The sequence below is a fragment of the Aegilops tauschii genome, chromosome 2 (assembly GCF_002575655.3).
Source record: "Aegilops tauschii subsp. strangulata cultivar AL8/78 chromosome 2, Aet v6.0, whole genome shotgun sequence".
Classification (NCBI taxonomy): Eukaryota; Viridiplantae; Streptophyta; class Magnoliopsida; order Poales; family Poaceae; genus Aegilops; species Aegilops tauschii.
The window spans coordinates 512,071,574-512,143,662 of NC_053036.3; positions in this window are offsets into that span (position 1 = coordinate 512,071,574).

A 72,089-nucleotide genomic window follows, 5' to 3' on the forward strand; every position below is an offset into this window, starting at 1 on the left:
AACAAAGTGTGCAAGCTCCAGCGATCCATTTATGGACTGGTGCAAGCCTCTCGGAGTTGGAATAAACGCTTTGATAGTGTGATCAAAGCATTTGGTTTTATACAGACTTTTGGAGAAGCCTGTATTTACAAGAAAGTGAGTGGGAGCCCAGTAGCATTTCTGATATTATATGTGGATGACATATTGCTGATTGGAAATGATATAGAATTTCTGGATAGCATAAAGGGATACTTGAATAAGAGTTTTTCAATGAAAGACCTCGGTGAAGCTGCATATATATTAGGCACTAAGATCTATAGAGATAGATCAAGACGCTTAATTGGACTTTCACAAAGCACATACCTTGACAAAGTTTTGAAGAAGTTCAAAATGGATCAAGCAAAGAAAGGGTTCTTGCCTGTACTACAAGGTGTGAGATTGAGTAAGACTCAATGCCCGACCACTTCAAAAGATAGAGAGAGGATGAAAGATGTTCCCTATGCTTCAGCCATAGGCTCTATCATGTATGCAATGCTGTGTACTAGACCTGATGTGTGCCTTGCTATAAGTTTAGCAGGGAGGTACCAAAGTAATCCAGGAGTGGATCACTGGACAGCGGTCAAGAACATCCTGAAATACCTGAAAAGGACTAAGGATATGTTTCTCGTTTATGGAGGTGACAAAGAGCTCATCGTAAATGGTTACGTTGATTCAAGCTTTGACACTGATCCGGACGATTCTAAATCGCAAACCGGATACATATTTACATTGAACGGTGGAGCTGTCAGTTGGTGCAGTTCTAAGCAAAGTGTCGTGGCGGGATCTACGTGTGAAGCGGAGTACATAGCTGCTTCGGAAGCAGCAAATGAAGGAGTCTGGATGAAGGAGTTCATATCCGATCTAGGTGTCATACCTAGTGCATCGAGACCAATGAAAATCTTTTGTGACAATACTGGTGCATTTGCCTTAGCAAAGGAATCCAAATTTCACAAGAGAACCAAGCACATCAAAAGACGCTTCAATTCCATCCGGGATTTAGTCCAGGTGGGAGACATAGAAATTTGCAAGATACATACGGATCTGAATGTTGCAGACCCGTTGACTAAGCCTCTTCCACGAGCAAAACATGATCAGCACCAAGACTCCATGGGTGTAAGAATCATTACTGTGTAATCTAGATTATTGACTCTAGTGCAAGTGGGAGACTGAAGGAAATATGCCCTAGAGGCAATAATAAAGTATTATTTATTTCCTTATATCATGATAAATGTTTATTATTCATGCTAGAATTGTATTAACCGGAAACATAATACATGTGTGAATACATAGACAAACAGTGTGTCACTAGTATGCCTCTACTTGACTAGCTCGTTAATCAAAGATGGTTATGTTTCCTAGCCATAGACATGAGTTGTCATTTGATTAACGGGATCACCTCATTAGGAGAATGACGTGATTGACTTGACCCATTCCGTTAGCTTAGCACTCGATCGTTTAGTATGTTGCTATTGCTTTCTTCATGACTTATATATGTTCCTATTGAAGGAAATATGCCCTAGAGGCAATAATAAAGTTATTATTTATTTCCTTATATCATGATAAATGTTTATTATTCATGCTAGAATTGTATTAACCGGAAACATAATACATGTGTGAATTCATAGACAAACAGAGTGTCACTAGTATGCCTCTACTTGACTAGCTCGTTAATCAAAGATGGTTATGTTTCCTAACCATAGACATGAGTTGTCATTTGATTAACGGGATCACCTCATTAGGAGAATGACGTGATTGACTTGACCCATTCCGTTAGCTTAGCACTCGATCGTTTAGTATGTTGCTATTGCTTTCTTCATGACTTATACATGTTCCTATGACTATGAGATTATGCAACTCCCGTTTACCGGAGGAACACTTTGTGTGCTACCAAACATCACAACGTAACTGGGTGATTATAAGGTGCTCTACAGGTGTGTCCAAAGGTACTTGTTGGGTTGGCGTATTTCGAGATTAGGATTTGTCACTCCGATTGTCGGAGAGGTATCTCTGGGCCCACTCAGTAATACATATCACATATAAGCCTTGCAAGCATTGTGACTAATGAGTTAGTTGCGGGATGATGTATTACGGAACGAGTAAAGAGACTTGCCGGTAACGAGATTGAACTAGGTATTGAGATACCGACGATCGAATCTCGGGCAAGTAACATACCGATGACAAAGGGAACAACGTATGTTGTTATGCGGTTTGACCGATAAAGATCTGCGTAGAATATGTGGGAGCCAATATGAGCATCCAGGTTCCGCTATTGGTTATTGACCGGAGAGGTGTCTCGGTCATGTCTACATAGTTCTCGAACCCATAGGGTCCGCACGCTTAACGTTACGATGACAGTTATATTATGAGTTTATATGTTTTGATGTACCGAAGGAGTTCGGAGTCCCGGATGAGATCAGGGACATGACGAGGAGTCTCAAAATGGTCGAGACGTAAAGATCAATATATTGGACGACTATATTCGGACATCGGAAAGGTTCCGAGTGATTCAGGTATTTTTCGGAGTACCAGAGAGTTACGGGAATTCGTATTGGGCCTTAATGGGCCATACGAGAAAGGAGAGAAAGGAAAGGGTGGCCACACCCCTCCCCATGGACTAGTCCGAATTGGACTAGGGAGGGGGGCACCCCCTTCCTTCTTTCTCCTTCTCCCTTCCCTTTTCCTACTCCAACAAGGAAAGGAGGAGTCCTACTCCCGGTGGGAGTAGGACTCCCCCTCCTGGCGCGCCTCTCCTCCTTGGCCGGCGGCCTCCCCCTTGCTCCTTTATATACGGGGGCAGGGGGGCACCCCATGGACACACAATTAATATACGATATTTTAGCCGTGTGCGGTGCCCCCCTCCACCATATTACACCTCGATAATATCGTAGCGGAGCTTAGGTGAAGCCCTGCGTCGGTAGAACATCATCATCGTCACCACGCCGTCGTGCTGACGAAACTCTCCCTCAACACTCGGCTGGATCGGAGTTCGAGGGACGTCATCGAGCTGAACGTGTGCTGAATTCGGAGGTGCCGTGCGTTCGGTACTTGATCGGTCGAATCGTGAAGACGTACGACTACATCAACCGCATTGTGATAACGCTTCCGCTGTCGGTCTACGAGGGTACGTGGACAACACTCTCCCCTCTCGTTGCTATGCATCACCATGATCTTGCGTGTGCGTAGGAATTTTTTTGAAATTACTACGTTCCCCAACAGTGGCATCCGAGCCTGGTTTTATGCGTTGATGCTATGCACGAGTAGAACACAAGTGAGTTGTGGGCGATATAAGTCATACTGCTTACCAGCATGTCATACTTTGGTTCAGCGGTATTGTGAGATGAAGCGGCCCGGACCGACATTACGCGTACGCTTACACGAGACTGGTTTCACCGTTGCGAGCACTCGTTGCTTAAAGGTGACTGGTGGGTGTCTGTCTCTCTCACTTTAGTTGAACCGAGTGTGGCTACGCCCGGTCCTTGCGAAGGTTAAAACAGCACCAGCTTGACAAACTATCGTTGGGGTTTTGATGCGTAGGTATGAACGGTTCTTGCTAAGCCCGTAGCAGCCACGTAAAAACTTGCAACAACAAAGTAGAGGACGTCTAACTTGTTTTTGCAGGGAATGTTGTGATGTGATATGGTCAAGACATGATCCTATATTTTATTGTATGAGATGATCATGTTTTGTAACCGAGTTATCGGCAACTGGCAGGAGCCATATGGTTGTCGCTTTATTGTATGCAATGCAATCGCCATGTAATTGTTTTACTTTATCACTAAGTGGTAGCGATAGTCGTAAAAGCAACAAGTTGGCGAGACGACAACGATACTACGATGGAGATCAAGGTGTCGCGCCGGTGACGATGGTGATCATGACGGTGCTTCGGAGATGGAGATCACGAGCACGGTGCTTCGGAGATGGAGATCACAAGCACAAGATGATGATGGCCATATCATATCACTTATATTGATTGCATGTGATGTTAATCTTTTAGGCATGTTATCTTGCTTTGATTGACGGTAGCATTATAAGATGATCTCTCACTAAAATTTCAAGATAAAAGTGTTCTCCCTGAGTATGCACCGTTGCGAAAGTTCTTCGTGCTGAGACACCACGTGATGATCGGGTGTGATAGGCTCTACGTTCAAATACAACGGGTGCAAAACAGTTGTACACGCGGAATACTCAGGTTAAACTTGACGAGCCTAGCATATGCAGATATGGCCTCGGAACACGGAGACCGAAAGGTCGAGCGTGAATCATATAGTAGATATGATCAACATAGTGATGTTCACCGTTGAAACTACTCCATCTCACGTGATGATCGGACATGGTTTAGTTGATATGGATCACGTGATCACTTAGAGGATTAGAGGGATGTCTATCTAAGTGGGAGTTCTTAAGTAATATGATTAATTGAACTTAAATTTATCATGAACTTAGTCCTGATAGTATTTTTGCAAATTATGTTGTAGATCGATAGCTCGCGTTGTTGCTTCCCTGTGTTTATTTTTGATATGTTCCTAGAGAAAATTATGTTGAAAGATGTTAGTAGCAAAGATGCGGATTGGATCCGTGATCTGAGGATTATCCTCATTGCTGCACAGAAGAATTATGTCCTTGATGCACCGCTAGGTGACAGACCTATTGCAGGAGCAGATGCAGACGTTATGAACGTTTGGCTAGCTCAATATGATGACTACTCGATAGTTTAGTGCACCATGCTTAACGGCTTAGAATCGGGACTTCAAAGACGTTTTGAACGTCATGGACCATATGAGATGTTCCAGGAGTTGAAGTTAATATTTCAAGCAAATACCCGAGTTGAGAGATATGAAGTCTCCAACAAGTTCTATAGCTAAAAGATGGAGGAGAATAGCTCAAGCAGTGAGCATGTGCTCAGATTGTCTGGGTACTACAATCGCATGAATCAAGTGGGAGTTAATCTTCCAGATAATATAGTGATTGACAGAATTCTCTAGTCACCATCACCAAGTTAGTAGAACTTCGTGATGAACTATAGTATGCAAGGGATGACGAAAGTAATTCCCGAGCTCTTCGTGATGCTGAAATCAACGAAGGTAGAAATCAAGAAAAACATCAAGTGTTGATGGTTGACGAGACCACTAGTTTTAAGAAAATGGCAAAGGGAAGAAGGGGAACTTCAAGAAGAACGGCAAGCAAGTTGTTGCTCAAGTGAAGAAGCCTAAGTCTGGTCCTAAGCCTGAGACTAAGTGCTTCTACTGCAAAGGGACTGGTCACTGGAAGCGGAACTACCCCAACTATTTGGTGGATAAGAAGGATGGCAAAGTGAACAAAGGTATATTGGATATACATGTTATTGATGTGTACTTCACTAGTGTTTATAGCAACCCCTTGGTATTTGATACTGGTTCAGTTGCTAAGAGTAGTAACTCGAAACGGGAGTTGCAGAATAAACAGAGACTAGTAAAAGGCGAGGTGATGATGTGTGTTGGAAGTAGTTCCAAGATTGATATGGTCATCATCACACACTCCCTATACTTTCGGGATTAGTGTTGAAACTAAATAAGTGTTATTTGGTGTTTGCGTTGAGCATGAATATGATTTGATCATGTTTGTTGCAATACGGTTATTCATTTAAATTAGAGAATAATTGTTGTTCTGTTTACATGAATAAAACCTTCTATGGTCATACACCCAATAAAATGGTTTGTTCGATCTCGATCGTAGTGATACACATATTCATAATAATGAAGCCAAAAGATGCAAAGTTAATAATGATAGTGCAACTTATTTGTGGCACTGCCGTTTAGGTCATATTGGTGTAAAGCGCATGAAGAAACTCCATACTGATGGGATTTTGGAATCACTTGATTATGAATCACTTGATGCTTGCGAACCGTGCCTCATGGGCAAGATGACTAAAACGCCGTTCTCCGGAACTATGGAGAGAGCAACAGATTTGTTGGAAATCATACATACAGATGTATGTGGTCCGATGAATATTGAGGCTCATAGCAGGTATCATTATTTTCTGACCTTCACAGATGATTTGAGCAGATATGGGTATATCTACTTAATGAAACAGAAGTCTGAAACATTTGAAAAGTTCATATAATTTCAGAGTGAAGCGGAAAATCATCGTAACAAGAAAATGAAGTTTCTACGATCTGATCGTGGAGAAGAGTATTTGAGTTACGAGTTTGGCCTTTTGTTAAAACAATGTGAAATAGTTTCACTACTCACGCCACCAGGAACACCACAGTGTAATGGTGTGTCCGAACATCGTAACCGTACTTTATTAGATATGGTGCGATATATGATGTCTCTTACCGATCTACCACTATCGTTTTTGGGGTTATGCATTAGAGACAGCTGCATTCACGTTAAATAGGGTACCATCTAAATCCGTTGAGACGACATCTTATGAACTGTGGTTTGGCAAGAAACCAAAGTTGTCGTTTCTTAAAGTTTGGGGTTGCGAAGCTTATGTGAAAAGGTTTCATCCTGATAAGCTCAAACCCAAATCAGAGAAATGTGTCTTCATAGGATACCCAAAGGAGACAGTTGGGTACACCTTCTATCACAGATCCGAAGGCAAGACATTCGTTGCTAAGAATGGATCCTTTCTAGAGAAGGAGTTTCTCTCAAAAGAAGTGAGTGGGAGGAAAGTAGAACTTGATGAGGTAACTGTACCTGCTCCCTTATTGGAAAGTAGTTCATCACAGAAATCTGTTCCTGTGACTCCTACACCAATTAGTGAGAAAGTTAATGATGATGATCATATAACTTCAGATCAAGTTACTACAAAACCTCGTAGGTAAACCAGAGTGAGATCCACACCAGAGTGGTACAGTAATCCTGTTCTGGAGGTCATGTTATTTGACCATGACGAACCTATGAACTATGAGGAAGCGATGATGAGCCCAGATTCCGCGAAATGGCTTGAGGCCATGAAATCTGAGATGAGATCCATATATGAGAACAAAGAATGGACTTTGATTGACTTGCCCAATGATCGGCGAGCCATTGAGATTAAATGGATCTTCAAGAGGAAGACAGACAGTGATAGTAGTGTTACTTTCTACAAAGCTAGAATTGTCGCAAAAAGGTTTTCGACAAGTTCAAGGTGTTGACTACGATGAGAGTTTCTCACTCGTATCTATGCTTAAATCCGTCTGAATCATGTTAGCAATTGCCGCATTTTATGAAATATGGCAAATGGATAAACAAAACTGCATTCCTTAATGGATTTATTAAAGAAGAGTTGTATATGATGCAACCAGAAAGTTTTGTCAATCCTAAAGGTGCTAACAAAATATGCAAGCTCCAGCGATCCATCTATGGACTGGTGCAAGCATCTCGGAGTTGGAATATACGCTTTGAGAAGTTGATCAAAGGATATAGTTTTATACAGACTTGCGGTGAAGCCTGTATTTACAAGAAAGTGAGTGGGAGCACTACAGCATTTCTGATAAGTATATGTGAATGACATATTGTTGATCGGAAATAATGTAGAATTATTCTGCAAAGCATAAAGGAGTGTTTGAAAGGAGTTTTTCAAAGAAAGACCTCGGTGAAGGTGCTTACATATTGAGCATCAAGATCTATAGAGATAGATCAAGACGCTTGATAAGTTTTTTCAATGAGTACATACCTTAACAAGATTTTGAAGTAGTTCAAAATAGAACAGTCAAAGAAAGAGTTCTTGCCTGTGTTACAAGGTGTGAAATTGAGTAAGACTCAAAGCCCGACCACGGCAGAAGATAGAAAGAGAATGAAAGTCATTCCCTATGCCTTGGCCATAGGTTCTATAAAGTATGCCATGCTGTGTACCAGATCTATTGTGTACCCTACACTGATCTTGGCAAGGGAGTACAATAGTGATCTAGGAGTAGATCACTGGACAGCGGTCAAAATTATCCTTAGTGGAATAAAGGATATGTTTCTCGATTATGGAAGCGACAAAAGGTTCGTCGTAAAGGGTTACATCGATGCAAGTTTTGACACTAATCTAGATGACTCTAAGTCTCGGTCTAGATACATATTGAAAGTGGGAGCAATTAGCTAGAGTAGCTCCGTGCAGAGCATTGTAGACATAGAAATTTGCAAAATACTTACTGATCTGAATGTGACAGACCCGTTGACTAAAATTATCTCACAATCAAAACATGATCACACCTTAGTACTCTTTGGGTGTTAATCACATAGCGATGTGAACTAGATTATTGACTCTAGTAAACCTTTTGGGTGTTGGTCACATGACAATGTGAACTATGGGTGTTAATCACATGGTGATGTGAATTATTGATGTTAAATCACATGGCGATGTGAACTAGATTATTGACTCTAGTGCAAGTGGGAGACTGAAGGAAATATGCCCTAGAGGCAATAATAAAGTTATTATTTATTTCCTTATATCATGATAAATGTTTATTATTCATGCTAGAATTGTATTAACCGGAAACATAATACATGTGTGAATTCATAGACAAACAGAGTGTCACTAGTATGCCTCTACTTGACTAGCTCGTTAATCAAAGATGGTTATGTTTCCTAACCATAGACATGAGTTGTCATTTGATTAACGGGATCACCTCATTAGGAGAATGACGTGATTGACTTGACCCATTCCGTTAGCTTAGCACTCGATCATTTAGTATGTTGCTATTGCTTTCTTCATGACTTATACATGTTCCTATGACTATGAGATTATGCAACTCCCGTTTATCGGAGGAACACTTTGTGTGCTACCAAACGTCACAACGTAACTGGGTGATTATAAAGGTGCTCTACAGGTGTCTCCAAAGGTACTTGTTGGGTTGGCGTATTTTGAGATTAGGATTTGTCACTCCGATTGTCGGAGAGGTATCTCTGGGCCCACTCGGTAATGCACATCACTATAAGCCTTGCAAGCATTGTGACTAATGAGTTAGTTGCGGGATGATGTATTACGGAACGAGTAAAGAGACTTGCCGGTAACGAGATTGAACTAGGTATCGAGATACCGACGATCGAATCTCGGGCAAGTATCATACCGATGACAAAGGGAACAACGTATGTTGTTATGCGGTCTGACCGATAAAGATCTTCGTAGAATATGTAGGAACCAATATGAGCATCCAGGTTCCGCTATTGGTTATTGACCGGAGAGGTGTCTCGGTCATGTCTACATAGTTCTCGAACCCGTAGGGTCCGCACGCTTAACGTTACGATGACAGTTATATTATGTGTTTATATGTTTTTATGTACCGAAGGTTGTTCGGAGTCCCGGATGTGATCACGGACATGACGAGGAGTCTCGAAATGGTCGAGACATAAAGATTGATATATTGGACGACTATATTCGGACACCGGAAGTGTTCCGGAGAAGTTTCGGATAAAACCGGAGTGCCGGAGGGGTTACCGGAACCCCCCGGGGAAGTATTGGGCCTTAGTGGTCCTGAGGGGAGAGAGAGGGCAGCATCCCAGAAGGTGGCGCGCCCCCTCCCATGAGGAGTCCGAATTGGACTAGGGGAGGGGGGCGCAGCCCCTCTTTCCCTCTCCCTCTCCCTCTCTTTCCTTCCCCCTTCTCTCTTCCTAGTTGGACTAGGAAAGGGGAGTCCTACTCCTACTAGGAGGAGGACTCCCCCCTCTTTGGCGCGCCCCAAGGGCCAGCCGGCCTTCCCCCTTGCTCCTTTATATACGGGGGCAGGGGGGCACCTCTGGACACACAATTGATCTACGATCTTTTAGCCGTGTGTGGTCCCCCTCCACCATATTACACCTCGATAATATCGTTGCGGAGCTTAGGCGAAGCCCTGCGTCGGTAGAACATCATCATCGTCACCACGCCGTCGTGCTGACGAAACTCTCCTTCAACACTCGGCTAGATCGGAGTTCGAGGGACGTCATCGAGCTGAACGTGTGCTGAACTCGGAGGTGCTGTGCGTTCGGTACTTGATCGGTCGGATCGTGAAGACGTACGACTACATCAACCGCGTTGTGATAACGCTTCCGCTTTTGGTCTACGAGGGTACGTGGACAACACTCTCCCCTCTCGTTGCTATGCATCACCATGATCTTGCGTGTGCGTAGGAATTTTTTTGAAATTACTACGTTCCCCAACAAGATATGCCCTTCGTTTCTCTTTCCCGTGACTAATATTTTAGGAGAATATATAAACATTCACAATGCAGAACAAATATTTTTGGATGCACCATGCAATTAACTTTCATGTATAACATTGTACTATTGTATATGCTTATTTTCTTAGTGGCCAATTGCGTGTGTGGTGTGGTGGGCACATCATTTCTAGCAGTGGTGGGTCAACATGAGGACTCATGGGTCGGTTCCATCCTGCGCCACATAGGTTGGACCGAGACGCGTTATACGAAGACCCATTGGAGGACTCGGCATACAACACGAAGCTAGCTACCAGAGTCGCGGAGGACTCTATCCCCACTGGTGATAAGCCGACTATATATGATTTGTAACCCTAGGCCCCCAGTATGTTATAGAAGCTTGGGGGCTAGTTCGTCGATAGTATACATGTGGCACCCCGGCTCAGAGCAACCGGTTTACCCTGCATTGCCAGCCCAGAGATTGAGTCTTCTGGCAATACACAACAACATGGTACAGAAATAATCGCTTTATTGATACTAGCGGGATACATAGGTCTGATATTACATCGAGATGCGAGGCCAAGCGGCACACAAGGTGAAGCTGGACAGTATGTACATTATTTAATGAACATGGCTGGGGCCTCGATCACACGAAACTACGCGGCAGCGGAAGAACAACGTAGCGGAACTCCATAGCACAGGGACACCGACGTGGACACGGCCTAGACACGAGATGCGCTCCGATGCGAATCGACTTGCCTGAAAGCTGGCATAACACGCCAGGTCAGTACATTGAATGTACTTGCAAGCTCACAACAAACATAAGCACGATGACAGACAATATCATGATAATTAATCAAGTTAAATCAATGCAAGAAATACTACAGATGCAATGCAGCCAAACAGTGCACCGAGTCACGCGGACTCGCTTACCAGACGGTTACCTCGTAACCAAACGGTGACCACACCGGGGTCACACCTGAAACCAAAAATCCATGAACACCTCGAGTGTTCAAGGTTCACCACGAAACAACGCATCACAACAATCGCTTAGTTTGCAATATTAATTATAAAAGTTGATCCATGGTGTGACTTACTCCCGAGTCTTGCCCATAACCGAGGGTGCGGCTATCGATAGATTAAATACACTCTGCAGAGGTAGCGCACTTTACCCACACTACGGAGTACCTGGCCTCGCTTTCCCATTCGGGTGGACCAAAATATTCCGACGAAACCATCCCTTTGTCATGCACTCTCCCCGGCCACTCCGACCATCTCCCTCTCAGGGCTAGGTCTTGGGTGGCCCCGTGTCTACCAAAGACACCAACGGCCACCGTCGTGGCAAAAAGGTCCCAAACAAGGATAAGGTACCATAAAAACAAAAACGAGCACACAAGGTTATGTCTGCCTACCGGGCCAGGGTATGCATGCCCATAACCTTCCCTCGCGGGAGGCATCGGTGAGAGCCACAACAAAGGACCGAATCAAGACCTTCCCATTAGGTAAATGTGGTCGCACTGAATTAAAAACCCGATTTGGTGGCACCATGATGTGATCAACATCATATTCAAGTTGAACTTAATCAGGTTTAACTTTGATAAAAACTATTTATCAAAAACATGATATGAAAAATAATTTTCATGCAACTACTCGTCATGCAAAGCAAACAACTCATGTTCATGGATCAAACTTAACCACATAATTACCTTGCAACACTAAAGATCAAAACTCTCTGGTTATAACTCATTTTTATGAGCAAGAAACATTTTTATTAGTTCTTAATTTAAATGAAAATATCACTTAGTAAAATTACTACCATCAATATCCATAACAATATGCATAGTGCAAAATCTTACTCTACTTAACCAAACAAGTTTATTGCATGCAACCAGTAACTAAAACAAGCATTTCTACAGAATAAAGTAACTAATAATTTACCAAAATTATTTCCCAAATATTAAATGCAAATAAGAACTCATATTCAAGTAGAAAATCATAGATATTGAAATAACACCATCCAAATGCTGGTGTGGCTTGCCTTAGTGTAGAGGAGGGTCACACCCCTCTTGGTTTGCTTCAAGACAAGCTTCTCCTTCTGAAAAATAATTTAAAACCACAAAAATAAATGTCAAAACACATTCTGAAAATCACCAGAAATTCTAGACAGCAAGGAAAAATCCACCTTTTGGTGTCCTGCTAGAGCTTTCTGTAACAAAGATAATGCAAAAAGAATCAACTCATTTGGACTTATGGTTTAGAAATGGTGGCTGGTCAAAGTTTAGTCAAATTTCTGAATTAAATTTGAATAAACAGAAAATCCTGGGGGGTGACGTTGAAGACTTAAAACGGGAGTGCGCCTCCACTCGTACCGCTTCGGGCGCGAGTGGTGAGGATGACACTGGGCCCCACCAGTCAGAAGAGAGAGAGGGGGATCGAGATTAGAGGGGAGGTGGCGCTTCACCGGAGCTCACACCGGCGACGAGAGGGTTTGGGGCTAGGCTAGAGGGATAGATTGGAAGCGGGGCTCGCGGCGCACCTGCCCGTACACGTGGCTTGGCGAGAGGTGGACGGAGCAGCTTGGGGTTGAGCTCGCAAGCTTCGGTGGCGGACGGCATTCGCCGGAGAGGTTGAAGACGGCGGCTAGAGGCAGCTCCGAGGGCTTGGCGGCCTCCAAGTAGCACCAACAGACCACCAAGGCCCTGCCCAAGCAGTTGACTGAGCTCGAGAGGCCCTGGAGAGCGGCATCTGGCCTACGGGAATCGCCGGAGTCCTTGGGTTGGGGCGACGGCCAGAGGCCTGCCCGAATGAACTGCGTTCGTTCTACGTGATCGTGGTGGTTGCGTGGAGTGGTGCGTGGCCAGGATTCAAGTCGGGGTGGCTTTATATAGCCGGAGCAAGAGGGGGGGACGTGTTGCCGCCGGAGTGTTCTGGACACGCGGCGAACATCGACGAGAAGCTCCAATGCGAGGGGCAAAGTGCTGCGTCGACTCAGGGGCTTGCCCACGCTTGCGGACGCGCACAGGAGGCAGTTGGGGAAGCAGACAAGCACACGCGCCACTGTGGCGTTTTGGCCACGACGTGCCCGTGCTTGCTGCGGCGGCTCCGGCGTCGGCGAGCGCTAGGGAGGGGTCAAGCTTGATGAGTCGAGGGTTGTGGCGCGGTGCGGCAATCGAAGGCGAGCGTTGGAACGAGCACGCGCGAAACAGAGAGCAAGGCGCCAGCTAGAGCGCGTTGAGACGCTGCCAGGTGTTGTGTCCTCACGCGGTTACCAAGCTGGCATGGTCAAAACAACGGCGTGGAGTGGCCAAACCTTGTCTACGCGCTCGACCGTGCAGTGTTACGTCTAGGAGGAGTGATGGATCATACCCAGGCTGACCAGACGTGACTCTACCAAGTTGGCAAGTTTCTCGTCAGAAACTTGGTCGCCAAGTTTGGCCACCTTCTAGAAGGCCATTAGGGCTAATCTCATGGGGTTTAGGGTTTCCTATGAAGGTGTTTAATCTCAAGAAACTCAAGGCCAAAAGCTAAAGGAAAAATGCACTTGCTGTACAAAGTGCATTTCTGGTCCAGAAGTGAAAAGATTTTCTACAGCAAAAATATTACAAAAAGTGATGTAATATTTTTGTATGGGAAGGTGTGCCAGGGTCCTAAGAATATTCATGAATTATCTCAGATTTTTCTGAACAAGAAAAATTGAGGTTGCTTTGGAGCACAAGTTCTGAAGTGAGTTTCAGCGAGGGAAATGAATATTTTTCGGAAAAATATTCATTTGATTATTTTGGGAATTTGTTGGAAGAATAATGTAGATAGGACACTTGGGTAAAAGCCAAGGATATGCCCAAGTGACAAGTCCATATGAAGTGATTCAAAAACCAAATCAAATCAGGGCAAAAACCACGGTGAAAACCAAGTCCGGAAAAAAAAAGAGAAGGCAAGTCCGGAAAAAGAGAGCAGGCAAAATCCAGGCTATCACAAACCTCCCCCACTTAGGATGAATCTCGTCCTCGAGATTCAGTTGCTTGGGAAAACCATTCTGGGTATGCAGTCCTTAAAAATTCCTCTCTTTCCCAGGTTGCTTCTTCTTCGCTGTGATGCTCCCACTGAACCTTGTAAAACCTTATCTCTTTGCTGCGAGTGACCCTTTCTGTCTGATCCAATATTCTGATTGGCTTTTCCCCATAAGTCAAATCCTTAGCCAATTCTATTTCTGCCATATCAGTCCTTTTCTCCGGAGGCGAGATACATTTCCTTGGATGTGAGATGTGAAACACGTTGTGTACTTCTGATAATTCTGGTGGCAATTCCAACTGGTAGGCAGCTGTTCCGACTCTGGCCATGACGGGGAATGGACGGATATATCTGGGTGACAATTTTCCTCGGGTCTGAAACCTCTTGACTCCTTTCATAGGGGCGACTCGGAGATATACGTGTTCTCCGGGATCGAAGCTGATCTGACGATGTTTCGCATCATAGTAGCTCTTCTGTCGGGATTTGGCCAGTTGCAGTCGGTCCCGGATTTCCTTCACTTGCTTCTCTGCTTCAAGCATTAAATCAGTCCCAAAAATACGGATGTCTCAGGTTTGAGACCAATTCAATGGGGTGCGGCATTTCCGGCCATACAGGGCTTCATAGGGTGACATCTTCAAGCTGGCCTGGAAACTGTTGTTGTAGGAAAACTCAGCGTAAGGTAGGCAGTCTTCCCACTTGGTTCCTTGGGCCAATGTACATGCCCGGAGCATATCTTTGAGTATTTGATTTACTCACTCAGTCTGTCCATCTGTCTGAGGATGATAAGCCATGCTGTACTTCAGAGCGGTCCCCAAGGCTTGATGTAGTCGGGACCAAAATGCGGATGTGAAGAGGTGATAGTCTTGGGTACTCCATGCAGACTGACGATTCTTGATACATACAGTTGTGCAAGTTGATTTGCACGGTATGTGGTCCGGATGGGCAGGAAGTGTGCCACCTTAGTTAGGGTGTCCACTATGACCCATATCGCGCCGTTTCCTTGATGAGACCTTGGTAATCCGGTGATGAAATCCATGCAAATGTCGTCCCATTTCCATTGGGATACCGGCAGAGGCTGGAGGAGTCCGACGGGTTTTTGATGTTCCGCCTTCACCTTATTGCATATGTCGCAACAGGCCACAAAGTATGCGATATCTTTCTTCATTCCATCCCACCAAAATATCTGGCGAAGGTCCTCATACATTTTGGTACCACGGGGTGAATTGAGTATGGTGCTTCATGTGCTTCCGCCAATATTTTCTTCTTCAGACTTTCTTGGTTGGGTACGCAAAGTCTTCCTCGGAACCTTAGCGAACCTTGCTGATCCATAGAGAAATCCAGTCCACGCCCTTGGTGCACCTTCTGAACATATATTTGTAACACCTTATCCTCTGCCTGAGCACTGCGGATTTCTTCTTCGAGAGTAGGGGTAACTTCCAATATATTGGTAAGACAGGCGTCGGTGATCACCAACTTTAGCTGCATGATTTCTTCATAACACTCTGGAGGTAAGGAATCCATTAGAGCATTAAGGTTGGCTGGTTTGCGGCTGAGGGCGTCAGCCACCACATTAGCTTTGCCCGGGTGATAATTTATTCCGAGGTCGTAGTCCTTAACCAACTCGAGCCATCTTCGTTGTCGAAGGTTCAAGTCGGGCTGAGTGAATATATACTTGAGACTTTTATGGTCGGTGAGTATCTGGCACTTCTTTCCAATCAGATAATGTCTCCAGATTTTCAAAGCGTGCACCACTGCGGCCAATTCCAAATCATGAGTAGGATAGTTTCCTTCATGTTTCCGCAGTTGGCGAGATGCATAGGCCACCACTTTGCCATCTTGCATGAGTACACACCCCAGTCGTTTTCTGGAGGCGTCGCAGTAAACATCAAAACTGCGGTAGATGTCTGGAAGAGTTAATATAGGTGCCAATGTCAGCCTGGTTTTTAACTCATTGAAGCTCCGTTCGCAGTCCTCAGTCGATACGAACTTCTTGTCCTTCTTGAGGAGCTCAGTCATTGGCACGGCGATCTTGGAAAATCCTTCGATAAAACGGCGATAATATCCGGCCAGTCCAATGGAACTCTGGATTTCTGAGACGGTGGTGGGTGCGGACCAATCAAGTACAGCTTTTACCTTCTTGGGTCCACCGAGATTCCTTTTGCCGAGAGGATATGTCCGAGGTATCCCACTTGCTGGAGCCAAAACTCACATTTGTTGAACTTGGCATAAATTTGATGATCGCGAAGCCTTTGCGGAACTGCTCGAAGATGCTCCTTATGCTCGTCCTTGCTCTTGGAGTAAATGAGGATGTCGTCAATGAACACCACCACGAATTTGTCCAAGAAGTCCATAAACACCTTGTTCATCATATGCATAAAGAATGTAGGAGCGTTGGTGAGGCCGAAGGACATAATGGTGTATTCGTAAAGACCGTACCGAGTGGTGAACGCGGTCTTAGGAATATCTTCCTTCTTTATCTTGAGTTGATGATATCCCGTCCTCAAATCAATCTTTGAGAATACTTTGGCCCCACTGAGTTGATCAAATAGATCATCAATCCTCGGCAGTGGATACTTGATTTTAATGGTGACGTCATTCAGCTATTGGTAGTCTACGCACATTTGTAGACTGCCATCCTTTTTGTCCACGAAGATTGCTGGTGATCCCCATGGTGAAGAGCTTGGACGAATGTATCCTTTTTGCAGGATCTCATCCAGTTGTTTCTTCAATTCCACCAATTCTAAGGAGGGCATCCGATAATATTTCTTATGTATCGGGGTGGTTCCAAGCACTAGGTCAATGGCAAACTCCAATTCTTGGTCTGGTGGCATGCTGGGCAATTCTTCAGGAAATACATCTGGATACTCGCTAACCACTGGGATTAATTCCACCTCTTCTGCCACGGCTGTGAACACCATATCTTTCGTGGGGATGCGCTTGCGGGCATAAAAACTAGTAGTGCGACCTTCCATATTTTTTAGGGTAACTTCTCTGGTCGCACGGCTGATGCAGACTTGGTATTGAGTTAACCAATTCATGCCCAGAATGACATCCAATTTGTTGGAATCGATGATTATCAACGATGTTGGAAACTTGACACCCTTGATGTCAATCTCCAAATTTCGGCAGACGAGATTGCTTCGGAGTAGGGATCCCGGGGATTGTACCAGCATGTGTTTTCCCAAAATCGAGCAAGGAAAATTGTTTTGGGAAGCAAAACTCCGCGAAATGAAAGAGTGGGAAGCCCCAGAGTCAAATAAAATTACGGCGGGTATGTCGTTAACAAGAAACATACCAATGACGACTTCCGGGTCCTCTATGGCTTCGTCTGCGGAGATGTGATGAACTTGCCCTTGGATTATATCGGGGGCGGAATACTGCTCCATGTAGTTGACTTGCGACGGAAATGGAGCGACGTGCTTGGTGTTCTTGGGACACTGTCGGGCGTAGTGTCCGGTTTGACCACCGCTGAAACACGAATTGTTTCGCTGACAATCGTCGCACACCGGGCTGGTCACGACATTCTTGACTTGTGTAGCAGTCTTGTTGACATTCTGCTGCCAATTGGGTTTGTACTCCACCTGAGTCTGTTGCCAAGTACGAGCCTTTTGCACTGGTTGCATATCCTTCTTGGGCTCGAATTTGCACTTGTGGTCATTAGCAGCTGGCTTGTTGTCATGCAAGAGCTTGTGTTCCCTCTCGGCGATGAGGGCCTTGTTCTCCGGGAAGTCAAACATACTAAGAGTGCATCTGAGATGCTGATTTAGGCCTCCCAGGAACTGGTCGATCTTCCGCTCTTCTGTGGCCACATCGTGGAGAGAATAGCGGGCCAGATGGTTTAATTTATTTAGGTACTCGGCGACGGTCATGATGCCTTGAGTGAGAGCGAGAAATTCGCGTTGCTTGATCTTCATGACTCCGGTGGGAATATGATATTTGCGGAAATGATCCTTGAATTTTGTCCAAGTAATTTCCTTGTCTGCAGGCCATATTACTTTGGCATTACCCCACCATATAGCGGCAGCTTCTTTGAGATAATGCGTGGCGAAGGGAACCTTGTCTCCTTTGTCTGTGCGAGCAATTTCCAGTTTTCTCTCAATAGTCCTTAGCCAGTCGTCGGCGTCCAAAGGATCAGTACCATGACTGAAACTAGGAGGCTTGGTTCACTGAAAATCTGACAGCTTGGAATGATGGCCATTCTGGTTTCCATTCTGCCCAACCATAACTTGTACACTTTTCAGTATTTCCAGCAGATCGTTGCTCCTTCTTTCTTCAAACATTCGTAGGATTTGCTCGGTGGAAGGCGGTTGTGGCGGTGGAGGCGGAGGCGGCTGGTATGGCTCAGGGGAATGGCCTGCCTGTCTTGCGGAACGACGGACAGGGACATCCTCACCAGCTTGACTGCTGCTGCCTCCACGCGGCATCCTATTTTTCGTTTTCCCAATACATAGCAACCATGATGAGAAAATTCCAAAATGGGGGAAAACCAATGACAAATCCCGGAAGAAAACAGCGAATGAAAACCAAGTCGAATAAAAGAGTCCAACATAATTATACATAGTCCCAACATGAAAGTAAACATCACAATGGGTCTACTACCCTCGTACATGAAACTACGCATCATGACAAGTGCGATTACAGCCATACATCATGCTCATGACTACCACGATACTCTAAAGGTCTACTGCTCGGCTGGTGTTGTTGCAGGCTTGTCTCCTGAGCCGGACCCAGATCCTGAACTGATAGTCGAGACCTCCGGGGGAAAAGAGGTACGCTGGCTGCCTTGAGGGCTCTCCCTCAGGGGCAGGTGGGGGATGGGATCTAAGCATAGGAGCGGCAGGAGTAGCGACAAGAGAAGACCATGCAGCAGGAGCGCTGTGAGGGTTCACCATCAGAGGGTTAACGGTACCCTGCGAGGTCATTGGAGGAATGGAGGTGGGAGGAGCAGAAGTGTAGATGACAGCTGGAAGAGGGTTCCTTATACGAGCAGCAGCGAGAGCGGCGCGAGCGCGTGAGAGCTCCCGAGCTAACTTGTAGTTAAGGAGATACCTAGCGGTCATGTAGCGTGCAAGGTGGCTAGTGGGACGATCGCACGCCGGATTAATCAAAGGAAAGCGGATACGCCCATTCTCGTGCAGAGATGGGTAGTAGAAAAGACCAGGATGGGTGTGCATGCGAACCTCATTGTAGCGCAAGTCTACAAGAGCCTCGATAGCAGCAAACTGAACCGCCTGAGATGGCGTAGAAGCAAGACCACCCTTAGACGAACGAGTGTAAGCGCCAGATGGGGAACTGTGGTGTAGAGTGACCTCAACATAATACTCATACAATGCACCGGCCAGATGCTCGCGATACACCCGATACTCTGGATCAGCACCCTCTGGATAGAGTCGTCGCCACATGTTCTGAAGCAAGTGCGGCGATGTGCATGGAGCTGGCTCAGGATGGTACAAGATCGGTACTAGTGCCATCTACACTCACAAACCATACGGTTAGTAATAACAACAATTAAACATGCAGGCAATGCAACAACCAATTTCTATGACTACCGGCACTCAAACGAAGATATCTACCGTTTTACTAACGCACTACCGGTCTAGCGTGTCCTACAATCAGCGCGGCTCTGATACCAAGTGTTGTGGCACCCCGGCTCAGAGCAACCGGTGACCCTGCATTGCCAACCCAGAGATCGAGTCTTCTGGCAATACACAACAACATGGTACAGAAATAACCGCTTTATTGATACTAGCGGGATACATAGGTCTGATATTACATTGAGATGCGAGGCCAAGCGGCACACACGGTGCAGCTGGACAGTATGTACATTATTTAATGAACATGGCTGGGGCCTCGATCACACGAAACTACGCGGCAGCGGAAGAACGACGTAGCAGAACTCCATAGCACAGGGACACCGACATGGGCACGGCCTAGACACGAGATGAGCTCCGATGCGAATCGACTTGCCTGAAAGCTGGCATAACACGCCAGGTCAGTACATTGAATGTACTTGCAAGCTCACAACAAATATAAGCACGATGACAGACAATATCATGATAATTAATCAAGTAAAATGAATGCAAGAAATACTACAGATGCAATGCAGCTAAACAGTGCATCGAGTCACGCGGACTCGCTTACCAGACAGTTACCTCGTAACCAAAAGGTGATCACACCGGGGTCACACCTGAAACCAAAAATCCATGAACACCTCGAGTGTTCAAGGTTCACCATGAAACAATGCATTACAACAATCGCTTAGTTTGCAAGATTAATTATAAAAGTTGATCTATGGTGTGACTTACTCCCGAGTCTTGCCCGTAACCGAGGGCACGGCTATCGATAGATTAAATACACTCTGCAGAGGTAGCGCACTTTACCCACACTACGGAGTACCTGGCCTCGGTTTCCCATTCGGGTGGACCAAAATATTCTGACGAAACCCTCCCTTTGTCATGCACTCTCCCCGGCCACTCCGACCATCTCCCTCTCAGGGCTAGGTCTTGGGTGGCCCCGTGTCTACCAAAGACACCAACGGCCAACGTCGTGGAAAAACGGTCCCAAACGGGGACAAGGTACCATAAAAACAAAAACGAGCACACAAGGTTATGTCTGCCTACCAGGCCAGGGTATGCATGCCCATAACCTTCCCTCGTGGGAGGCACCGGTGACAGCCACTACAAAGGACCGAATCAAGACCTTCCCATTAGGTAAATGTGGTCGCACTGAATTAAAAACCCGATTCAGTGGCACCATGATGTGATCAACATCATATTCAAGTTGAACTTAATCAGGTTTAACTTTGATAAATTTTTTTATCAAAAACATGATATGAAAAATAATTTTCATGCAACTACTCGTCATGCAAAGCAAACAACTCATGTTCATGGATCAAACTTAACCACATAATTACCTTGCAACACTAAAGATCAAAACATTTTTATTAGTTCTTTATTTAAATGAAAATATCACTTAGTAAAATTACTACCATTAATTTCCATAGCAATATGCATAGTGCAAAATCTTAGTCTACTTAACCAAACAAGTTTATTGCATGCAATCAGTAACTAAAACAAGCATTTCTACAGAATAAAGTAACTAATAATTTACCAAAATTATTTCCCAAATTTTAAATGCAAATAAGAACTCATATTCAAGTAGAAAATCATAGATATTGAAATAACACCATCGAAATGTTGGTGTGGCTTGCCTTAGTGTAGAGGAGGATCACACCCCTCTTGGTTTGCTTCAAGACAAGCTTCTCCTTCTGAAAAATAATTTAAAACCACAAAAATAAATGTCAAAACACATTCTGAAAATCACCAGAAATTCTAGACAGCAAGGAAAAATCCACCTTTTGGTGTGCTGCTAGAGCCTTCTATAACAAAGATAATGCAAAAAGAATCAACTCATTTGGACTTATGGTTTAGAAATGGTGGCTGGTCAAAGTTTAGTCAGATTTCTGAACTAAATTTGAATAAACAGAAAATCCTGGGGGGTGACGTCGAAGACGTAAAACGGGAGTGCGCCTCCACTCGTACCGCTTCGGGCGTGAGGGGTGAGGCTGACACTGGGCCCCACCAGTCAGGAGAGAGAGAGGGGGATCGAGATCAGAGGGGAGGCGGCGCTTCACCGGAGCTCACGCCGGCGACGAGAGGGTTTGGGTCTAGGCTAGAGGGATAGATTGGAAGCGGGGCTCGCGGCGCACCTGCCCGTACCCGTGGCTTGGCGAGAGGTGGATGGGGCAGCTCGGGGTTGAGCTCGCAAGCTTCGGTGGCAGACGGGGTTCGCCGGAGAGGTTGAAGACGGCGGCTAGAGGCAGCTCCGAGGGCTTGGCGGCCTCCAAGTAGCATCAACAGACCACCAAGGCCCTGCCCAAGCAGTTGCCTGAGCTCGAGAGGCCCTGGAGAGCGGCAGTTGGCCTACGGGGATCGCCGGAGTCCTCGGGTCGGGGCAACGGCCAGAAGCCTGCCCGACCGAACTGCGGTCGTTCTACGTGTTCGTGGTGGTTGTGTGGAGTGGTGTGTGGCCAGGATTCGAGTCGGGGTGGCTTTATATAACCGGAGCAAGAGGGGGGACGTGTCGCCACTGGAGCGTTCTGGACACACGGTGAATGTCGACGAGAAGCTCCAACGCGAGGGGGCAAAGTGCTGTGTTGACTCAGGGGCTTGCCCACGCTTGCAGACGCGCACAGGAGGCGGTTGGGGAAGCAGACAAGCACACGCGCGCACTGTAGCGTTTTGGCCGCGACGCGCCCGTGCTTGCTGCGGCGGCTCCGGCGTCGGCGAGCGCCAGGGATGGGTCAAGCTTGATGAGTCGAGGGTTGTGGCGCGGTGTGGCAGTCGGAGTTAAGCGCTGGAACAAGCACGCGCGAAACAGAGAGCAAGGCGCCAGCCAGAGCGCGTCGAGACGCTGCCAGGTGATGTGTCCTCGCACGGTCACCAAGCTGGCATGGTCAAAACGACGGCCAGGAGCGGCCAAACCTTGTCTACACGCTCGACCGTGCAGTGTTACGTCTAGGAGGGGTGATGGATCATACCGAGGCCGACCAGACGTGACTCTACCAAGCTGGCAAGTTTCTGGTCAGAAACTTGGTCGCCAAGTTTGGCCACCTTCTAGAAGGTCATTTGGGCTAATCTCCTGGGATTTAGGGTTTCTTTGGAAGGTGTTTAAGCTCAAGAAAACTCAAGGCCAAAAGCTAAAGGAAAAATGCACTTGTTGTACAAAGTGCATTTATGGTCCAGAAGTGAAAAGATTTTCTACAGCAAAAATATTACGAAAAGTGATGCAATATTTTTGCATGGGAAGGTGTGCCAGGGTCCTAAGAATATTCATGAATTATCTCAGATTTTTTTGAGCAAGAAAAATTGAGGTTGCTTTGGAGCACAAGTTCTGAAGTGAGTTTCAGAGGGAAATGAATATTTTTCTTTTAGGAAAAATATTCATTTGATTATTTTGGGAATTTGTTGGAAGAATAATGTAGATAGGTCACTTGGGTGAAAGCCAAGGATATGCCCAAGTGACAAGTCCGTATGAAGTGATCAAAAACCAAATCAAATCAGGGCAAAAACCACGGTGAAAACCAAGTCCGGAAAAAGAGAGAAGGCAAGTCCGGAAAAAGAGAGAAGGCAAAATCCAGGCTGTCACAATACACACAAGCACAATGCCTGGTATTCACGTGTACTTTGTACACACCCCTATCACTAATATACAGTACCAGGTGTAGGCTTTTTCCTCAACTGCAAGGGTCCGAACTAGGGTAAAACTTTGCCTCGTATTGCCATCCAGCCTAACAGTCAGGGATATCCTACCGAATGATATGATGGAATCATATCTACCAACTACTAAGAGAGAGGTGTGTCTGCGGGGGCAATGTGTGCGAGAGAGGCCTAAAGATAATGTGCGTGTGGGAGACACGTAGGCACATATATGTGCGTATAGAGGGCTAGTAGAGACCGTGCGTGTGTGTATATATGCATGTGAGAGAAATAGTGTTTTCCAACTGAGATTAGTGAAAAGAGTGGTACATAGTAGTCAGAAAGAGAGAGATATATACGGAGAGAGCATGTGCGTGAGACACCCTGACACCCCGAGAGAGATTGTGAGCATGTGTGAAAGAGAAACGCCGACGCATATAAAGTGTGTGCACTTATGCGTTAGATAGAGAGATATATAGCGCGTTTGTGAGAACGGGCCGAGGCATAGTGCATCTACGTGTAAAAGGTGTTTCTATGGATTAAATTAAAATATAAATGGCAAATTGCGTATGGACGAAAATCGGTCTATCAGACACCCATACTCTATTGAATTCTAGCATGTGCATGTGTTTATTTCATATTATCGATCCATAGAGTGAGAGCGGTTTGAAATACGGGCAATGGATGCTTTTGCAATTCATATATAAACATTAATTAGTGCACTACATGTTGTTAGTGTGAAGCACTTTATACATTTTTCACTTGCATGGATACATTCCAAATTGCTAGCTACGAAATAGAATACATGTCGAATTCAACATAAAGGGGGTTTCGAAGATTCGAATTCATAGGAAGTGCATTCATCTATTTGAACCCGAGATAATGGCATTTGTAAATCTGATGTAAAAGGGGGCATCAATCTTTGTTGTGCGTTTGAACATGCTATATAAATTCATACGCATGTCTAATTATTATTTTTCAACCAAGGAGATTATATCTGGAACCATGCATGAACTGAGGTAAGTTGCATATTTTTTAATATATACTCATGTACAATGTGTATTAAAATGTACCCCCTCCATTCCAAAATAATCGTAGCTTTAGGATTTTCAAGAGTAAAGATTTGTGAAGTTTGACAAATCCTAAAAGTTCAATTCAAGAGAACCGAAAACGTTAATGCTTTTGCTCCCAAATATTGAACGAAGCGCCAAATAGGCCTCTGGTCACCCGAAACCGCGCGAGACTAATGTTTGGTGGTAGGAAATTCTGTCCTGACTCTGGCCCGTGTAGCCTATCAGCCTGATGTCCAAAGGTCTAAACCGGGGTAGGTTTGTAACTTCACCAAGACGCCAGTCTCAACCGCCTCCGAGAAGCATTCATATGCCGTGGGCGCCTAAACACCCATGCGCTCGGCCAAAACCTATCCCGCCCACATTTGGGACACCTGAGATTACTGTCCTACCCCCAACCCGCAATATGTCCGAAATTTTAGATGGGGGCAAAGTTTGTAACTTTCCCCAAATTTCAAACAAGCGCGTCCCAAACTGAAACATTGTTCCCCCTTAGTTCCCCGCCTCCCTCCGTTTCCCCATTCATACTCCGTGGGCACCAAAACACCCTCTCCACCAGCCGCGAAACCCCAGCCTCCTCCGTCCTCCACCCCATAGCGCCCAATCCACCGCCGCCCTCCTCCATCACGCCGGAGCCGGTACCCCGACGTCGTCGTCCAACGCAACCGCAATGCCCTTAAGGACTTAGCAGCTGAAGCCGAGGCAGAGCTGCCTCCATGACGCCGACGCGGACGTGCGCCATAACAGAACCACTCCGACCACGCTGTCCTACGCCTCACTGCTGCCACTCCACTATAGCAACCATCCACCGCACCGGAGCTGTTCCCGCTACGCCGTCGTTCGCCGCCTCGGATCTGGTTCCCCGCCGCCGGCAGACGGCCACCGCACCACACTCAACAACTTGGCCATGGGTTCATCCAAGGCGCCACCGTCCTCCACAACTTCTCGTTTCTAGCGAACCACAAGAAGATCGTTGGAAAAACAAAAGGAGGACACAACACTGCCAGCAGAAAGAGATACTCATCTTCCCTTATTCGTGCAAACCTTACGTCTCTGCTTACACCGTATTCATCCCACGAAAGAAACTAGTTGAGCGCTTCTTACTGCATCTTCTTCGTGATACTAAATGCACAAGGTTTCCTCCCTTTACCATTTCACCTTTGCTAGAGGTCAGTAGCCCGCCTGGATTTCAATTCAGGGTCAGTCGAACCGCAATTAAAAGAAGAAGCACCTGCTTAGGCGCGCGGAGCACCTAGTCCGCCTGTTCACCGGGGAAGCGGCGCATGGGTGTCTATTATAGGGGTGTGGGGTGCAGGAGCTGCTTGCGCCCGATCTGGAGGTCGGCGGGGCTTGAATGGATGGCCGGGGGACGGTGCCAAGCACGGCGGTGCGGTGAGTTCGAGGGGAGGGTGCAGGCAGGGGACTGGGCCGGTGGTCGCTGGCGTTTCGAGGAAGATCGTCAACACTAACTGGGTGGAGGTAGATGAAGGCGATCTGCCCGTTCTTTGTACATCGGACGGTGCATAAAAAATGGAATAACCTATTTGTTTTCAATCGACTGTTATTTTCATAGAATCCTGTAGTAATTTAGTGTGCCATGCATGTTGTAGAGCTATCATATGTCTCCCATCATTTATTTCTCACCGACCTGCTATCTGCTACCTTTACACTGTACTAATTGTGCACACACTTCACCCATACTCACACTATTGTTTTTTTATGCATGGGTATTTCAGACTCTAACGCAGTGTTGATGAATGCAGAAAAGAAAAGACAGAAGTCGCTCCAGTGTAATTCAAAGATAAGCACTAAGCGTTTCAGCGCTCTAAAGGGTGCAGTGTCAGCAGTTGGAGACAGTAAATGTAGCTCTGTAGTTGATGATCTCAATTGCCACACACAACCATCCCAGCTGCTTGCTTTAACTTTGCGCTGTCAAATGTGGTTGCATGGTGCATATGGTGTCTAGCTTGTATTGCTTCCAATTTGGTTAAATTGCATCTGCTTACTTTACACATTATACCTTTGATAATGACATGCCTTCCTATTTTTGATACATACTACATATGTCTATTAACCATGTTCGTACATCAAACTAATGCTCTTTTGTATCCCTCGTCAATCACTTATGATGAGATAGTCACCCCAGTGGGTTACTGTGAGACACCCTACTCGTTTAAAGAGTGCAGTGTCATCCTCCCCACATGATTCTCAAGAAACAGCAAGGCTAAATGAAGATAGTCAATGTAGCTCTCTAGTTGATGACCGCAATTCCCCCACACCACCATCGTAGGTGCTTGCTCTTACTTGGCAGTGTGATATGTGGTTGCATGTTGCATATGGTGTCTACCTTGTAATGCTTCTAATTAGGGTAAATTGCATCTGCTTAGTTAACACATTATACTTGTGAATATGGCATGCCTTCCTGTTTTTGGTACATACTACGTCTTTCTATTAACCATGTTTTTACATCAAACTACTTTTCTTGTGTATCCCTCATCAATCACTTCTGACGATACACCTTCAAATTGACAGTGTAATATTGGTTGCATCTTGCATATCATTTCAAACATGTATTGCCTCTAATTTGTTGAACTGCCACTTGTAATGAGACACATCTAACTTGGTAGAGTGATTTTGGTTGGATCTTTCATATGGTGTCTAGATTGCATTGCTTCCAATTTGTTGAAATGCCTTCTGCTTAGCGTTTTTCATACATATTCCATCCTCCTACAATGTGGTTGCCATACATAAATGTTGTGTTCGTCAGTATCATGCATCAATGAATTTGGAAGTGCGAATTTCATTCGTTTTTCTTGTGTGTTTACTTGACAAGGAAAAATCTAAAAGGACGAAGGCACGGAATGATGGTGGTCCTCTGGAGCAACTGAAACAGATGATCTCTACATATTCTCCTGCTACTCGTACTGCAGTGCTAGTTCCAAATCTCATCTCCCCTACTCCACAACCCAAGGTGCTTGCTCTAACATGGCAGTGTGATGTCTGGTTGCATGTTGCATATGGTGCCTAGCTTGTATTGCTCCTAATTTGTTAAATTGCATCTCCTTAGCTTACACATTATACATGTGAATATGACACGCCTTCCTGTTTTTGGTACATACTACATCTACCTATCACATCATGTTCTTACATCAAACTACTGTTCTTGTGTATCCTGCATCTATCGCTTATGACGAGACAGTCACGCCCGTGGGTTAATATGAGACGTGCTACTCTTATAAAGAATGCAATTTCATCCTCTCTTATAAAGAAGCTTGCATTGATTCTAACAAGTTCAAGAACCTTGTGCTTAGTTTACACTTTATACATCATACATGTCAATATGTCACGCCGTCCTGTTTTTCATACATATTCCATCCTCCTATCATGCGGCTACCTTACATGAAAGTAGTGTTCGTCAGTATCATGCATCAGTGTGTTCTGAAGAGCAAATTTTATTCCTTTTTCTTGTAGGTTTGACTTGACAAGGCAAAATCAAGAAAGAGGAAGGAAAAGAGTAAGGAAGGCGATGATGGTGGTCCTCTGCAGCAACATAAATGGAGCATCTATACCGATTCTCCTTGTACTGATAGTGCATTACAAGGTCCAAGTCTTCGCTCCCCTACTCCACCATCCAAGGTGCTTGCTCTAACTTGGCAGTGTGATATCTGGTTGCATGTTGCATATGGTGTCTAGCTTGTATTGCTCCTAATTAGTGTAAACTGCATCTGCTTAGCTTACACATGATATGTGTGAATATGACACGCTTTCCTGTTTTTGGTACATACTATATCTGTCTATCACACCATGTTCTTACATGAAACTACTCTTCTTGTGTATCCTGCATCAGTCACTTATGATGGGACACCTTTAAGTTGGCAGTGTGATATTGGTTTGCGCCTTAAATATGATTTCTAGCATATATTGCTTCTAGTTTGATGAACGCCACCTATGACGAGACAGTTTTAACTTGGCAGAGTGATATTGATTGCACCTTCCATATAGTGTCTAGTTTGTAGTGCTTCTAATTTGTTGAAGTGCCTTCTGCTTAGTTACCACATCATAGTTGTGAATATGTCAAGCCGTCCATTTTTTCGTACATATTCCATCCTCGTATCATGACTTTGCCTTTCATCAGAGTAGTGTTCGTCAGTATCATGCATGAATGAGTTTTGAAGAGCGAATTATATTCCTTTTTCTTGTCGGTTTGACCTCACAATGCAAAATCAATAAAGCTGAAGGAAATTGGCAAGGGATTGGATGATGGTGGTCCTTCCGAGCAACTGAAACGGAGGTTCTCTACAGATTCTACTCCGCCATCCTCCCAACAAGATTCGCAAGACAACGCAAGGCTAGACAGTCAACGTAGCTGTGTAGATGATGAGCACATCTCCCCTACTCCACCATCACAGGTGCTTGCTCTAACTTGGCACTATTATATGTGGTTGCATGTTGCGTATGATGTCTAGCTTGTATTGCTTCTAACTTTGTTGAATTGCATCTTCTTACTTTACACATAATGCCTGTGAATATGACATATGTTCCTGTTTCTAAAACATACTATATCTGATCACATGATGTTCTTACATCAGACTAGTGTTCTTGCATATGCCGCATCAGTCACTTATGATAAAGCACCTTTAAGTCGCCACTGTGATATTGGTTGTGTCATGCATATCATTTCTAGCATATACTGCTTCTAATTTGTTGAAACGCCATACAGTTTGAACTTGGCAGAGTGATATTGGTTGCATCTTTCATATGGTGTCTAGCTTGCAGTGCTTCTAATTTGTTGAAATGCCTTCTGCTTAGTTACCACATCATAGGTGTGAATATGTCATGCCATCCTGTTTTTCATACATATTCCATCCTCGCATCATGTGTTTGCCTTTCATCCGAGTAGTGTTCGTCGGTATCATGCATGAATGAGTTCTGAAGAGCGAATTTTATTCCCTTTTCTTATCGTTTTGACTTCACAATGCAAAATCATTACAGCTGAAGGAAATTAGTCTCGCAGTGGATGATGGTGGTCCTTCGGAGCAACTCAAATGGGGGGTCTCCACAGATTCTACTCCGCCATCCTCCCAACAATATTCGCAAGACAACACAAGGCTGGACAGTCAACGTAGCTGTGTAGATGATGAGCACATCTCCCCTACTCCACCATCACAGGTACATGCTCTAACTTGGCACTATTATATGTGGTTGCATGTTGCGTATGATGTCTAGCTTGTATTGCTTCTAACTTTGTTGAATTGCATCTGCTTACTTTACACATAATGCCTATGAATATGACACGTGTTCCTGTTTCTAGAACATACGTGTACATGATGAGCACATCTCCCCTACTCCACCATCACAGGTGCTTGCTCTAACTTGGAACTGTTATATGTGGTTGCATTTTCCGTATGATGTCTAGTTTGTATTGCTTCTGATTATGTTGAATTGCATTCCTGCAACGATCACTTACCCATAAGACACATTTAACTTGGGACTGTGATGTAGGTTGCATCTTGCATTGTCTTCTAGCTTGTACTGCTTCTAATTTCTTGAAATGGCACTTACGACGGGACACTTTTTACCTGATAGAGTGATATTGGTTGCATGTTCATATGGTGCCTAGCTTTCATTTCTTCTAATTTTGTTGAAATGCCTTCCGCTTACTGTTTTTTCATACATATTCCATCCTCCTATCGTACGTGTGAATACGAAACACTGTCTTTTTTTGTATATGTTCCATCCTCCTATCCTACGCTTGCCTTACATCAAAGTAGTGTTCGTCTGTATCATGCATCAACCAGTTATGCAGAGCTAATTTTATTCATCTTCTTGTGGTTTTGACTTCATAAGCAAATATCAGAAAATAGGAAGGAAAAGAGTAAGTTAGGGGATGTTGGTGGTCCTCTGCACCGACGCAAACAGAGACTCTCTAGATTTGCCACTGCTACTGCTAATGAAGTTGAAGTCCCAAGTCTACATGATGAGTTCATCTCCCGTACTCCACCATCGCAGGTGCCTGCTATAAGTTGACAGTGTGATAATTGGTTTCACATTGCATATGTTGTCTAGCCTTTATTTCTTCTATTTTGATTAAATTGCACCTGCTGAGTTTATACATTATACATGTGCATATGACATGGCTTTCTGTGTCTAGAATACACTGCATCTATCTATCATACCATGTTCTTACATCAAAGTACTGTTGTTGTGTATCCCGCATCAGTCACTCATGATTGGACGCTTTTAACATGGCAGTTTGATAGTGGTTGCATCTTGCATTGATTTCTACATTGTACTGCTTCTAATTTTTCGAATTTCCACTTATGACAAGACACTTTTAACTTGGCAGAGTAATATTTGTTGCATCTTTCATATGGTGTCTAGCTTGCATTACTTCTATTTTCTTAAAAATCCTTCTGCTTAGTTTACACATCGTAGCTGTGAATATGTCATGCCGTCCTGTTTTTCTTACATATTCCATCCTCATACGGCTGTCTTGCATCAAAGTATTGCTTGTTTGTATCATGCATCAATGAGTTCTGAAGAGCGATTTTATTCTTTTGTGTTGTGGGTATGGCTTGACATGGCAAAGTCAAAAAAGAGCAAGGAAAATAATATAGTAGGGAGTGGTGTTACTCGTCGGGTGAAAAAGAAAAGGATCTGCCGTCGAGATTCTGCTGGTACTTATAGTGCAGTAGAAGGTCCAAGTCCACCGGCTAAATCTACAAACACAGTATCACCTGCTCCACCAGCTGCAGCATCTGCTTCAACTGTACCAGCATCTCAATGAGTTACTCGTTCGTTTGCTCCGGAACTGGCCAGTTCCCAAGCTGCCTTCACACCTAACACTACTTCCGAAGCACTGCTGACACAACAGGACTTGGCAAGATCAGATGAACCTCATGAGCATCAACACCAAGACGGTACCTGACCGAGTCAAGTTGTTGTTGCATGCTCCTTTATATGTACTCTCACAGTTTGATGTACACTAACACTTTCCATATTCGTTGTTGAACTAGCACCACGGCGCAAGCGGAAACAGACATCAGGGATAATGCTTGACAGATTAACAAAATCTAAAGGAGGAAGAATGGAGATCCATTTTGAGGCAGGTTTAAAAAGGCCACGTGATGCTACAGAGTCAGCCAAGTTAGTATCAGAGGCAGCCCTTGCCGTTAGGTGTCATGCACGTATCCTCCCAACGTGGATCCAGTACAGGAATGAGAAAGACAATACCTAGTTTAACACCTTCCTTGACCATTTATCCGTAAGTAATGTTATTCATCGCAATTAGTAATATTGTCTTGCTTTGTCCCATACTTTCTAGCTTCCTCCTAATAAGACTCACATTCTTTTTTCAACAGATGAGGTTCAAGTTGGATCTGAAAGATGATGCAACTAAACAAGCATGCACTCATGTTTTTCAGTCTGCTCTGCGACAGTATCGGTACTACCTTAGAAAATCTCACTTTGAAGGCAAGGCTAACAATGAAATCGCCCAAACATCTCCAGTGGAATATATTACAGATGAAGACTGGACAGCCCTCGTTAAACACTGGTCTGATCCAAAGTATCAGGTAGGCTATATGTATTTGATCAGACCACATATTGAACTTGTATTTATGTATGTGCCTTACAAGTGTATCTTCTTCTAGGCTAACTGTTTGAATAACAAGACCAACCGTTCTAAAGTGAAATTCCAACAGACAACGGGATCTCGTAGCTATATTGCACACTGCGAGGCTCTTGTAAATAGCTGCTACTTCCTTCTTTTTTCTGTGCCATATTATCGTATCTATATTGACTTGTTACAAATACAGAGGAAAGCCCGTGCGGACCAAAAAGAACCTGAACCGAGTGCAGTGCAAATCTTCAAGGATTGCCACACCAGCAAGATGAAGGGCATGAGCACACCGGTTCAAGCCGCTGTTGTAAGTCCTTACTCCTCCTGCCTTTGAATTGATTGGTACTGTGATGTGTTCATTTAACTACTTGGTTTGCAGCCAATGCCAGTTACTCTGTTCACTTTTATACATAGTTGTCTTAACGTATCATTTCACCTTACATGGTTTAAAAGATATGAAGGATATTCTTTTGGTCTTGATCTGTAATCTAGTTGTTATGTTCACGTGCGCACACAATGATAAAATAGCCTGTTTGTTTTATATCTGTTTGCCCATGATATGAAGTCATACTATGTTGATCCTACTTTAAACCATGTCTCTCTATCCTTAGATGTCAATGAATGTGAGGAAATAGACAATATAGTAGGCATGCTACATGGACATATGTTCTAAAGTGATTTTATTATGTAGTTGGCATTACAATACATGCTAATGTATTACAGTAGTTCACCAAAATAAGTTATGTATAAATGTGTAACCTACTTTGTTTGTTTTTGTCTCATTAGTAACTTATCTGGTACACTAATCTACAAGTTCAAACTTTCAGGAAGCTATGGAACAAATGATTAAACAGCCACAACCACCTGAAGGTGACGAGGCTACCACAGGCACAATGTCACCTCTTGCTGCAGTGCGTCAGTATCTCTCCACTAACAGTGCAAAAAGCACCTTCCTGCGTAATTCTAGGTTGGTTGTCAAGGTAACCTCGTCCAAATCGCCTACTGAACAAAATCTTCCTGCTAGATAGAGTGATATATCTGTGCTCCAGACACAAGTCCAATCCCTAATGGACGTCGTTTTGGAAACAAGAATAGTGGTTGACAAATGTCGTCAACATATGAATGGTTTTGAAACCAGACTATCAGACATTCGCTTCGTTGTTCAAGAGCAATGGCGGAAAAACGGTGAAGATCGTGCTGCTCCATCAGATTCTACAGCCTGAAACATTAGCACTCAGGTCAAATGTTCTGTGCTTCTATACATCTGATGGTGCTTTTATCTGCAAGGACTGTAAACTTTATGCCAACAGGCCTTTTGTTGTATGGTTGGAATTTATTTTGGTGTGATACAACATTTATGATGCTGCCAAAGGCTGCAGTAATTACGACGTTGTTTTTGTATAGTGTAGGTTTATCTTAGTAATGTATTCAGCCGAAAGCTTCGTAGGAGCCCAACATGCCAACATTCGTCAGGCCCATTCCAATTGGGCTAAAAATGATTATGGGCCAAAATTTGCATGTAGCGCACTAAAAATATATGGGCCTAAATCAGCATAAGCTTTCATATTTTTCTGGTAGGCCTGTGCCCATAGTGGGCCTTTAACAAGCCTAAACATAATTTGGGTCCTTAGTAACAATAGGCCGTTTACAGGTGTAAATATCTCGAGCCCATAAAAAACATGGGCCTTTAATAGACCAAAAGTGAGATTGGGCCCTGATTGTGCCAAATAACCCACTGGTCTTAGCAGGCCGAAATGGTGGCCCATTTACGATGCGGATCTTTCACAGGCCGAAATTCGGACGGGCCGTAAATGTGCCGACCTAATACACGGGCCTTTAACAGGCCGGAAGTTCGGTCAGGCTAGATTATCGTCATTTTTATATGGGCCGTTAATGTGCCCGATGTGACGTTGGGCCCCATATGGCCCATGGATTTCGTCTGACATTAACAGGATGAAAATCACAACAGGCCGAAAGTGGCCCAAATCTATAGTGGGCCTCTAACAGGCCGAATATCAAACATGGCCGAATATGACTCAAATCCTTCACGGTCGTTTCTGGGCCGAAAGTTTCAATGGCCTGTAAATGGGCCCAAATGAAGCAGGACCTTTAACAGGCCGGAAATACACCGGGCCGTAATTCGGCCCATATACTTAGCGGACTGTTAATGGGCCAGAAGTGACCATGGGCCGCGATGATGACAAGTTTAGGACAGGCTGTTGACAGGCTGATTTGACACTAGCCGTACGAGCCTTAACTGAGAATGTTGGGCCTTTAGCTGGGCCAGCCCATTATGGTCTGCAAAATCTTGTGGGCCTTTAGCTGGGCTGGCCCATTGTGGTCTGCTAAATCTTGTGGGCCTTTAGCTGGGCCGGCCCATTATGGTCTGCAAAATCTTGTGGGCCTTTAGCTAGGCCGGCCCATTATGGTCCGCTAAATCTTGTGGGCCTTTAGTTGGGCCGACCCATTTAAACTTTATGGGCCACTTTTGGGCCCGTCCATGTGTCAACATATCATAGGCCCATCTCGACCGTAGGATGAGTGACACCTGTGCCAACGCGTGTAGCGACCAGACCTCAAATGGCCTGTGCTGCTGTGCACCAGTGTCATCCCTGGATCAGTAATGCTGACACGCACAGTACAAATGGAAGATTTATAACAGAGTAGCAATCACACACTTATTACATCGAATATCTCCAAAGAGATTAGTATAATAAACATGGCTTAAGGCCATCTAATAACGATAACAGCGGAAGACTTGGAAGAATAGTGAGTCCATCAACTCCAGCGGCATCACTGAGTATAAGACCACGACCTAAGGCACCTTAATCGTCGTCTGAAAAGTCTGCAACATGAAACGTTGCAGCCCGGAAACGGGTCAGCACATAGAATATGCTGGCAAAGCAACACATAGAGAGCAATGAACAATGATAAGGCTATACTATATGCATATATGGCTGGTGGAAAGGCTCTATGGTTACAGTTTTTGCGAAAAGCCAATTTTATCCTACTGCAAAGGAATAAATTTTATTTAACTATCATGGTGGTTGAAACATTGAGAAGGTACCTCCAACTCAATCCCAATTAAGTAACATCATTAACCCAACAAAATTAATTATAAGTATCACGGTGATGAGATTCAAATGATAATCCAGGTACTAGATACTCAAGTTGTCCATAACCGGGGACACGGCTAATCATGATCAGTTTGTACACTCTGCAGAGGTTTGTGCACTTTTCCCCACAAGACTCGATCGCCTCCGCTTGATTCTCGCACTGCCTGATGTTTGAGAAACGGATGACCGAGACACAGTCTTTCAGAAACAGTCACTCTCTACTCTGGATGGACCGGTACACCTACTTTCCCCTACATCTGCTAGTCCACCTCTTCAAGAGATCCTGTAACCTACTCAGCTATGCTAGAGCCCATAATAGCTTGCGGCTGCACACGGAAGTTTCTAGCATGAATAATCTTATGATCCCTTTGAGCCTGGGTGGCGGACCTTATACATACAGACAACACTGGGTTCTCCAGGTGCCTCAATCCACCCAGATGTGAGTTTTTAGTTGCCACCTTAAGTTAAACCATTATTAACAATCTCACATCTGTCATGAATGTCTCTCAAACCCAATCCACGTCTACGAGCATAGCATGGCAATATAATAGCAACGTAGAAGTAACTCCCAAGGGTTTGATAGATAAAACAGGTAATAGGTACTACCTCAACTACTTCCCAATACCCACAGTTTAATTAGATCCTAATCATGCAATGTGTTTGAGGAAATAGATCTAATGCAATAAAACTGGGTATGAACGGGGTATGATCAAAGTGTTACTTGCCTTGCTGATGATCCGCAAAACCTAGCGAGTCGAAGTAACAAGCGGCACACTCCGGGTACTCTATCGCAAACAAACAAGCATACAATCAGTACTCATCTAATGCACAGGTAAAACTCGAAAGAAAGATCCAACCAGAAAGTTCAACTTAAGAACTCCGGTTTGCAAAAAGAATCAACTCGAAAGAAACAACGAAAGTCAAACGGCGAAAGAAAGAAACTTCGTTTGCTAATCTGGATCTAGGTCAAATTTTACTGTAGCAAAAACTTGTTTGAGTAGGTTAAACGGAAAGAGAATTTCGAGATGAAACTCTAGGCGCTTGAATCGCCTGATTCCGATAAACGAGCGAGAAGTTAAACAGATTCGAAAATTCGATCGGAAATCGAATCTGAGAAAATAACGAGAAAATCCGATGAAAAAGAAAAACGGACGAACGGTTAAATAACGGACGTTCGTTAACAGAGAAAAACCGACGAACGCGTTCGTTAAAACGAACGGTTCCGTGAACGCTCGTGAAATAAGAAAACCAAAAAAAAAACGATCTAGGGTTTTTTTTAAAACAAAAGGTTTTTTTTACAGAAAACCGGTCAACACGAGATGGCCGGCGGCATACCTCGTCGGGCTACTCCGGCGAGGGCTCCGGCGGGCGGGGCTCGGCGGCGAGGGGTGCGGGGCTCGGGGGGCTCCCGGCGGCGGGCGGCGAGGCAACGGCGGGCGGCGGCGGCGGCGGCGTGCTCCTCCGGCGGCGGTGACGAGAGAAACGGAGAGGGGGGGTATATATGGAGGGGGTGCGGCGGCTTGGGGGAGGGGCAATCCGAGGCGGCGGCGGCGTCGTGGCGATTGCGGACTCCGGCGGCGGCTCGGCGTGCGGGAGGAGGAGAGGCGACGGGGTGGGCCGTCGGCTGGGCTCGGCCCAGTCGGCGCAGCGCGTTTGTTTTTTTTTTAATATGTTCTACGGAAAATATTGCGTAGAAAAATAAATAAAAATCAGAAAAATATGAAATAAATTTTCCCCGTCTAGTTAGAAAATCTAGAATAGGATGAACATTTTTTTAAAATCAAAAATAAATATTTTGAAAACATGCATATTTTTAAATGCAATAAAATTGCAAATAAAATCCAATTAAATTCCAAATAATGATTTTTAACATTTTTCCTCCATTATTTCAATGGAGAAGTCATATTTTCTCCTCTCGTTTATTTTAAAAAAATGAAATATTTTTCCGGAGGGAAAATAATTAAAAATCCCATCCTCGTTTGAAAAATCAAATAAGAAAATTCGAGAAAATCCCCAACTCTCTCCGAGGGTCCTTGAGTTGCTTAGGATATATCGAGGATTTGTCAAAATGCAACAAAACATGATATGCAAATGATGATCTATGTATAACATTCCAAATTGAAAATTTGGGATGTTACAAACCTACCCCCCTTAAGATGAATCTCGCCCTCGAGATTCGGGTTGGCTAGAAAACAGGTGGTAGTGGTTTTTCCGTAGATCTTCCTCTCGCTCCCAGGTGGCCTCATCTTCTGTGTGGTGACTCCACTGGACTTTGCAAAACTTGATAACCTTGCTGCGGGTAACTCGGCTGGCATACTCGAGAATCTTAACTGGCTTCTCCTCATAGGTCAAATCACTTTCCAACTGAATCGCTTCCAGTGGCACAGTATCTCTCAGTGGTATCTCAGCCATCTCTGCGTGGCACTTCTTCAACTGCGAAACATGGAATACATCATGAACTTCAGACAATCCTTCGGGCAATTCCAGCTTGTAGGCAACTTCTCCCATACGTTCCAACACTCCGTATGGTCCGATAAAACGAGGCGCTAACTTTCCCTTAACTCCAAAGCGCTTTACTCCTCGTAGTGGTGATACTCGAAGATACACTCTGTCTCCGATTTCATGAACTGTCTCCTTGCGTTTAGAATCAGCATAACTCTTCTGCCTGGACTGGGCTACCTTGAGCCTATCGCGAATCAACTTCACTTTCTGTTCAGACTCCTTAATCAAATCTGGTCCAAACAACTGACGGTCTCCAACTTCGTCCCACAACAACGGTGTTCTACACCTCCTTCCGTACAAAGCTTCGAAAGGGGCCATCTTCAAACTGGTTTGATAACTGTTGTTATAAGAAAACTCCGCATATGGCAAATTGTCGTCCCAACTTGATCCATAATCTAGCGCACATGCTCTCAACATGTCCTCCAAAATCTGGTTGACTCTTTCGGTCTGTCCATCTGTCTGCGGGTGAAATGCCGTACTAAATTCCAGCCTGGTTCCCAATGTTTCATGTAACTGCTTCCAAAACTTCGAGGTAAATTGGGTTCCTCTGTCTGATACAATGGTCCTCGGAACTCCATGCAAACATACTATCCTGGTCATGTATATCTTTGCCAACTTAGCACTGGTGTAAGTGGTCTTCACTGGAATGAAATGAGCCACTTTCGTCAAACGGTCGACTACAACCCATATTGAGTCATAGCCTGAACGAGTCCTGGGTAATCCCGTGATAAAATCCATGCCTATTTTATCCCACTTCCATTCGGGTATCGGCAATGGTTGTAACAATCCTGCTGGCTTCTGAGGCTCTGCCTTCACTCTCTGACATACATCACAAACTGCTACAAACTCCGCAATATCCTTCTTCATTCCGGTCCACCAGAAAGTATTCTTCAAATCCAAATACATCTTGGTATTCCCTGGGTGAATTGAGTACGGTGAATCATGGGCTTCTTGCAAAATCAACTTCCTGATCTCCGGATCATTTGGCACATATACACGGTCCTCGAACCATAAGGTATCGTGCTCATCCTCACGAAATCCCTTGGCTTTTCCTTTGCTCATCTTCTCCTTTATCTCTTCAATCTCCTTGTCTGTCTTCTGAGCTTCTCTGATCCTTTCCATCAAGGTAGACTGAATCTCCAATGTCGCTAAATAGCCTCTAGGGACTATCTCCAAGCATAGCTCACGTATGTCCTCGGCTAACTCCTGAGGTAACTCTCCTGTCATGAGGGTGTTGACATGACTCTTGCGGCTCAACGCGTCTGCTACTATGTTAGCCTTTCCAGGGTGATAATGAAATCTCATATCATAATCCTTAATGAGCTCCAACCATCTCCTCTGTCTGAGGTTTAACTCCTTCTGCGTAAAAATGTACTTCAAACTCTTGTGATTCGTGTACACCTCACAATGGTTTCCGATGAGAAAATGTCTCCATGTCTTCAATGCATGCACCACGGCTGCTAATTCCAAATCATGCGTAGCATAATTCTTCTCATGGGGTTTAAGTTGTCGTGAAGCATACGAAACAACTCTTCCTTCTTGCATGAGCACTGCTCCAAGTCCTCAACGAGAAGCGTCGCAATAAACTTCATAGTCCTTGCGTTGATCTGGCAGAATCAACACGGGTGAGGTAACCAATCGTTGCTTCAACTCCTGGAAACTAGCTTCACATTCCTCAGTCCAATTAAATTTGGTGTCCTTCTTCAATAGCTCAGTCATGGGCTTAGCAATCCTTGAGAAATTCTTGATAAATCTCCGGTAGTATCCTGCGAGTCCAAGAAAACTCCGGATTTCTCCAACTGTAGTGGGCGATTCCCAACTTGTCACTGTGTCAACCTTGGCAGGGTCTACTGCTATTCCTTCTCCAGAAATAACATGTCCAAGGAATCCAACTTCCTTCAACCAAAACTCACATTGGCTGAACTTGGCATATAACTGATGTTCCCTGAGCTTCTCAAGTACCAATCGTAAATGCTCCTCATGCTCTTCTTCATCCTTGGAAAAGATTAAAATATCATCAATGAACACCACGACGAACTTATCCAAAAACTCCATAAACACTTTGTTCATCAGGTTCATGAAATAGGCCGATGCGTTAGTCAGTCCAAATGACATAACGGTATACTCATACAATCCATATCTGGTGGTAAATGCAGTCTTGGGTATATCCTGCTCTCGAATCTTTAACTGATGGTATCCCGATCGTAGATCGATCTTGGAAAATACTTTAGCTCCTTGCAAGCGGTCAAACAAATCATTGATCATCGGCAGTGGGTACTTGTTTTTGATGGTCACTTCATTCAATCCTCGGTAATCAACAACCATCCTTAGTGATCCATCTTTCTTCTCTACTAGAAGTACTGGTGATCCCCAAGGTGACGAACTTGGGCGAATATAGCCTTTATCCAGTAACTCCTTGATCTGCTTCTTAATTTCCTCCAAATCCTTTGCGGGCATCCTGTACGGTCTCTTAGATATTGGCCCTGTGCCTGGCAAAAGTTAAATCAAAAACTCAATGTCTCTATCTTGTGGCATGCCTGGCAACTCTTCTGGAAATACATCCGGATAATCCTTCACCACTGGTACTTCCTCCTATACAACTCCTGATAAGGAATTCACTTGAGTCCCCTTCGGCATATGCCTGGATACATACTTGATCCTTTTTCCTTCCGGGGTGGTAAGCAAAATAGTCTTGCTGGCACAATCGATGTTTCCTCCATACAACGATAGCCAATCCATTCCCAAAATCACATCCAAACCTTGCGATTCCAAAACAATGAGGTCTGAGGGGAAAACATGCCTTCCAATGGCCAACGGTATCTTAAAACATCCTTGGGTGGCCATATACTCTGCTCCTGGCGAGGTTACTAACATGGGGCTTTTGAGAACTTGGGTGGACATCTTAAACTTGTTTACGAATCCCCTTGATATGTATGAATGCGATGCACCAGTATCGAAAAGAACAGTTGCAGTAAATGACTTAACCAAAAACTTACATATTACTGCATCAGGCTGAGCTTCAATCTCCTCCACGCTCACGTGGTTCACATGTCCTTTGTTGAACGGGTTCGGCTTCTTCCCAGAGCTTCCATTGCCGTTTCCATTTTGGGCTTTGGGACAATCAGTTGCATAATGTCCCGTCTTCTGGCACTTGAAACAAGTAATGTGACTTAGATCTCTCTTGGTTGGGGTAGATGGGTTGGTGCGGTTCTGTCCGTTTCCTCCTCCATTCCCATTACCATTCTTGGAGCCATTATGGTTGTGCGAACTACCTCCTCCATGGGTATGCTGAAACTGTCCTCCCGGCTTCGGGGTAAATCGTGGCTTCTGCTGGGCTCCAGAATTATACTTCCCTTGTCCATACTTCCTCTTGCGGTTTTCAATCTGCTGTTGCTTCCCTTCTATCATGAGAGCTCTATCTACCAGCTCTTGGTAGTTGTTGAAAGTTGCTACCATCAACTGCATACTCAGCTCATCATTCAATCCTTCCAGAAACTTCTCCTGCTTGGCTGCATCTGTAGCAACGTCATCTGGTGCATAACGTGCTAACTTACTGAAATCTTCCACATACTGGCCTACGGTGCGTCCTCCTTGGCGTAGGTTGCGAAACTCACGCTTCTTCATAGCCATAGCTCCTGCTGAAACATGAGCTGTACGGAAAGCTTGCTGAAACTGGTCCCATGTGACAGTGTCAATAGGGTGCGTGGCTGTATAATTCTCCCACCATGATGCTGCGGGTCCATCAAGCTGATGTGCGGCAAAACGCACTCTTTCCGCATCTGTGCATCCTGCAGTGGTTAACTCCCTTCCAACTTTGCGGAGCCAATCATCTGCAACAATCGGCTCGGTGCTACTGGAAAACACCGGCGGGTTTAGCCTTAAGAAACGGGCTAAGTGGTCAACAGGTGGTGGTGGCGGTGGGTTGTTGTTGTTGTTGTTGCCTTGGTTCTGAACTAACACTTGCATCAGGGCATTCTGTTGCTGAATCAACTGGGTGATCTCTGGCGGGAAAACAAATCCGGGGTCGCGTCTCGGAGGCATCTGATAGGTTTAGAAAAGATGAGAATTAAGAATAGAATGAGGTCTAGAGAGAAAACACTACCCATATGCTCATGAGACAAATTCAATCAATATCACTCAATCAATCCAAACAAGGCAAAACAATCGATCTAACTAGCGTTACAAAGTGCTTGAGCTATACTACTAAATGGGGGAAAAACTACTACTGATATGGTAGTCTACTAAAAATTCTGATCCGTTGAAGACTCCATGATGTCTGCTCCAGCTTCATCAACCCATTCCTCTTCACTTGGTTCCGAGTCGGTGTCGTCGATTATGATGTAGTTATCCGGACAAGTGCATTCGTCGACTTCTGCTTTTGGCACTGGATTTCCCACGAATGTTCCAATCTTATTCTCCAGGTCGTCAATCTTCCCGACTAGTGCGTTGATTTCCTCCAAGTAATCTTCGCGTGTAGCCTTGAGTTCTTCTTGGAGTTCCTTGATCTTCGTGAATGCCTTCTTCAGTTCTTCCTTGTCCGTGCATATCTGGTTCTCCTGGCGTCGAATATGTTGGTTCTGCTCCTGGATGAAAGCTGCAATTGATCCATCCTTCTTGGTCTTGATCATCTCCCATTGCGCGTCTCGACGTCCACAAATTTGATAAATTGTATCCTTAAGCTCCTGGTGATAGACTTCTCCAATGCGTCCCATGGCGATATGTGCGGCCATGCTCTTCCCTAAACTCCAAGTTGGTGCTTCGAAAACCAATCTCATGGCACTAGACATCCTTCCTGGAATGATAACTTGAATCTTCCAGCTCTCCTCTCCAGGTAATGTAGCGTTGTAGGTTCCGGTGATGCTTGGTATTCCTATGTTCAAGTACTTGGTGACTTCCTTCAAATGTCGTCCAAATGGCGTGTCTTCATCTGGTTGCATGAACTTGCTCCTTGCATTCGCCATTCCTAAAAGAGTAGAAAGTGGAGAGGGGTCAGAAATGAGAAGAGAGAAGTTTTCTAGGGCTTAAGCTTAGTGGTCGTGTCCTATAGTCAGCGTGTGCTCTGATACCAACTTTGTAGCGACCAGACCTCAAATGGCCTGTGCTGCTGTGCACCAGTGTCATCCCTGGATCAGTAATGCTGACACGCACAGTACAAATGGAGGATTTATAACAGAGTAGCAATCACACACTTATTACATCGAATATCTCCAAAGAGATTAGTATAATAAACATGGCTTAAGGCCATCTAATAACGATAACAGCGGAAGACTTGGAAGAATAGTGAGTCCATCAACTCCAGCGGCATCACTGAGTATAAGACCACGACCTAAGGCACCTTAATCGTCGTCTGAAAAGTCTGCAACATGAAACGTTGCAGCCCGGAAACGGGTCAGCACATAGAATATGCTGGCAAAGCAACACATAGAGAGCAATGAACAATGATAAGGCTATACTATATGCATATATGGCTGGTGGAAAGGCTCTATGGTTACAGTTTTTGCGAAAAGCCAATTTTATCCTACTGCAAAGGAATAAATTTTATTTAACTATCATGGTGGTTGAAACATTGAGAAGGTACCTCCAACTCAATCCCAATTAAGTAACATCATTAACCCAACAAAATTAATTATAAGTATCACGGTGATGAGATTCAAATGATAATCCAGGTACTAGATACTCAAGTTGTCCATAACCGGGGACACGGCTAATCATGATCAGTTTGTACACTCTGCAGAGGTTTGTGCACTTTTCCCCACAAGACTCGATCGCCTCCGCTTGATTCTCGCACTGCCTGATGTTTGAGAAACGGATGACCGAGACACAGTCTTTCAGAAACAGTCACTCTCTACTCTGGATGGACCGGTACACCTACTTTCCCCTACATCTGCTAGTCCACCTCTTCAAGAGATCCTGTAACCTACTCAGCTATGCTAGAGCCCATAATAGCTTGCGGCTGCACACGGAAGTTTCTAGCATGAATAATCTTATGATCCCTTTGAGCCTGGGTGGCGGACCTTATACATACAGACAACACTGGGTTCTCCAGGTGCCTCAATCCACCCAGATGTGAGTTTTTAGTTGCCACCTTAAGTTAAACCATTATTAACAATCTCACATCTGTCATGAATGTCTCTCAAACCCAATCCACGTCTACGAGCATAGCATGGCAATATAATAGCAACGTAGAAGTAACTCCCAAGGGTTTGATAGATAAAACAGGTAATAGGTACTACCTCAGCTACTTCCCAATACCCACAGTTTAATTAGATCCTAATCATGCAATGTGTTTGAGGAAATAGATCTAATGCAATAAAACTGGGCATGAACGGGGTATGATCAAAGTGTTACTTGCCTTGCTGATGATCCGCAAAACCTAGCGAGTCGAAGTAACAAGCGGCACACTCCGGGTACTCTATCGCAAACAAACAAGCATACAATCAGTACTCATCTAATGCACAGGTAAAACTCGAAAGAAAGATCCAACCAGAAAGTTCAACTTAAGAACTCCGGTTTGCAAAAAGAATCAACTCGAAAGAAACAACGAAAGTCAAACGGCGAAAGAAAGAAACTTCATTTGCTAATCTGGATCTAGGTCAAATTTTACTGTAGCAAAAACTTGTTTGAGTAGGTTAAACGGAAAGAGAATTTCGAGATGAAACTCTAGGCGCTTGAATCGCCTGATTCCGATAAACGAGCGAGAAGTTAAACAGATTCGAAAATTCGATCGGAAATCGAATCTGAGAAAATAACGAGAAAATCCGACGAAAAAGAAAAACGGACGAACGGTTAAATAACGGACGTTCGTTAACAGAGAAAAACCGACGAACGCGTTCGTTAAAACGAACGGTTCGGTGAACGCTCGTGAAATAAGAAAACCGAAAAAAACCGATCTACGTTTTTTTTTAACAAAAGGTTTTTTTTTACAGAAAACCGGTCAACATGAGATGGCCGGCGGCATACCTCGTCGGGCTACTCCGGCGAGGGCTCCGGCGGGCGGGGCTCGGCGGCGAGGGGTGCGGGGCTCGGGGGGGCTCCCGGCGGCCGGCGGCGAGGCAACGGCGGGCGGCGGCGGCGGCGTGCTCCTCCGGCGGCGGTAATGAGAGAAACGGAGAGGGGGGTATATATGGAGAGGGGTGCAGCGGCTTGGGGGAGGGGCAATCCGAGGCGGCGGCGGCGTCGTGGCGATGGCGGACTCCGGCGGCGGCTCGGCGTGCGGGAGGAGGAGAGGCGACGGGGTGGGCCGTCGGCTGGGCTCGGCCCAGTCGGCGCGGCGCGTTTGTTTTTTTTTTTTTAAATATGTTCCGCGGAAAATATTGCGTAGAAAAATAAATAAAAATCAGAAAAAAATATGAAATAAATTTTCCCCGTCTAGTTAGAAAATCTAGAATAGGATGAACATTTTTTTAAAATCAAAAATAAATATTTTGAAAACATGCATATTTTTAAATGCAATAAAATTGCAAATAAAATCCAATTAAATTCCAAATAATGATTTTTAACATTTTTCCTCCAGTATTTCAATATTTTGGAGAAGTCATATTTTCTCCTCTCGTTTATTTAAAAAATGAAATATTTTTCCGGAGGGAAAATAATTAAAAATCCCAATCCTCGTTTGAAAAATCAAATAAGCAAATTCGAGAAAATCCCCAACTCTCTCCGAGGGTCCTTGAGTGGCTTAGGATTTATCGAGGATTTGTCAAAATGCAAAAAAACATGATACGCAAATGATGATCTATGTATAACATTCCAAATTGAAAATTTGGGATGTTACAACGCGGAGCTGACGCGTGGTTCCGTCGGCTAATGAGAATTTTACACGTGGAAAATCGGCATTGGTCGTGGCTGCTAGCGGGTTATCGGATCCAAAACCGGACCTGATAGCTTAACGGTGTCCCGTTACGGTGGATGCCACGTGTCGGTCACCCTTGACAAAAGCACTTCTATGACGCGCGATTTATCGTCATGGAAGTGGACACTTCTGTGGTGATAATTTTGGTAATGTCATGGAACACTTCTATGACAGCACATGTATGACTATCTTGATTCTGTCATAAAATCGTCATGGATGTACATGCATGACAAAAAACGCGACCTACTGTGACAAACACGTATCATCACGGAAGTGTATTTTTTTGTAGTGTTGAAATAGTTCACATACAAAATAAGTATCTCACTCGCGAAAATATTCTGCATCAAGAGCATATCATCCACCTCCGGAGCGTCATCCGTCGGTTGGACAATCTACTGATCCTCAAGGATAGGATTGCTTCATCACCACCATCACCTTCTTCACCACCAAAGGAGAACTGAGTATCGGGTATGGGCACTCCCCTTGGCTTCCGCAAAGCTTGGGGGAGGTGCCCCGCTATCGTATCATCCCACTATCTTTTTGCTTTTACTTATCTTAGATCGATCTTTTTGCTTTAGATGAAATAAAGTTTAGTTCGATCCTTTTCTTCTTTGAGAGTTTGCTTAGTGATCTATCATTGTAATCGTGTGCAAGTTATATAATAAAGTTTAGTTTTAGTTTTTGCTTTCTTTACTTTCATGTTGCAAATAAAGAAAAGAAATAAGAAAAGAAAAAGAGAAAGGAAGCAAATGAAAGAAAGGAAATAAATCAAAAAGATCATATACTAATCCTATGGTAGGTGATAGCACCACATAAGGAAAAGTATAAGTAAGAAAATTTTATTAGATATTGACAAACATAGCATTAGTCAGTGATGCAACTCATGAAAGAATTAATAAGGGAAGGGAAGATTCACATATAAATATACCATCCTAGAAATCTTTTGTGATTGTGAGCCCTCATCAAAATATTATATGCCAAAATTGTTGATGTTGGACAAGGAAGACAACGTAATGGTTTATGTTTGTTTATATTCACACAGAAGTCATATTGTCATAGATCCTTTAACATGTGGTGCTTGCCCCCTATCTTTGCTAGCCAAAAATTCCGCACTAAGTAGAGATACTACTTGTGCATCCAAAAACCCTTAAACCCAAATCTTTTTCAAGTGTCCACCATACCTACCTAGGGATTGAGCAAGATCCCTGAAGTAAGTTGTCATCGGTGCAAAAGGGCAATAAAAATTGCTTCTAAATGTGTGAGATTTTTTAGTGTAAGAGAAAATTGAGCATTGCACGAACTTGGATGACAAAGAATAAAAGCGATAGACTGCAAAATAAAGGTTGTCATCTTAAGGGGCAATGTAACGTGACGTTCTTTTGCACTAAGGGATCGAGCATACAAACAAATAAGCGCATGGCAACCTATGCTTCCCTCTACGAAGGGCCTATCTTTTACTTTTATGTATTTACTTTTATGCAAAGAGTCAAAGTTTTCCTTCTATTCCTTTTTACTTTTCTCCTTTGGCAAGCGTCATGTGGTGAGGAAAGATCTAGGCACATATGTCCAGTTGAATATAGATAGCATGAGTTATTATTGTTGACATCCCCCTTGAGGTGAGTATGTTGGGAGGCGAAACTATAAGCCCCTATCTTTTTATGTGTCCGGTTGAAACGTTTTGCTCATGTGTACTCGGTGAGTGTTAGCAATCATAGAAGACTGTATGATGGTTGAGTATGTGGACTTGCCTAAAGGCTCCGACACGTGACCCTTCCTGAAAAGATGATGAATTGTAGTTGCAAAGTTGACTGAGAACATAGTTTGTCGGTTTCTAATAGATTTTTTGCTTTATACTTTGATTGTGTGATGAACTGTTACTTATTCATGGGAAGTGTATGATAAAAGTCGTATGTTTAAATTTGTTGATGTTATAATAATCAACATGATGCTTCTATGTCCGTATTTTGTTTTTATCGACACCTCTCTCTCAAAGCATGTGGGCATGTTTTTCGATTTTGGTTTTCGCTTCAGGACAAGCGAGGTCTAAGCTTGGGGGAGTTAATACATCCATTTTGCATCATGTTTTCTTACTATTATTTATAATATTTTTATCCATAATAATGCTTTTTGGAGTAATTCTAATGCCTTTTCTCTCATAATTTTCAAGGTACACACCAAGAGGGAGAATTCAGGCAGCTGGAAATCTGATCCTGAAAAAGCTACGTCAGGCCACCTATTCTGCACAACTCCAAATGAGCTGAAACTTCATGGAGATTTTTTATGGATTATTTAAGAAATATTGGAGCCAATAACCACCAGAGGGGGGCCACCAGGTGGGCACAACCCACCTGGGCGCGCCAGGCCCCCCTAGCGCGCCCTGGTGGGTTGTGGCCTCCTCAGCCCACCTCTGGTGCCCATCTTCTGGTATATAAGTCATTTTGACCTAGAAAAAAAGAGCAGAAGACTTTCGGGCGGAGCGCCGCCGTCTCGAGGCGGAACTTGGGAAGGAGCACTTTTGCCCTCCGGCGGAGCGATTCTGCCGAGGGAACTTCCCTCCCGGGGGGAATCATCGTCATCATCATCACCTACAACTCTCCCATCTTGGGGAGGGCAATCTCCATCAACATCTTCACCAACACCATCTCATCTCAAACCCTAGTTCATCTCTTGTATTCAATCTTGTTACCGGAACTATAGATTGGTGCTAGGGGGTGACTAGTAGTGTTGATTACATATTGTAGTTGATTACTATATGGTTTGTTTGGTGGAAGATTATATGTTCAGATCCATGATGCTATTTAATACTGCTCTGATCATGAGCATGTTTATTATTTGTGAGTAGTTACCTTTGTTCTTGAGGTCATGGGATAAATCATGTTGCAAGTAATCATGTGAATTTGATATGTGTTCGATATTTTGATGGTATGTATGTTGTGATTCCCTTAGTGGTGTCATGTGAACATCGACTACATGACACTTCACCATACTTGGGCCTAAGGGAATGCATTGTGGAGTAGTAAATAGATGGTGGGTTGCGAGAGTGACAGAAGCTTAAACCCCAGTTTATGCACTATTCCGTAAGGGACCGATTGGACCCAAAAGTGTAATGCTCTGGTTAGAATTTATTCTTAATACTTTTCTCGTAGTTGCGGATGCTTGCGGGAGGGTTAATCATAAACAGGAGGTTTGTTCAAGTAAGACAGCACCTAAGCACCGGTCCACCCACATATCAAATCATCAAAGTAGCGAACACGAAGTAAACCAACATGATGAAAGTGACTAGTTGAAATTCCCGTGTACCCTCAAGAACGCTTTGCTTATCATAAGAGACCTTTTTACCTGTCCTTTGCCTCAAAAGGATTGGGCTACCTTGTTGCATACTTATTGCTACTATCGTTACTTGCTTGTTACAAATTCTTGCTATCAAAATAATCGCTACTTACAATTTCAGCACTTGCAGACATTACCTTACTGAAAACCACTTGTCATTTCCTTCTGCTCCTCATTGGGTTCGACACTCTTACTTATGAAAAGAGCTACAATCGATCCCCTATACTTGTGGGTCATCATTTTGCAGAGATGTGAGCAAAATAATCTTGTCTTGAATTGGGAGAAGTGCCACTTTATGGTTAGTGAAGGTATTGTCTTGGGACATAAAATTTACGAATGAGGAATTGAGGTGGATAAAGCTAAAGTTGATGCAATTGAGAAAATGCCATGTCCTAAATATATAATAGGTATTCGTAGTTTCCTTGGTCATGTTGGTTTATATAAGAGGTTTATTAAAGACTTCTCAAAAATTCCTAGGCATCTTACAAATCTTTTACAAAAGGATATTCCATTTGTTTTTGATGATTGTGTAGAAGCCTTTGAAACACTTAAGAAAGCCTTAACTTCTGCACCTCTAGTTCAACCACCTGATTGGAACTTGCCTTTTGCAATTATGTGTGATGCTAGTGATTATGCTATTGGAGCTGTTCTAGGACAAAGAGTTGATAAAAAATTAAATGTTATACATTATGCTATTAAAACTCTAGACAGTGCCCAGAGAAATTATGCTACTACTGAAAAAGAATTTTTGGCAGTTGTGTTTGCTTGTGATAAATTCAAATCTTACATTGTTGATTCCAAAGTAATTGTTGACATTGATCATGCTCCTATAAAATATATTATGCAAAAGAAAGATGCTAAACCTAGACTCATTAGGTGGGTTCTCTTGCTACAAGAATTTGATTTACATATTACTGATAGAGAATGAGCTGAGAACCCCGTAGCTGATAACTTGTCTAGGTTAGAAAATATTCTTGATGACCCACTACCTATAGATGATAGTTTTCCTGATGAACAACTAGCTGCAATAAATGTTTTTCATAACACATATTTGTATGCTGACTATGCTAATTACATTATTGCTAAGTATATACCACCTAGTTTCACATTCTAACAAAAGGAAAAAATCTTTTATGATTTAAGACATTACTTTTGGGATGACCCACATCTTTATAAAGAATGAGTAGATGGTATTATTAGATGTTGTGTACCTGAGGATGAACAGGAACAAATCCTACGAAAATGTCATTCCAAAGCTTATGGAGGACATCACGCGGGAGATAGAACTGTTCACAAGGTATTGCAATCTGGTTTTTATTGGCCTACTCTCTTAATGGATGCCCGTTACTTTGTCTTATCTTGTAATGAATGTCAAAGAATTGGTAATATCGGTAAGCGTTAGGAAATGCCTATAAATTATTCACTTGTTGAACCATGTGATGTTTGGGGTTTTGATTATATGGGACCATTTCCTTCCTCTAACGGGTATACACATATTTTGGTTGTTGTTGATTATGGTACTAAGTGGGTAGAAGCTATTCCAACTAGTAGTGATGATCATAACACTTCCATTAAAATGCTTAAAGAAGTTATTTTCCCACGGTTTGGAGTCCCTAGATATTTAATGACTGATGGTGGTTCACACTTTATTCATGGTGCTTTCCGTAAAATGCTTCCTAAGTATGATGTTAACCATAGAACTGCATCACCATATCATCCTCAATCTAGTGGCCAAGTTGAACTTAGCAATAGATAAATAAAATTAATATTACAAAAAACTGTTAATAGGTCCCGAAAGAATTGGTCTAAGAAATTAGATGATGCACTTTGGGCTTACAGAACAACATATAAAAATCCTATGGGTATGTCTCCCTATAAAATGGTTTATGGAAAAGCTTGTCATTTGCCTCTTGAGTTAGAACATAAAGCATATTGGGCAATTAAAGAACTCAACTATGATTTCAAACTTGCCGGTGAAAAGAGGTTATTTGATATTAGCTCACTAGATGAATGGGGAACCCAAGCTTATGAAAATGCCAAATTATTCAAAGAAAATGTTAAAAGATGGCATGACAAAAGGATCCAAAGCGGGAATTCAAAGTTGGAGAATATGTTCTTTTGTACAACTCTCATTTTAGATTCTTTGCAGGGAAACTCCTCTCCAAATGGGAAGGGCCATATATTATCAAAGAGGTTTATCGCTCTGGAGCTATCAAAATTAATAATGTTGAAGGTACTAACCTGAAGGTGGTCAATGGGCAAAGAATTAAACACTATATCTCAGGTACGCCTCTTAATGTTGAAAGTAATATTATTCAAATCTTGACACCGGAGGAGCACATAAAATAAACCTTCCAGAACACTGCAGAACTCTAAAAAAGAGGAGGTACGTGATACGGTGAGTAAACAGACTACAAAAAACCGCAAAAATATTTTCTGTCTATTTTGGAATATAAAAAAATTAGGAAAAAAGAAACAACCAGGAAGGCAATCGAGGAGGGCACAATACACCAGACGCGCCTGCCTTGCCTGGCGCAGCCAGGTGGGTTGTGCCCACCTCGGGAACCTTCCCGACTCCGTTCTCCTCTCGTGTGCTTGTTTCCCAAGATAAAAATCTTTATATACCCCCCGAACGTATTGACCACCGTACCACGAAGAAATCTTCTTTTCTTGTTTCGTGCTGTTTTCCTGACAGATCTTGGAATATGTCGTCTCAAGATTCGGATGGAGAGAGCTATGTTGGAGACTATATCGCAAACCAAAAAGTTTATGGGGATGTGGAGCATTATGGTTGGACCACTTAGGAAGAAGAAAATTGTGATTTGAAGGGAAAAGACGAGACAAGCTCAGATGAAGAGGAAACCCCATTACCGCAACCTGGGGACATGCACGTGGAGTTCATGAAATCTAGCCTCCCTAATAAAGTAAAGAAACATAAGATCCAGTTTATCCCTTTCCATCTCCTGCAGGAAAACAAACAAGAATTGTGCAAAAAGATATTAAGGCTCGAGCAGGGGATCGATGACATGAGGGAGGAAAAATCCATCCTCAAACGTAAGCTGAGGAAAAAGGACACTACCACATCACCACCACCTCCCTCTTCACCACCAAAGGAGACTTAAGTACATGGGTATGGGCACTCCCCTTGGCTTGTGCCAAGCTTGGGGGAGGTTCCCCAGTATCGTATCACCGCCACTTTCATTGCCTTTACCTATTTTCAGTTCGATCTTTAGTTATATCATGAATTAGTTGAATAAAATTTAGTTTGGTCTATTTTCGAGTGCTTGCTTAGTGATCTATCTATCTATCTATCTATATAATAAAGCTTAGTTTGAGTTTTTGTTTCTTTACTTTTATGTTTCAATCAAAATAAAAGAAAATAATGAAAAGGATCATATGCTAATCTTATGTTAAGTAATGACATCACATGAGGAAAAGTATAAGTGGTAAAATTTGTTGAAAGTTGACAAACATAGCATTGGTCAATGATGCAATTCATGAAAAAATCAATAAGGGAAGAGAAGATTCACATGCAAATACACTATCTATGACATCTTTATGACTGTGAGCTGATATGTCCATTTTGCATCATGCTTTTATATTGATATTTATTGCATTATGGGCTGTAATTACATATTATGGGACAATACTTATGCCTTTTTCTCTTATTTTACAAGAATTACATGAAGAAGGAGAATGCAGGCAGCTGGAATTCTGGACCAGAAAGGAGCAAATCTGAGAGACCTATTCTGCACAACTCCAAAAGTCTGAAAATTTACGGAGAATTATTTTGGAATAAAAAAATATTGGGTGAAAAAATACCAGAGGGGGACCCACCAGGTGGCCACAAGCCTCGGGGCACGCCCGCCGACCTTTTGGGCCACCTGGCAGGCCTCCGGTGCCCATCTTCTGCTATATGGAGGTTTTTGACTGTGACGCCCCCGATTCAATCGTAAACTAATCATGCATGCAAACGTGTACGATCAAGATCAGGGACTCACGGGAAGATATCACAACACAACTCGAAAACTAAAATAGGTCATACAAGCATCATATTACAAGCTAGGGGCCTCGAGGGCTCGAATACAAGAGCTCGATCATAGACGAGTCAGCGAAAGCAACAATATCTGAGTATAGACATAAGTTAAACAAGTTTTCCTTAAGAAGGCTAGCACAAACTGGGATACAGATCAAAAGAGGCGCAGGCCTCCTGCCTGGGATCCTCCTAAACTACTCCTGGTCGTCGTCAGCGGCCTGCACGTAGTAGTAGGCACCTCCGGTGTAGTAGGAGTCGTCGTCGACGGTGGCGTCTGGCTCCTGGGCTCCAGCATCTGGTTGCGACAACTAGGAAGAAAGAAAAGGGGGGAGCAAAGCAACCACGAGTACTCATCCACAGTACTCGCGAGCAAGGATCTACACTACATATGCATGGGTATCTGTGTAAAGGGGCAATATCGGTGGACTGAACTACAGAATGCAAGAATAAGAGGGGGATAGCTAGTCCTGTCGAAGACTACGCTTCTGGCGGCCTCTATCTTGCAGCATGTAGAAGAGAGTAGATGGTACGTTCACCAACTATCATCGCATAGCATAACCCTACCGGACGATCCTCTCCTCGTCGACCTGTGTGAGAGCGATCACTGGGTTGTATCTGGCACTTGGAAGGGTGTGTTTTATTAAGTATCCGGTTCTAGTTGTCATAAGGTCAAGGTACAACTCCAAGTCGTCCTATTACCGAAGATCACGGCTATTCGAATAGATAAACTTCCCTACAGGGGTGCACCACATTACCCAACACGCTCGATCCCATTTGGCCGGACACACTTTCCTGGGTCATGTCCGGCCTCAGAAGATCAACACGTCGCAGCCCCACCTAGGCACAACAGAGAGGTCAGCACGCCGGTCTAAATCCTATGCGCGCAGGGGTCTGGGCCCATCGCCAATTGCACACCTGCACGTTGCGAACGCGGCCGGTGAGCAGACCTAGCAACCTCCATTACAAAGGAAGTTGCGTTACACGGTCCAACCCGGTGCGCGCCGCTCAGTCGCTGACGTCAAGAAGGCTTCGGCTGATACCACGACGTCGAGTGCCCATAACTGTTCCCGCATAGTTGGTTAGTGCGTATAGGCCAGTGGCCAGACTCAGCTCAAATACCAAGATCTCGTTAAGCGTGTTAATTGAAGTATCCGCGAACGCCGACCAGGGCCATGCCCACCTCTCACCTAGGTGGTCTCAACCTGCCATGTCGCTCCGCCACAAAGTAACAATCGGGGGCTGTCGGGAACCCAGGCCCACCTCTACCAGGATGGAGCCATCTATCCTTTCAGCCCCCACATCGGAATCACTTGCGGGTAGTCTACGAGCCGAACCGACTTTAGTCACCACATGTATCATATATTATGTATACAAGTATATACCCGTGATCACCTCCCGAGTGATCATGGCCCGATAATATAGCATGGCAGACGGACAAGAATGTAGGGCCACTAATGGAATACTAGCATCCTATACTAAGTATTTAGGATTGCAGGTAAGGGTAACAACTGTAGCAACAATGATAGGCTATGCAGCAGAATAGGATTAACTGAAAGCAGTAACATGCTACACTACTCTAATGCAAGCAGTAGAGAGAAGGAATAGGTTATATCTGGTGATCAAGGGAGGGGCTTGCATGTAAGCTCAGCCGAGAAGGACAGGTCGTCAACACCGTAGTCGTACTGGGTAGCAGCGGCGTCGGTCTCGGTGTCTAGCGAGAGAAGAGGGGGAAGAAATAATAAATACGGAGCAAACAAAGCATCACAAAAACATATGAGGCAATACGCGGTGCTAGGTATGCCCTAACGTGGTACTAGGCGATGCCGGCGAAGGGGGAAAACATCCGGCAAAGTATCGCCGGTGTTTCGCGTTTTCGGATAGATGAACCGGAGGGGGAAAGTTGCATGTTCTCTATGCTAGGGATGTGTGGCAGATGATCGGGCTACGTATCCGGATTCATCTCGTTCTTCTGAGCAACTTTCATGTACAAAGTATTTTCATCCGACTTACGAATTATTTTATATGATTTTTCAAAGTTTTAATAATATTCTGGATTTAGATATTAATTCAAATTTTGCTAGAGATACTGTTATTACACAACAGTGGGCTAGCCACAGTCAATGACATGTGGGGCCAGGGAGCTGGGTTGATCCAGTCAACATTTGATTGGTCAGCATGTGAATAGTAGAGGTGGATCCCACATGTCATAGGCCATACCACTAAACATATAAATAAACACTAACCTAATTAATGGGGTCCACAAGTCTAGCCTAATTACTAATTAACCTTATACTAATTGAACAGGGGTCGGGCCTCACATCTAGTGGCTGTGTTGCCATGGACACCATAGCGTGCACGGGCGCATAGCAACGATGGCCATGGCCACGCATCAGCAGCAGCTAGCGGCCGAGCAGTAAGTAGCAGCACCATCGCATAGCAGCAAACACGAGCGGCAGCGGAGCAGCAAGAAGCAGCGGCGGTGGCGGTGTTAGAGGCAAGCAGCAGGCGAGTAGTAGCAGCAAGCAGAGCAGCACCTATTGGCCGCAGCAAGAAGTGACAGCCGCTAGGCGCGGCGCGGGCGTGAACGAGCATTAGCGGGCGGACGGGCACGCGCACGAGCGACAACAGGCACGCGCGGATGCGGGCAGGCGCGCACGGCGGGGCGCAGCCGCAACGTCGAGCGCGGTGGCGGTCGGAGCAGAGCTCGAGGAATTCCTCGCCTCACGATGGCTTCGACCCAACGAAACGTGCAGGCAACACCTAGGGTCACCAGGAGCTCATTGGCGCGATGCAAATGAGCAGAGAAGCTCAGGAGCGTGGAGCTATTCGGCCATGGTGGCGGCCGGAGCACGGAGCTCGAGAAATGGCGGCTAGAGGACGGGAGCGACGCGTAGAGGAAAAGGGGATCGACGCGGAGCTCACATTGATGCTCGGGGAAGGCTCGAGGGTGCCGGGGACGGTCGGAGCGAGTAGATCGATGCAGCGGCCGAGGAGGACGCCGGCGAAGGGAACAGATGCGGGTGGCGTTGCAGGTGCTCCCCGGCTTCGATCCGGTGATGTGGTCGACGGAGAAGAACCCACCGGGGCTCCTGGACGCCTCGGAACAGCGTGCGGTGGCCGGTGGCCACATCTACGATGGCGGCGTGGCCATGGACGCATGCGGACGAACTTGGGTTCGAGCGTGGGAGGCGATGGAAAGGAGGATAGTGGCTAGGGTTGCGGGAGGGTCTCGCGGGTGACGTCCTTAACAACCCAGGGGACCGCGGGATGGACGACGTGTGTCCAGCGGCGCCATGGACGGCGTGCAGGCGTCCACCCTGCCTCTGATGAATAGAGGAAAGGGAAGGAGCCGGGGTGGGCTGGGCCGCCTATTGCCAGCAGGCCATAAGTGCAAAGCAGCACTGCTCATTTTTCCTTTACCTCTTCTGTTTATTTATTTCTCCTCTGTTTGGCATTTAGATTAAGTAGCAAATGCATTTTAGTGAACAAGAAACTTGGCACATAAATATTGGGTCATATAATGGAGCTGCACACCAAGTTTCATGTCATTATGAAAAGGATAAATATTTGTTTATCTTTAAATGGTTAAATTAAATGTTGTTTGTTCTTGTTTTAATTATCTCAGAGGAATATAAACATTCCCAAAAATGTTGGTTGATGTTTGTTAATTAGTTAGTTAATATTTGCAACCCAATGAACATTTTTAATTTTACTTTTTTAAGAAGCTATAGTTTGACTTGTTATTTGAATTTGTATTTGAACTTACTTTGAAGCAAGTGAGGTTTAGCAAAATTTTAATTATGATGACCTGACATCATTAACACGGTTTTACTGTAGCTTAACTATCGGGGTGTCACAACTCTCCTCCACTACAAGAAATCTCGTCCCGAGATTTAAGAGGCAGAGTAAGGGGGAAAGGTCTGGTTACGATATTCTAACGGATCTTCTCGGTCTTGGCTGCTCTTCTCGAAGAAGTTAATCCCTTTCGTTGATGTCTTCGATTCTCTATTTCAGGTCATCGTGATGAAGTCGTCATCCTTTCTTCGGGAACTCCGGCGTAGTTTCGACTAGGACAGGGGCGGCTTGACAACGATAGAAGGCTATAAGGGGTAATCATCAGGGGTTATCCCATGAATAATTACATGAGTATCTCTCGAGTTGGTCAAATGAAACACATCGAGAGCCAAGCAAGAAGGTACAGTAAGAAGTTTCAAGTGGTTAAACAATCGTTCGATGTCTGAAACAGGGCATGAAAGGGGTTCGGAGCAGCGGGAATAGGTATTGTTTCTGATACCAGAATAGATCATCTCTAGGAAGGTAACCTGTGAACTACATACATAGGCAAACATGAGGAATAACTTTGGCAACAGGGCTGTACCAGATAGTCAGGTTTCGATCCTGTGGAACTGTGGGTTATGGGCCCACCATGTGGGTTAAAAGTAGAAAAAGGGGTTGGCATCTTGCACGGTCATGTAAGCAAGGCATGTTAGAGGATAGTCTGTCGGTTATGTCGGCAACAACATCGGTACCAAGGGCGAGGGACGAAGAGAACCATTTTCCTGCTCGTTAGGACGAGGCGGGCCAATAGGCAAAGTTCCCGTCCATTGGTGGTTACCGGAATGTCATCAACAATAGTAACAGGGTCTTATTGATAGAGTTGTACACCGAGGTGTTTACATAAGGAGGAGAATATTACTGCTTAGATCATATAGATCACAAGAAACGTTAAACCAACCAATGGAAAGGAAAATACGATTATCAGATTAAACAGAACAATGAAAAGGAAAATGTGTATAAACACATATTTCAAGGGTATATCCTTCCCAAGGACAAGCAGAGCATGATATCCATGACAGATATAATGTAGAAAACTCTTTAGGTACAGGAGAAAATTTTCATGACATTACCCATACAGCGGTGTTTGGATAATTGAGCAGGAAACATTAGCATTGGGCTTCAGATGTTCCCGTTGAAAATCGGAGTACCATAGACATGCTTCGAGATAGCATTGACATGGTCAACAGGTGAAGATCAGACTTTGGAAACAAAAAGGATCCATCAGGAACAACTTATAGAATAAGTCTTACAATTTCCTCACGGAAGAATGACTAACCTTGCCAAAAAGGAAACTATAACAATAGGCCCTCCGGCCAGGTGTGCTAGGCATGACATCACCTTACCGGGTCATATAAACACCAATGTTATAACTCTTGGAAATATGTTTCAGCCATCATATCTGATCGAGATTCAGATCTGATTGGTGTCAGGATACCTCAGACTCAGGATCCTGAGATAAAAAGGTGCGACACGAATTGATGAGAAGACATCATAAGATTCTCAGGAAATGGACTATGGAAGCGAGTTCCGAAACAAGAGTTCATCAGTAAACCAAGGAGAGAATGAGGAGGCGGCTGATGGACTCAGCGACAAATCAACGAGATTTCCAAAGGATGGATTTCCACAATTATGTGAACAAGGAGATAACATTTGCCAGATCAAATGGTATAATGATGTATGCTCGAGGAAAACCTACACAACTAAACATTGGTTGAAAGATGCAACCATAATATGGGCTTAGGTAGCATGATCAATGTTAGAATGGTGATTTAATAACCAACAGTCTAAGAATGAACTACCAACCATTAACTTCAAAGCAATAGGGTTGCTAGAAGTACAGAATCCAAGCAGCACCGTTCACTTGTTGGTGTCCCTGTTAGAATCAACACAGGGACCAAGAAAGAATGGTGATAGTGTGGAGTATCATAATACCAAGAATTATTTAAGAGGTGGAGCAATGCTCACAACATCCTTGATATAAAAGATGATATAATCCAAGGTAGAGCATAACATAAGCTGGATAGCAAGGAGCTCCATAACATGATCAAATTTGTGTCGGAGGGAAGGCAATAATGTTGTCGATGATAATACAAATCCTCGAGTGGCAAGGATGGTATTTCTCATCAAGAATTCGATTGATACCCTGGAAGGAGTCAAAATGTTGACGATGACACACCACATTTGTCGAGAGATTTCATGAAGATGTAATCGATCAGCGATAGCATCAAGTCAAAGGAATGTTGAAGCGCGCGTTTATTGGAATCGCGAGTATGACACAAACTCGAAACCAAGCTTGTTGTTCAAGGCGAAATGATGTGACGAGGAGGATCGACGTAAGCTTAGCTCATCGTCGAAAATTGTGCTCCGGGAAGGACCAAGTAGCACAGTTAAAATTTAGCACAAAAATGATATAGCCGATCAGGCTAGGAATGACTTGAAGAGTTATTAAACTCGTAAGCAATGAAAATTACTTAGAGTTATTGAATCAGAGTGTGGACTCGATTCACTATTTGGTGTTCTCGGTTGACGACAACCCAGAACCTAGGAAAATTTGAATCGGAACAGTTGATGAAGAACCCATAAGAAGTTATGCAGTTCCATGATAATCTCGAGATACCAGGGGGGTAATACTCGATGACAGATCAAAGTAGAGGTTGGACTGGGGTATTGCTTTGCAGAAGACAAGTGCTTAAATTTGCACGAGAAATGGTATTTAAAGGAGAACATGGTTGGAACCACGATTGCAAAAGACCAGATCCCAGATATAAGATGAACTTATAATAAGGGGACCATTATTAATACAAGAAACTTCCATGATAGATTCCACATCGGATCCATGGGCATGAACACAAAGTTCAAGGTCGACTCCCACTTCTCCAAAGCACAACCTTACATTCACTTCTCGTTTTGATAAAGGCATTAGTGTTGAAAGTTTTACCTGGTGAAATACCAGATGAGTATGGCCCGTGAAATCTTTCGGGCTCTCATAGATTAGGTAAGGCATTGGTTCAACCCATCGAGGCATCTTAGGAACATATACCACAAATTTTTAGGAGTAATTAACACAAGCTCGAAAGTAGAGCATGGTTGTCAAAGCATTATGTATCAGGGAAAGAACTCGCAAGATTTGAATGTGAATGATACCATCGGATAACAACCCAGCAATGGGTTTGGTGGTCCATAACGGAGCTGACGTGAGTATCGGTACTCAATCAGAGGAAGAAAGAATGCAAAGGCATCAGATTATGGGAATAACTAACTAATTCAAATTTCAAATGCAAAGGAATTGCGATTTCCAAATCAAGGGATCAGAAGCAAACGCTCTGATTAAGGATGGATAAGTTGAGTAGACTTAGGGATACAACCGACGACAATTCGGTTGGTCGAGAACCAGTTCATGTTTAAAATGATGTCTGATCCGGAAGGATGAATTTTAGGATTTCGACTGAGGATTGCGAGCATTTGCCACATATCAAATCAAAGGCTAAAAATGATGATGACAAGGGATACTAATGAATATTGCTAGACATATGGAATGCAACCATAATGCAAGTAGACAAGTATTTGCACAGCAACAGCTGGCAGAGAATTACCGGAAGACTGGATAGTATATCAATGTACCTTAAGGATCATATGATCAACTAGTAAGGAACAGTTCCTCGATAAGGGTGAAGAATTATTCGTAGGGGTATTCATGCGGCAAGGAACTGCAGGGTAGTAAGCATAAAGGATGCTTGGGACATCGGAGAGTATTTGAGGGCACCTTGTAATAACAAGGGCAACTGGGGATGAAGGTATGAACGGCAGAAGTAGGTAGTTATCCATAAAGATTTATCGGTGGTAGGGATCGCAACGGCGAAGGGCACAAGGGTCTCGGGAAAGCATCAGAGAGTGTCTTCAGAATCTTTTGGTGTAGCAGGCGATCATCTGGGCTGAAGGGGCTCTCCGGGAGGAAGTATTTTCGAGAACCTAAAGTTAGATTTTTGGAAAATCATTTAACCCGAATAGAAGAGAGATCAGAGACCCAGAGTAAAGATCGAGGAATAAAAGATCCTAATACCACCCAATGGCGACGTGGGCCCATAAGACACACAGCCATGTTAGTAAAGGTTTTGCAATGTCGAGACTCGACTTCGGCCAAGGAGTGTGGAAGGGGGATTCCTACAGGCAGTCGGCTCTGATACCAACTTGTGACGCCCCCGATTCAACCGTACACTAATCATGCACGCAAACGTGTACGATCAAGATCAGGGACTCATGGGAAGATATCACAACACAACTCTAAAACTAAAATAGGTCATACAAGCATCATATTACAAGCCAGGGGCCTCGAGGGCTCAAATACAAGAGCTCGATCATAGACGAGTCAGCGGAAGCAACAATATCTGAGTACAGACATAAGTTAAACAAGTTTGCCTTAAGAAGGCTAACACAAACTGGGATACAGATCGAAAGATGCGCAGGCCTCCTGCCTAGGATCCTCCTAAACTACTCCGGGTCGTCGTCAGCGGCCTGCACGTAGTAGTAGGCACCTCCGGTGTAGTAGGAGTCGTCGTTGACGGTGGCGTCTGGCTCCTCGGCTCCAGCATCTGGTTGCGACAACCAGGAAGAAAGAAAAGGGGGGAAAAGGGGGAGCAAAGCAACCGTGAGTACTCATCCAAAGATCGTCGGGTAGGATTATGTTATGCGATGATACTTGGTGAACTTACCATCTACTTTCTTCTACATGCTGCAAGATGGAGGCTGCCAGAAGCGTAGTCTTCGATAGGACTAGCTATCCCCCTCTTATTCTGGCATTCTGCAGTTCAGTCCACCGATATTGTCCCTTTACACAGATACCCATGCATACGTAGTGTAGATCCTTGCTTGCGAGTACTTTGGATGAGTACTCACGGTTGCTTTGCTCCCCGTTTCCCCCCCTTTTATTTCTTCCTAGTTGTCGCAACCAGATGCTGGAGCCCAGGAGCCAGACGCCATCGTCGACGACGACTCCTACTACACCAGAGGTGCCTACAACTACGTGTAGGCTGCTGACGACGACCAGGAGTAGTTTAGGAGGATCCCAGGCAGGAGGCCTATGCCTCTTTCGATCTGTATCCCAGTTTGTGCTAGCCTTCTTAAGGCAAACTTGTTTAACTTATGTCTGTACTCAGATATTGTTGCTTCCGCTGACTCGTCTATGATCGAGCTCTTGTATTCGAGCCCTCGAGGCCCCTGGCTTGTAATATGTGCTTGTATGACCTATTTTAGTTTTAGAGTTGTGTTGTGATATCTTCCCGTGAGTCCCTGATCTTGATCGTACATGTTTGCGTGCATGATTAGTGTACGATTGAGTCGGGGGCGTCACAAGTCTCATCGCCCTGTGTGAGAGCGATCGCCGGGTTGTATCTGGCACTTGGAAGGGTGTGTTTTATTAAGTATCCGGTTCTAGTTGTCATAAGGTCAAGGTACAACTCCAAGTCGTCCTGTTACCGAAGATCATGGCTATTCGAATAGATAAACTTCCCTGCAGGGGTGCACCACATTACCAAACACGCTCGATCCCATTTGGCCGGACACACTTTCCTGGGTCATGCCCGGCCTCAGAAGATCAACACGTCGCAGCCCCACCTAGGCACAACAGAGAGGTCAGCATGCCGGTCTAAATCCTATGCGCGCAGGGGTCTGGGCTCATCGCCCATTGCACACCTGCACGTTGCGAACGCGGCCGGTGAGCAGACCTAGCAACCTCCATTACAAAGGAAGTTGCGTTACGCGGTCCAACCCGGCGCGCGTCGCTCAGTCGCTGACGTCAAGAAGGCTTCGGTTGATACCACGACGTTGAGTGCCCATAACTGTTCCCTGCGTCGTTGTTTAGTGTGTATAGGCTAGTGTCCAGACTCAGATCAATTACCAAGATCTCGTTAACCGTGTTAATTGAAGTATCCGCGAACGCCGACCAGGGCTAGGCCCACCTCTCACTTAGGTGGTCTCAACCTGCCCTGTCGCTCTGCCACAAAGTAACAGTCGGGGGCCATCGGGAACCCAGGCCCACCTCTACCAGGATGGAGCCACCTGTCCTTTCAGCCCCCACATCGGAATCACTTGCGGGTACTCTACGAGCCGAACCGACTTTAGTCACCACATGTATCATATATTATGTATACAAGTATATACCCGTGATCACCTCCCGAGTGATCATGGCCCGATAGTATAGCATGGCAGACGGACAACAATGTAGGGCCACTGATGGAATACTAGCATCTTATACTAAGCATTTAGGATTGCAGGTAAGGGTAACAACCGTAGCAACAATGACAGGCTATGCAGCAGAATAGGATTAACCGAAAGCAGTAACATGCTACACTACTCTAATGCAAGCAGTAGAGAGAAGGAATATGCAATATCTGGTGATCAAGGGAGGGGCTTGCCTGTAAGCTCAGCCGAGAAGGAGGGGTCGTCAACACCGTAGTCGTACTGGGTAGCAGCGGTGTCGGTCTCGGTGTCTAGCGAGAGAAGAGGGGGAAGAAATAATAAATACGGAGCAAACAAAGCATCACAAAACATACGAGGCAATACGCGGTGCTAGGTATGCCCTAACGTGGTACTAGGCGATGCCGGCGAAGGGGGGAAACATCCGGGAAAGTATCCCCGGTGTTTCGCGTTTTCGGATAGATGAACTGGAGGGGGAAAGTTGCATGTTCGCTATGCTAGGGATGTGTGGCAGATAATCGGGCTACGTATCCGGATTCGTCTCGTTCTTCTGAGCAACTTTCATGTACAAAGTATTTTCATCCGACTTACGGATTATTTTATATGATTTTTCAAAGTTTTAGTAATATTCTGGATTTATTTATTAATTCGAATTTTGCCAGAGATACTGTTATTACACAGCAGTGGGCTAGCCACAGTCAATGACATGTGGGGCCAGGGAGCTGGGTTGACCCAGTCAACATTTGATTGGTCAGCATGTGAATAGTAGAGGTGGATCCCACATGTCATAGGCCATACCACTAAACAAATAAATAAACACTAACCTAATTAATGGGGTCCACATGTCTAGCCTAATTACTAATTAACCTTATACTAATTGAACAAGGGTCGGGCCTCACATCTAGTGGCTGTGTTGCCATGGACACCATAGCGTGCACGGGTGCATAGCAACGATGGCCATGGCCACGCATCAGCAGCAGCTAGCGGCCGAGCAGTAAGTAGCAGCAGCATCGCATAGCAGCAAACACGAGCGGCAACGGAGCAACAAGAAGCAGCGGCGGCGGCGGTGTTAGAGGCAAGCAGCAGGCGATTAGTAGCAGCAAGCAGAGCAACACCTATTGGCTGCAGCAAGAAGTGACAGCCGCTAGGCGCGGCGCGGGCGTGCACGAGCATCAGCGAGCGGACGGGCACGCGCAGATGCGGGCAGGCGCGCACGGCGGAGCGCAGCCGCAACGTCGAGCGCGGCGGCGGTCGGAGCAGAGCTCGAGGAATTCCTCACCTCGCGATGGATTCGGGCCAACGAAACGTGCAGGCAACACCTACGGGTCACCAGGAGCTTATTGGCGCGATGCAAATGAGCAGAGAAGCTCAGGAGCGTGGAGCTATTCGGCCATGGCGGCGGCCGGAGCACGGAGCTCGAGAAACGGCGGCTAGAGGACGGGAGCGACGCCTAGAGGAAAAGGGGATTGACGCGGAGCTCACATTGATGCTCGGGGAAGGCTCGAGGGTGCCGGGGACGGTTGGAGCGAGTAGATCGACGCAGCGGCCGAGGAGCACGCCGGCGAAGGGAACGGATGCGGATGGCATTGCAGGTGCTCCCCGGCTTCGATCCGGTGATGTGGTCGACGGAGAAGAACCCACCGGGGCTCCTGGACGCCTCGGAACAGCGTGCGGTGGCCGGTGGCCACATCTACGATGGCGGCGTGGCCATGGACGCATGCAGACGAGCTTGGGTTCGAGCGTGGGAGGCGATGGAAAGGAGGAAAGTGGCTAGGGTTGCGGGAGGGTCTCGCGGGTGACGTCCTTAACCACCCAGGGGACCGCGGGATGGCCGACGTGTGTCCAGCAGCTCCATGGACGGCGTGCAGGCGTCCACCCTGCCTCTGATGAAAAGAGGAAAGGGAAGGAGCCGGGGTGGGCTGGGCCGCCTATTGCCAGCAGGCCATAAGTGCAAAGCAGCACTGCTCATTTTTCCTTTACCTCTTCTATTTATTTATTTCTCCTCTGTTTGGCATTTAGATTAAGTAGCAAATGCATTTTAGTGAACAAGAAACTTGGCACATAAATATTGGGTCATATAATGGAGCTACACACCAAGTTTCAAGTCATTTTGAAAAGGATAAATATTTGTTTATCTTTAAATGGTAAAATTAAATGTTGTTTGTTCCTGTTTTAATTATCTCAGAGGAATATAAACATTCCCAAAAATGTTGGTTGATGTTTGTTAATTAGTTAGTTAATATTTGCAACCCAATGAACATTTTTAATTTACTTTTTTAAGAAACTATAGTTTGACTTGTTATTTGAATTTGTATTTAAACTTACTTTGAAGCAAGTGAGGTTTAGCAAAATTTTAATTATGATGACCTGACATCATTAACACGGTTTTACTGTAGCTTAACTATCGGCGTGTCACATTGAGCTGGAAAAAATCATAAGGAAGCTTTCGGGACGAAGCGCCGCCGTCTCGAGGCGGAACCTGGGCAGAAGCAATCTAGGGCTCCGGCAGAGCTGTTCTGCCGGGGAAACTTCCCTCCGAGAGGGGGAAATTGAAGCCATCGTCATCACCAACAATCCTCTCATCGAGAGGGAGTCAATCTCCATCAACATCTTCACCAGCACCACCTCCTCTCAAACCCTAGTTCATCTCTTGTATCCGATCTTTGTCTCAAAACAACAGATTGGTACCTGTGGGTTGCTAGTAGTGTTGATTACTCCTTGTAGTTGATGCTAGTTGGTTTATTCGGTGGAAGATCATATGTTCAGATCCTTAATGATATTCAATACACCTCTGATCTTGAACATGAATATGCTTTGTGAGTATTTATGTTTGTTCCTGAGGACATGGGAGAAGTTTTGTTATAAGTAATCATGTGAATTTGGTATTCGTTTGATATTTTGATGAGATTTATGTTGTCTTTCTTCTAGTGGTGTTATGTGAACACCGACTACATGACACTTCACCATGATTTGGGCCTAGGGGAAGGCATTGGGAAGTAATAAGGACGATGGGTTGCTAGAGTGACAGAAGCTTAAACCCTAGTTTATGCGTTGCTTCGTAAGGGGCTGATTTGAATCCACATGTTTCATGCTATGGTTAGATTTGTATTAATTCTTCTTTCGTAGTTGCGGATGCTTGCGGGAGGGGTTAATCATAATTGGGAGGCTTGTCCAAGTAAGGACAGCACCCAAGCACCGGTCCACCCACATATCAAATTATCAAAGTAACGAACGCGAATCATATGAGCATGATGAAAACTGACTTGACAGTAATTCCCATGTGTCCTCGGAAGCGCTTTGCTTTATATAAGAGTTTGTCCAGGCTTATCCTTTGCTACAAAAAGGATTGGGCCACCTTGCTTCACTTTCATTACACTTGTTACTTGTTACCCGTTACGAATTATCTTATCACAAAACTATCTGTTACCTATAATTTCAGTGCTTACAGAGAATACCTTACTGAAGCTTGTCATATCCGTCTGCTCCTCGTTGGGTTCGACACTCTTACTTATCGAAAGGACTACGATAGATCCCCTATACTTGTGGGTCATCAAGGATCTTTTCTGGAATTATTGCCGGGGAGTGGAGCGCCTTTGGTGAGTGGAATTTGGTTAGGAAAATTTTATATTACGTGCTGAAATTTACTGTCACTTGTCACTATGGAAAATCATCCTTTGAGGGGCTTGTTCGGGGTATCTTCACCTCGACCGGAAGAGAAAAGAATTGCTCGTCGACCTACTGAACCTACTATAAATATTTATTATGAAATTCCTTCGGGTATGATAGAGAAACTGCTAGCTAATCCTTATTCATGAGATGGAACACTACATCCTGATATGCATCTAATCTATGTGGATGAAGTTTCTGGATTATTTAAGCTTGCAGGTTTGCCCGAGGATGAAGTGAAGAAGAAGGTTTTCCCTTTATCTTTTAAGGGAAAGTCATTGACATGGAATAGGCTATGTGATGATATTGGAGCTTGGGACTACAACCGATTGAAATTGGAATTTCATCAGAAGTTTTATCCTATGCATCTGGTTCATCGTGATCGGAATTATGTATATATATATATATATATATATATATATATATATATATATATATATATATATATATAATTTTTGGCCTCGTGAAGGAGAAAGTATCGCTCAAGCTTGGGGGAGGCTTAAGTCAATGTTATATTCATGCCCCAATCATGAGCTCTCAAGAGAAATTATTATTCAGAATTTTTATGCTCGGCTTTCTCGTAATGATCAATCCATGCTCGATACTTCTTGTACTGGTTCTTTTATGAAGAAGACTATTGAACTCAAATGTGATTTATTGGAAAGAATTAAACGCAACTCTAAAGATTGGGATCTCGACAAAGGTAAGGAGTCAGGTATAAACCTCAAGTTTGATTGTGTTAAATCTTTTATGGATACCAATGCTTTTCGTGAATTTAGCACTAAACATGGACTCGACTCTGAGATAGTAGCTTCTTTTTGTGAATTATTTGCTACTCATGTTGATCTCCCTAAGGAGAAGTGGTTTAAATATCATCCTCCATTGAAGTAAAAGTAGTAGAAACTATCAAAGCTGAAGAAGAAACCACTACTTATAATGTTGATCCAGTTGTTCCTACTGCTTATATTGAGAAATCACCTTTTCCTGTTAGAGTAAAGGAACATGCTAAAGCTTCAGGTGTGGTTCGTAAGAGTTATTATAGAACACCTACACCCCCTGAACAAATTAAAGTTGAACCTAGTATTACTATGATTAAAGATCTCTTGGTCGATAATATTGATGGGCATGTTATTTATTTCTGTGATGAAGCTGCTACAATTGCCAAACCCGATGATAAAGACAAAGATAGACCTGTTGTTGGCATGCCTGTTGTCTCTATTAAATTAGGATATCATTGTTATCATGGCTTATGTGATTTGGGTGCTAGTGTGAGTGCAATTCCCTTTGCTTTATACCAAGAAATTATGAATGATATTGCACCTGCTGAAATAGAAGATATTGATGTTACTATTAAGCTTGCTGATACGTCTCAAACGTATCTATAATTTTTGATTGTTCCATACTATTATATTATCTGTTTTGGATGTTTAATGGGCTTTATTATGCACTTTTATATTATTTTTGGGACTAACCTACTAACCAAAGGTCCAGTGCAAATTGTTGTTTTTTGCCTATTTCAGTGTTTCTCAGAAAAGGAATATTAAACGGAATCCAAACGAAATGAAACCTTCGGGAGAGTTATTTTTGGAACAAACGCAATCTAGGAGACTTGGAGTGGACGTCAAGGAAGCAACTAGGCGGCCATGAGGTAGGGAGGCGCGCCTAGGGGGGTAGGCGCGCCCCCACCCTCGTGGGCCCCTCGTGGCTCCACCGACCTACTTCTTTCGCCTATATTTAGATATATTAAAATTGAGCACCCTCCGAGCCCTCTCAGGCCATCAACGCTCCCAGCCATCGGATCGACACTTTTAAGTATTTTCAGCCATCAGATTTATAATGAATCGCTCCTAACCTGGCTCCTTCGCTAATAACAATCGCTAACCATGCCGGGCCGCTGCTCCGGTAGATTTTTTGGGCGTCTCGGGTTAATATGGGCCTCTAGCAACCTCCCTGGCTCCCTGCACATAGCGAGTGCTCCGAAGAAAAAGGTACGGATTCGATCTGTTGAAAAGGGCAACGGCGATGCTGGTCCTGTCGTCAAACCTAGGCATGCCTCCGCCGCCGCTGCCGCCACCACCACCGTCGATCTCCTATTCCTTTTGGTGCCGACGCAGCTGAGAGCCACGACCTGCACACGGTGGTGTGGAGACAGCAACGCAGCAGACGGAAAAAATACGCCGGTGGAATTCTTCTGCGCGTACGGCTCTACCATCCTCCACGCCCCCCGCGACGGGAACTCCATGGTTGACTACATCCTTGGCGTCACCGACCTCCTCCAGTGGCACTCCGACTTAGGCTAGGTACACCCAGCCCTCCTTTCTCTGCCCCTTCTTGCATCCTTTGTAGCTTATCATGTCTGTCAAACTATTCCTCTCTGTTTGTTTGATTTGATGCTATCATGGATGGGTTGCAGAACTTGGTGAGGAATCAACGCATTAGTCTAGCTAGATGGCGCGTCGTACGCTCTCATTTCCCCAAACATATCATTGATAGGAACAATGGCCATATCAGGTGAGCCCAAGATTAACAAGTACATAGCGTGCCTTTAGCATTCGTGTTGACTAGATTTTTGTTAGGGCACTAACAACCTCTCCTTTTTATCTGTATACAGTGGTTGAGAGATTTTCTGCGGATTCTGTGTAATGTGTTCATCTCATATTTAAGTACATGACCACAAAATAACCAGGTAATGACAGTGTTCTACATATGTTGTAGCACAATGGTAATTTCTCTGTTCTTTAGGAAGTCAAAATATGCACCCCGTGAATTTATCAAGCAAATACATCGCGACTCGCTTTTCCAAGATCAGAAGTCATTTAGCTCGATCCTTCATATACTCACTTAATTTCGGTAGCAGTTACCATTCTTCAAGAATTTCTAATAGGATAAAATGAACAGTTTTAGATGTTATGTATTCTAAACTGAGACTTAAGAATATAATTTTGAACGGTGTTGTATATAGATGGATGGAGTATAATGTTATTATACTTTCATTTACTTTTTTTAACCGAACCAAGTTCTAAAATTCTCGATACCCTTTCAATGGTTCACAGATGTTGGGAGGGTGAGTCGAGCTAGAAGCCTAGAACACGGTGAAGCTCTTCTTTTTTCCTCCTCGTCATGCAAGCATCCCGCTTCCCCGACCTCGACCTCGAACAATGGCACCTCTTCTGTGACCTCCGCCACGCGCGCTGGCGGCCACCGCGGCTTTTCAACTCTGCATGATAGCTAGCCAATTGAACCAGTGTCCCTGGCATAGTGGCCTGCTGCCGTCCAAGTCGTCTCATGTTGGCCATACCTTTTTTCTGCAGGTATGTTGCCACAAGAAGAATCGGATATAGAAAGTATAGTTCATGATGTTAACTATCAGATGAATTTCTTGGTCTGAATAAAGGCAGTTTGCTACATACATTTGCTTTAGGATTTGTAGATTAGTTTTGTAGAAAGGCAAGAATGTCTCGATAGCTTCATCATCTATTGTCTAAGATGTTATAGTTTCTAGATATTTACCATACTTACAGAAATAAGCATCTCCGATTTTAGAATTCAGCTTTCAGTGTACCCTAAATGTGCAACATTTATACATTAGCAGTTCATATTTGTGTACTTGCATCCACTTCGGTGCTATATGACTTCTTTTTCGTTTTTTAACTAACCCACTGTAATCTGCAGTATCATTTTTAGGAAGCCGTGGACGATGTCATGGAAAGAGCACCCCATATGAAAGAGCTAATAGATATGAACAGCTGGTCTGATGTTATTGCTGCAAAACAACAAGAGGAGCTGCAAAGGGTTGCCACACTCTTCCAGAAAATATATCCAATTTAGTATAGCAGTTTATTGAACTTTATTCTCTTTCTCAAGGTTTGCCTTCTTGTTATTCTTGACAGCTTAATTTTTATGAGTCAATTTAGGCAGATGAACAACAATTTGAGTAAAACAAACTTATAAAGATCCACCATTTCCATATGTTGGTATATTTCTTACACTATGCATCCCCTTTAGTAGATTTGGATGGGAAGAATGAAAGATCGCCAAGAATCATCAGAGACAGGTGAACTAAAGACTTGTAGAATACTCGTGAGCTTCTCTTTCCTACAAGGTTTCTTACTCCAATTAAACCATTGCACCAACATCCCTCCATACATAGAAATATTATAAACAAACAGAATAGCACTAACTATCACCTAGCCTTTTCCATGGCCAGAATGTGTGATTGATGTGATATTGGCACATGAGACATTGGTCCAAGGCTGAGAGCAATATGCATGCATAAGGAGGATGGCGAAGACCAAGAAATAAAAGCTAACAGCCAATACCAGACTAGGGTGCCCTTTTAAACTTAACGCCAAGACCTCTTATTTGGTCTAAAGTCTAAAATGAGATTTTACATGATTATATGTTTACATGGATGAAGCAAAGCTATTTCTACACATAGCATGGTTGATAATCTTACCAATCCCTGTTTTTAGTGTTCAACCTGTGTTATACTACCGCCCTCTACCATGGTGTAGATGTTCATTTCATATTTATGCCTGTAATAAATTCTCATACCAAATTTTGTGCATTGGTCTATTTTTATGAATGGTTACTAGCTGTGTAAATTTTATCCTTGCGGCAACTTCAAATATAAACAGGAGATATTCAATTGTCTTTTTGCATATGGAACATTTTAGTTAATTGCTCCATTTGTTCCATTGCTATTTTGGTACTGCCATACTCAGCGATGATTTGAATGGTGTCACTAGCATGTTGATTTTTTGTATTCTATACCTATAGTTTTGAAAAAGTGTATTATGGGTTGTCTGTCTACATCAAAGCAATGTATTTGAAATATTCAAAGTTTCTCAACATTTCTATTTTATTGTAAAATATCCTCTTTGATCACTAACCAATATGTAAACTTAGCTTTCATGTTCATATATTTACAAAAATTCTTATCATTTTACATTCAAATAGACGGGCGCAGCAACGCGCGCCATCAATGATCTAGTATACTCATATACCCTGAAAACATCCAAGAGCATCACGAAATCCTATTTCCACCGTGGCAATCTTCTGTACCCGTGAGATCCCATCTTGGGGCCTTTTCCGGCGCTCCGTCAGAGGGGGAATCGATCACGGAGGGCTTCTACATCAACAGCATAGCCTCTCCGATGATGTGTGGGTAGTTTACCACAGACCTTCGGGGCCATAGTTATTAGCTAGATGGCTTCTTCTCTCTCTTTGGATCTCAATACAAATTCTCCTCGATTCGCTTGGAGATCTATTCGATGTAATTCTTTTTGTGGTGTGTTTGTCGAGATTCGATGAATTGTGGGTTTATGATCAAGATTATCTATGAACAATATTTGGTTCTTCTCTGAATTCTTATATGTATGATTTGATATCTTTGCAAGTCTCTTCGAATTATCAGTTTGGTTTGGCCTACTAGATTGATCTTTCTTGCAATGCGAGAAGTGCTTAGCTTTGGGTTCAATCTTGCGGTGTCCTTTCCCAGTGACAGCAGGGGCAACAAGGCACGTATTGTATTGTTGCCATCGAGGATAAAAAGATGGGGTT